The sequence below is a fragment of the Humulus lupulus genome, chromosome 2, assembly GCF_963169125.1.
Source record: "Humulus lupulus chromosome 2, drHumLupu1.1, whole genome shotgun sequence".
Classification (NCBI taxonomy): domain Eukaryota; kingdom Viridiplantae; phylum Streptophyta; class Magnoliopsida; order Rosales; family Cannabaceae; genus Humulus; species Humulus lupulus.
The window spans coordinates 39443785-39515873 of record NC_084794.1 but is presented as its reverse complement, the minus strand read 5'-3'; the positions used below and the strand labels follow the sequence as shown (position 1 = coordinate 39515873).

General features: G+C 40.2%; 2 protein-coding genes across 4 annotated transcripts; both read left to right on the top strand.

The window, feature by feature from the left end:
- Positions 1-23254: 23254 nt before the first annotated feature.
- LOC133817704 (protein STRUBBELIG-RECEPTOR FAMILY 3-like) lies at positions 23255-31253 on the top strand. Of its 2 annotated transcripts, none has more exons than XM_062250285.1 (17): positions 23255-23426; positions 23641-23811; positions 24329-24458; positions 24551-24622; positions 25431-25496; positions 25618-25689; positions 25780-25851; positions 25942-26013; positions 26095-26160; positions 26253-26318; positions 26786-27204; positions 27323-27795; positions 28655-28926; positions 29424-29562; positions 30240-30376; positions 30470-30626; positions 30706-31253. In XM_062250285.1, the coding sequence occupies exons 2-17, from the start codon at positions 23661-23663 to the stop codon at positions 30802-30804; spliced, it is 2463 nt and encodes an 820-aa protein (XP_062106269.1). In that variant the 5' UTR covers positions 23255-23426; positions 23641-23660; the 3' UTR covers positions 30805-31253. The 2 variants fall into 2 exon arrangements, with proteins under 2 accessions (XP_062106269.1, XP_062106268.1); XM_062250284.1 differs by having other exon boundaries at positions 23628-23811.
- A 1112-nt stretch (positions 31254-32365) lies between these two features.
- LOC133817702 (secretory carrier-associated membrane protein 1) lies at positions 32366-37478 on the top strand. Of its 2 annotated transcripts, XM_062250282.1 has the most exons (13): positions 32366-32707; positions 33450-33515; positions 34366-34467; positions 34577-34639; positions 35119-35152; positions 35251-35373; positions 35752-35814; positions 35897-35990; positions 36334-36379; positions 36478-36545; positions 36681-36729; positions 36940-37005; positions 37090-37478. In XM_062250282.1, exons 1-13 carry the CDS (start codon positions 32654-32656, stop codon positions 37174-37176), a joined length of 915 nt encoding a protein of 304 aa, XP_062106266.1. In that variant the 5' UTR covers positions 32366-32653; the 3' UTR covers positions 37177-37478. The 2 variants fall into 2 exon arrangements, with proteins under 2 accessions (XP_062106266.1, XP_062106267.1); XM_062250283.1 differs by lacking the exon at positions 33450-33515 and having other exon boundaries at positions 32367-32707.
- The last annotated feature ends 34611 nt before the right edge of the window (positions 37479-72089 follow it).

Sequence of the window (72089 nt, the reverse complement as noted above, 5' to 3'; positions counted from 1 at the left end):
AAAGGGTAAATTGGTTCTTATTATATAATATTATTAGGGAAATTTGAGTATTTATGTATATTGTAGGTACATATATAAAAAAAATATCATTTTTTACCATCATTCCAAAATAATGCTAGTATTTGTTTTGTTTTAAAAAATACCCTTATAATTTTTTTAGCCTCCATCCGTTTTCTCTCTCTCGGGTCACCTTTATTCTTTGGACACCATCCATCCATCATTCAATCTCTTATAAATTAAAATACTAATTTATGCATTTCGAATAGATTTGTGCATGATTTTTTGGTTTTTTTTTTTGTAATTTTTTTCACAATTTTTTAGTTCTGAAACGTAAAAATTTGCAGAAAACTCAATAAACCTCGATGCCCAACTCGATGGGCCTTACAAATCATGATTTTCAAGAAAAAAATCATCTGCCTCGATAGGTCTCTGTTGATGCCGTTTTTCGTCAAACAGTGAAAGAAGAACACATAAACAATAACTGATAATGGCCAATTGAAATAAGACAATATAAACACGCGATTTTTACGTGGTTCAGCAGTTAAATCTGTCTAGTCCATGAGTCTCTGTTATTAAACTCAAGATTATCTCTAAAAATTCTTTAAGCATGAATTCTTCAGAGTTTTCTCTCAAGGTTCAGAATTTCGGTCCTTTATAATGGTGCATGACCTCTCTATTTATAAAGAAGATCGAAGAATACTATCCCACATATTTTGGGTAGTTACTCTTTTTGTGTAAATCAAATAAATGGCTTTAAATGCCTATAATCAGATATAAAAGGAAACGTCCCCTGAAGACTAAGGGACGTATAACTGACCAAATAATATCCCACGATTCTAGGGGATTTACAATAATAAATGAGGATTACATCTCGTATTTATAACACTTGTAGATATTCAAGGTGGTTATCACGTATCTCTAAGGCTTTAGCTTCCCAGGTTTCCCATTATCTATCGAGCTAGAAACATCTCCCGAGGCCACATGGCTTTCGAGATCGTATGTGCGTCGAGCTCGGGACCCCTGATCCGAGGTCACCCCTGAAGATGAGAGCGTCCCCGGAGCTATCTTTCGAGATCATGAATACTTCGAGGTCACCATACTCGAGGTCGTCTATGTCCTGCAGGCTCGACATTCAATCCTGGAGCATATTTCCAACCTTAAGAGTCCACTTGTTTGCAAATCCAACTTTCGATGTCATATTTAACATAGCTCGAAATTTGGGTGTAACATCTTGCCCCCTCAAAAGTATTTGTTCGAATCCTAAGAGAAGGAAACTTTTGAACTACTTCCTTTGAGAACTGTACCATCACACTTTTGAAAATGGAATCGCGTAAGCTGGGTATTGCTCATTTTTGGTACTTGAGTACCTTGGAAACATGCCCACGATCATCTGTCTGCCACCTTTTCGGCGCCATCTTGTCATTGATTCCCATCCGTCCGATTTTGCAAGGATTTCATTCAACGCCCCGGATTAATCCCCATTTTTCCATCTATATATACGAGACCCCACTCTCCATCTTCATTTTTACCTTCGTTCACCAAAAGCAAGAAAAGAAGAAAAACGAAACCAGAGACCTCTTTATAAAGTTTCTATTCTATGCATGTTTTCTCAGCCAAAGAAACAAAAAAACCCTGGTCTGTTCGAGTCCGTGAGTTCTTATTTGCAACCTCTTCATCAATCGAAAATCTCTCTGCAATCGCCATTATTGTGTAAGTATGCAATCTTTGTTTTCCATTTTGTCAGTTTTAATTCATGCTGTTCTTGCTGTGTATGTGTATATGCTAGTTTACATCCTTAGCATAATATGATAGGAGGTTTTGATCCGATAGGCTCTTATGCTTTTTAGACTTCCATACTGGATTTACATCACTGGCTTATACCTAGTTTTCATATTTGAGTGAGGCTCCAATTTTCTGGGTTTTGAAAATTTTAGGCGACGTTTCTTGTACACTAAGTTTTCGGGTAAAAAACATGGGCCTTGATAAATGCACGAAACCCAAGGCTGCCTTTCCTGGTTAACCGCCACTTTCTTTTCCCTTGATTTTCGGGATTTTCAAAAAATTATCCACGCTCCTTTCTTTTTCGTGGAACGCACGCCCTGACTCTTCAATAAGAGTCTTAATATTTAGCTTGTTTTGCTCCTAAAACCCCGAGCTCATAAGTTCGAGCTCGGAACTCTTGCATGCATGGCCCTCACCATTTTTTCTTTCTCGCTAGATGTCACAGAATCTGGAAAGACGGTGGGGGTCGTTGCTGGCAATCCCTTACGAGCCAAAATCTCCGAGCCCAGAATCGTTGTTTGCCCGGAATCAACATCGGATAAGAGAATACGAGCTTGCGCGCGAGCAAGAAGACATTCGAGCTCACTACCGCCGCCAGATAGACGAGGTCATAGAGGGGAAGAGGAGAGTTCTTCGGGAGGCCCTCTACCCGGAATCCTATTCAGGACCTAGGCCGATTCCTCTCAATCCTGCATTAAAGGTTACTGTCGCGTACCATCCAGGAGAGCTCAATTTTTCACTAATGGGGGAACCTTCTTCCTCGCAGCCGAGGAGAGAAATGTTTGAGGCCGAGCACTACTGGAGCTCGGTTACCACAACTAGTCAGATAACTGACATCCTGGCTTTCCACGGCGTTAGCCTGTCAGGCTCCTTGAAGTGTCGACCTCCGGTCGACCATGAACGAAGCTACTTCGCCCCTGGGGGCCGCGACGCCAGTGTGAAATACGCGACCTGGAGCCAGGAACACATGAGGGCAGGAGCTCTGTTGCCCTTGAAGTCTTTTTTCAAGGACTTCACGGATTTCGTTGGGTTGGTCCCGTTCCAACTCAACACCAACTCTTACAGGGTACTGTCTGCCCTGAGGTCCTTATACCACGAGATGGGGTGGAAAGGACCTTCGCCTCAAGAGATCTTGTATCTCTTTTGTCTGAAAAGTAACCCCTCCCGAGCTCGGGGAGGGGATGGCTTTTATTACCTCTCGAGCTATCCCAAGGAGAAGAAGGTCTTTGAAGATCTTCCCAATCATCCGCCCGATTTCAAAAGGACCTTCTTCTGGACAGACGGTCTGTCCCTGTCTCGACACTATTCGTTTAGGTGGATTCGTAAGTATTCTTGTTATCTTTATTTCTGTGCTCGTGACTTTAGCTCTTAGATCTGTACTTAGTAGAAATATGTTGTCTTTCAGCCAATTTTCAGCGTCCCACTCCTGACGATACAATGAAGGAGCATAGAGAGACCCTGCTCCAACTCCCACATGGCAGGAGGTCCCTCTTATACCTTCTACACGAGGATAAGCTCCGAAAGTGCGGACTTTTGGGGGAGGGCCAGTCCACCTTTGGCTGGTCCAATAAAAAATACGAACACTGGGAGCAGGTGCCACTGCCCACAGGCGCCCTTCCTCCGAGGAGAGAAACGAGGCCGCCACTTCCAGTTCGCCCGAGGAGTCCGCTGTCTGGGAATGAGGCTAATGATGAAGCCTCGAGCTCGGATTCGGATGAAGGTAAAGTCCTTCCTACCTCGAGAATGTGGTCCCCCACCTTACTAAAACACAGGCCCAATAGGTTAGTCTCGTGCCCACAGGATAGATACCACTTCTACATATGGAGTTGGGTAGATGACTGTGTCCATAGGTTTGATAGTGGGCTCGGGAAATACGACACCATGTATACCACGAACGAGGTGTGGAACGGGATAGCTGTTCAGTATGGGACCAACGATTATAGGGACCTTTCGAGGTTATCACCCACATATAGGGAAGGCACTCCCCCCGCCTCCTCTGAAGACGGGGGGATTTCATGGTCCCCAAGCTCGAGCTCGGGAGAGAGTTCCAGTTAGGTTTCTTCTATCATCACTTTATACGTCTGTGATACTGAAACAACTTGTATGCTTCTCTTTTATTAACTCACTCTGTGTTGTGACTTGTGCAGGCAAGATGGACTCCGACCTCGACAACATTATCGATGGCGCCGGCGCCAAGAGGAGCAAGCGCCCCAGAGCAGGGGCGCAGAAGACTGACCGGCCAGGTAAGGGCCCCAAGAGGTCCAAGAAAACCCATCCTCCTGCTCCGCCGGTTTCAAGCTCCATCGCTGCGGCGACTTCCCAGGCCGGTGCTTCCACAACGGCGCCGTCCTCGCAAGTCGTCGCCTCGGCAGTGGCGCCGACCTCGCTGGTCGGTCCCTCCGCTATGGCTGAGTCCCAACCCCTCATGGTGGTTCAGTCATCCTTAGGTCCGCCTTCTAGAAGGCCTTCTGCTTCTCGAGCATAGAAGCTATCAGTCTCCACCCACATGGATGCATATGTGGTTGACAATGCCGCTGGGTCCCATGGATCTACGCTGGTCTCGGATGTTATGTCCCGGATCGGCCAGAGCTATGGCAGTCTCGAAGCTCCCCAATGGCAGTGTTTAAATGACACCCGAGACTACATTTTTCTCTACGAGAAGAGTATCGAGCATATTGCCGCAGTGAGTATCCTTCTATAGTCCTTCCCTTTCTGCTTATAATCACACTGACCTGGAGCTAATGGTGGTTTCTTCCTTTTTCAGGCTCTTGCCTTTACTGCCCAGCTCAACTATAAGCTGAACAATGAGATCCACTCAAGCAAGTCTCATGCTCAGGAGGCGAAGGATCTCCAACTCAAAGCATGCGATGATCTGAAGGCAGCGAATGCGAAGCTCGAGGCAGGAGCCAAGGAACGTGAGGACATGGCCACCGAGCTCGGGAAGCTGAAGACTGAGCTTGAGGAGCATAAGAAGGAGATCACCCAGCTCCAGGAGACCAACAAGAAGCTTGAAGAGGAAAAGGCTGCTACCCTTGACATCATGGAGGATGCAAAGGCTCGTCTCCTTCCTGAGTACAAAGAGAAGAAGGAACAAGCGGTTGACTCGGCCATGTACCGAATGTGGGCCTACAATGAAGATCTGGACACCAGCTTCTTAGGTCCTCACGAGGCGCCGCTTCTTGAAAGGTGGAATGCTCGGCTCGAGAAGGAAGAGGCTGAGCAGCTCGAGAAGGAGAAGGCTGATCAGCTCGAGAAGGAAAAGGCTCGGGACGCCGTTTCGGATGGAGCCCAGGAGGATAGCCATGTTATTCGTCCTGAGGAATCCGGTGTTGCAGATGCTGAGAAGGCCAAGGAGACTCCTCTTCCTTGACTCTGATCTCGGGGAAACCATTTATTGGGGTTGCGTCCCCTGATTTATGTAATTATTTTAATTTATGCCCTCGGGGCTGATACAATTTCTTTAAATATTACTTATATATGCTTTATATTTCTTGGCTCGAAATATTTGGCACATTTTATATTGATGAATCAGTTATGTTTATTTAGTCATACAAACATATTGTGGATTTAGGTTCGAAGCTCAATGCATTCATGCACAGTTTGTTCAAATTATCCGCTTCCGACCTCGTTATTTTTCAAAGTCGGATATTACTTCAACCATGAACCCAAAAGTACTTATATGGTATGTAATGTGGATGGTTTGGTTATATCTTTTTTGCTTAGTCACTTTTTCTCATCCTCGGTTTTTGCTCCAAGGTTAAGAGTTCGAATCTATTTTCTTTAAGATATTCCAGCCTCGATTTCGAAATAGGTTTAGGTTCCTACTTACCATCGATTAGTTTTTTTCTTTTGGCTGGTTTGTTCCATACCTGTTAAGTTTGCACATCTGGTTAAATCCAAACGTTTTCGGTTTTTGATAATTCGGTTATGTCCGAACTATCTCAGGTCGCGTATTTGGTTATATCCAAATACTTTATATATTTTTGATAATTCGGTTATGTCCGAACTATCTAAGCTCCCGTATTTGGTTACATCCAAATACTTTATATATTTTTGATAATTCGGTTATGTCCGAACCATCTAAGCTCGCGTATTTGGTTGCATCCAAATACTTTATATGTTTTTGATAATTCGGTTATGTCCGAACTATCTAGGCTCGCGTATTTGGTTACATCCAAATACTTTTTTTTTTTTTTGTATATGTTATCTTATTTTTTAAGCTGATGGTATATGTACCAATGATGCCCCCTTAATATCCTATGAGTGTGACCATCGGTTATTAAATTAAGAGAGATTGCAAAAATAAAAAGAAATAACATATTTGAACGAAATGGGTCTTTTATTTGATGGCATTCAAAAACAAATAAACTAATACAAATAGAAACTCATGGTTATAGGCAACACTTTTCCTACACTACTGATAGTAAGGTCTAAGGTGTTCGCCATTCCATGCTCGCGGTACTAGGCTCCCGTCCAACCTCGCAAGTTTGTACACACCAGGTCGGATGACTGACTCTATCTGGTATGGTCCTTCCCAGTTCGGCCCGAGCACTACAGCTGTCGGATCTCGAGTTGCCAAGAATACGCGTCTTAACACCAGATCTCCCATTCCGAATTTTCGATCTCGAACCCTCTTGTTGAAATATCTGGTAGTTCGTTGCTGGTAGGCAGCGTTTCTCAGTTGGGCCTCTTCTCTTTTTTCTTCAATCAAGTCTAAGGTTTCCTCGAGCTGAGTATGGTTTGAACTTTGGTCGTAAAACTGAGTTCGGATCGTTGGGATTTCGACTTCTATGGGCAACATTGCCTCGCAGCCGTATGCTAGAGAGAACAGGGTATGTCCTGTCGAGGTTCGAGCCGTTGTCCTGTATCCCCAAAGGACTTGGGGCAATTCTTCGGGCCACCGTCCCTTCGCTTCCTCCAACTTTTTCTTTAGAGAACTCTTGAGAGTTTTGTTCACAGCTTCGACCTGGTCATTCGCTTAAGGGTGAGCCACTGATGAAAAACTCTTTATTATACCGTTCTTTTCACAAAAAATGGTGAATAGGTCGCAATCGAACTGAGTTCCGTTGTCGGATACGATCTTCCTCGGCACTCCGTATCGGCACACGATGCTCTTTACAACAAAATCAAGGATTTTCTTTGAGGTTATAGTTTCCAATGGTTCAGCCTCCGTCCATTTTGTGAAGTAATCAACGGCGACTACAGCATATTTCACTCCGCCTTTGCCAGTCGGGAGAGAGCCTATGAGGTCGATGCCCCATACCGCGAAAGGCCATGGGGATGTCAACATGGTCAGCTCGGATGGTGGGGCTCGAGGTATCGTGGAAAATCTCTGGCATTTGTCGCATTTCTTCACATACTCGAAAGAATCCGCTTTAATGGTTGGCCAGAAATATCCCTGGCGTATGATCTTCTTGGACAGGCTGTGCCCCCCAGTGTGATCTCCGCAGAACCCTTCATGAATTTCTTCAATGACTTTCTTAGCTTCGGGAGGGGTTACGTACCTGAGTAACGGCATGGAATATCCCCTTCGGTACAGCCTTCCATCCAAGATTGTGTAACGGGGAAGTTGATACATCAACTTTCGAGCTTGGTTCCGATCTTTTGGAAGAACTCCATTTTCGAGATAATCAACTATCGGGGTCATCCAGGTCGGCTCTGTTTCGATCATACACACATCTTCCTCTTCTGGCTCGTTAATGCTAGGCGCTGATAGGTGTTCTATGGGTACGACATTCAGCTCTTCATTTTCGGCGGACGTTGCGAGTCGAGCTAAGGCATCTGCATTTGAATTCTGCTCGCGGGGAACCTATTCGATTGTATAGAATTCGAAACACTCTAACGCTGATTTTTCCTTCTCCAAATAAGCTGCCATTCTCGTGCCGCGAGCCTGGTATTCACCCAAGATTTGATTAACCACTAGCTGGGAGTCACTGTAGCAATGTATAGCTTTAGCTTTGAGCTCCTTAGCTATACAAAGTCCCGCGAGTAAAGCCTCGTATTCGACCTCATTATTCGATGCTTTAAAGCCAAATCTTAGGGCAGAATGAAATCTGCTTCCTGCGGGGTAACCAAAATGATCCCTGCCCCTGCTCCATTTTCATTTGACGAGCCGTCGACGTAAAGTTTCCACAGCTCGTGGGCCGTGGTTATTACCTCGTCGTCGGCTATACCCGTACATTCCACTATAAAGTCCGCCAATGCCTGTGCCTTAATGGTCGTTCTTGGGTGGTAGGTGATCTCGAACTGTCCGAGCTCAACAACCCATTTAAGGAGTCGACCTGAAGCCTCCGGTTTAGATAGGACTTGTCTAAGTGGTTGATCAGTCAGCACATGGATGAGATGTGCCTGAAAGTAGGGGCGGAGCTTACGGGATGAATGAATCAGGCTGAGAGCGAGTTTCTCCATCAGTGGATATCTTGACTCTGCCCCCAGTAATCTTTTACTGATGTAGTAAACGGGTCTTTGCACCCTTTCTTCTTCTCGGACGAGCACTGCACTTATCGCGTGTTCGGTAGTTGAAAGGTATAGGTACAGTATTTCCCCCGTTTCAGGTTTTGACAGGATGGGTGGTTCCGCAAGGTGCTTTTTGAGCTCCTGAAAGGCCAGCTCGCATTCCTCTGTCCATTCAAACTTCTTACCTCCTCTCAGCAAGTTGAAAAATGGAAGACCACGATCTGTAGACTTCGAGATGAATCTGCTTAGGGCCGCCATCCTGCCAGTCAGACTTTGGACATCCTTGTGCCTTCGAGGTGAGGGCATGTCAATCAGGGCCTTGATCTTGTCGGGGTTAGCCTCGATTCCACGGGAGTTCACAATAAAGCCCATAAATTTTCCTGAAGATACCCCAAAAGTGCACTTCTGAGGATTTAGCTTCATGTTATACTTCCTGAGCACGCCGAAGCACTCTTCGAGGTCATCAACATGGTTCTTGTTGAGTTGATACTTTACAAGCATGTCATCAACATAAACCTCCATGTTGTTTCCTATTTGCTCTGAAAACATCATGTTTACGAGTCGCTGGTATGTGGCTCCAGCATTCTTGAGCCCGAATGGCATGACATTATAGCAATATAGCCCTTTATCCGTGATGAAGCTCGTGTGTTCTTGGTCGGGGGCATGCATGGGAATCTGGTTATATCTAGAATAGGCATCCATGAATGACATCAGGCCATGCTCCGCTGTGGCATCTACGAGCTGGTCAATCCTTGGTAATGGAAAACAGTCTTTTGGGCAAGCTTTGTTGAGATCTGAGTAGTCAATACAGGTTCTCCACGTCCCATTGGGCTTTGGGACCAATACCGGATTGGCTACCCAGTCAGGGTAAAAGGCATCCCTAATGAAATGGTTTGCCTTTAACCTGTCAACCTCCTCCTTCAGTGCTTTCTTTCTGTTTTCGTCCAGCTGTCTTTGCTTTTGTTGCTTTGGGGGAAAGCTTTTGTCTATGTTTAGAGCATGGCTTGCTACATTTGGGCTTATTCCTACCATGTCTGAGTGCGACCACGCGAAGACATCCTAGTTTTTCTTCAGAAAGCAAATTAATTGCTATTTTGCCTCATCTTGGAGGTGTTTTCCGACCTTCAGTTTCTTCGAGGTATCAGTTTCTTCGAGCTGAATTTCTTTGAGCTCCTCCAAAGGTTCGAGGTCAGCTTTCTCCTCAATCCTCGGATCAATCTCCTCGTCAATTTCTAAAACTGTTCCGTCTTTGTTTTGTATGATAACGAGTGCTTGAGCGTTTGTTTGTTTCTTTCCCCTCAAGGAGATGCTATAGCATTCTCTCCCTGCCAACTGGTCTCCTTTTAATGTCCCGACTCCGCTGGGGGTCGGGAACTTAAGGGCTAGATGCCGTACCGATGAAACTGCCCCCAGCCCGACCAGGGCGGGTCTACCGAGCAACACATTGTAGGCGGATGGTAAGTTTACTACCACGAACTCCATTATCTTGGTCACCGAGACTGGATAGTCTCCCAAGGTCACGGGGAGCTCAATGGATCCCATACAGGCAGTTCCTTCTCCTAAAAAGCCGTACAAAGTAGTTGCACCCGCTTTCAGGTCGCGAAGGGAGAGTCCCATCTTCTCTAGGGTTGCTTTGTAAAGGATGTTGACTGAGCTCCCATTATCTATGAGAACTCGGTGAACCCTTTTATTGGTCAACTGAAGAGTAATGACCAGCGGATCATGATGAGGGAACTGAACATGAGAGGCGTCTTCCTCGGTGAATGTTATTGGCTGTGTTTCAATCCTCTGGATTTTTGGTGCTCTAGGTTCGGGTTCATAAGGAGACCCGTCCCCTGTCTTCAACTCGTTAACATACCTCTTTTGGGCATTCCTTCCCCCTCCTGCGAGGTGAGGCCCTCCCGAGATGGTTATTACATCCTCTCCATCAATCGGTGGGGGCCTGTCCTCTTCCCGAGCTCGGGAGTTATTGTTTTGCGTGGTCGGAGGCGCGACTACTCTCTGGTTCGCAGCCGCCTGACCAGTACTCTGGTTTTTGACATAATGCCGGAAGTAACCTCTCGAGATCAACCCTTCGATCTCGTCCTTCAGTTGTCGACATTCATCGATTGTATGTCCGGTGTCTCTGTGGAACCGACAATATTTACTGGAATCCCTCTTGGATTTTTGATTTCTCATCGGGTCAGGGCGCCTAAAGGGGACCTGGTTCTCATTAGCCAGGTATATGTTCTCTCGAGACTCATTGAGCTCGGTGTATACTCTATACACGGAGAAATACCTCTCCCCTTTCTTTTTCTTTCCTCCCTCAGCTTCGGGGTTACTTCCTTCGTTCTTTTTTCTCTTGGAGGGGTTCTCCGAGGCAGGCTTTGGTGCCGCTGGGTCCACCGAGGTTGAGGCAGAGTTGATGTTTATTGTTGTAGTTTCGGACTGGGAGGTCGCTTTGAGCGTCGACCTCGCTTCCTCTACATTGACAAACCTCTGTGCTCGTCTGTTAAACTTGGTTATTGACCTTACCGGTTTCCCTTGCATGTTGTCCCAAAGGGCACTTCCCAGTAATACTCCAGCTCGGATAGCCATGAGGTGTCCACTGTCATCCACATCCCGAGCTCGGGCTACTTCCAGATTAAATCTTGTTAAGTAACTCTTCAATGTTTCGCCCGGTTGCTGCCGGACGTTAGTTAAGGTGGACGCTTCTGGTCTGACCCCTACCATTGCTCTGAATTGCTTCTTAAAGTCTTTAGACAACTGCTCCCATGAGGTTATTGAGTGTCTCTTATACTTTTCGAACCAAATTTTGGCAGGTTCTGCCAATGATGTTGGAAACAACATGCACCTGAGCTCGTAACCCACGTTACTGGCTCTCATGATAGTGTTGAACGTGCTCAGGTGACTACATGGGTCGGTCTTTCCTTCAAACGTAGGGACGTGAGGAATCCGAAAACCTTGAGGAAATTGAGTGTTAGAAATATGGGGAGCAAACGGCTCGAGCTCCTCATCAGAGTCCTCATATCGACCATTTCCTCGTTCATTCTTTAAAAGCCTAAAGGCTCTTTCGAGCTGATCGATTCTTTCTTGGATTGGGTCAATAGGAGGTGCTGTCTGGAATTGACTGTCATTGATAGTGATTCCAGGCTCGCGTCTTCGCAAGGGATCTCTATGCTTATTCAAGCGATCCCTCAGGTCCGGATTTGTTTGATCTCCATTCCCCCGACCCTGATTCAGATGATTTCGCAGGTCAGGACGATTCTTGCGACTTCCAGTATTCTTATGACCTCGGTCGTGTTTACTGACGGACCTGGTCTCTCCGGACTCATCACTGGTGAAACTCATTGCTCGGTTATTTCGCGATGGATTCTTTCCACGTCGCCTCGTCTCCGCAGTGCGAGACCGAGACGTCTGACTTCTCTCAGATGGAGCGCCTCTCCGCTCCTGGAAAGTCTCCCTGTTTCCTTGTCTTTCCCCCGCACGCCCTTGATCCTGATCTCGAACAAGTTGAGCGTTTCTGTGTGGGGGCGAAGGATATCTTATGGGTGACGGAGGGAACCGTATAGGCGACGGTAGCTGCCACCCTTGTCGCGGCCTAGAGGGTCCAGAATTTGACCGAGATGGGTCAGTTGCATTCGGTGCGCTCCCAGGTACCTGAGTCCGAGCCTCTGCAGGGGTTCGGTTATTCTCAGCTCCTGTAGGCACTTCCATAGGTGGGTTAGGCGGGACCCGAGCTCGAGTATTCCTCTGGGGCATAGGAGGAGCGGATGGCTCTACTGGTGCCGGAGGTTGAGTCGGCCTCCTTGTGGTAGCATCCTTTCGTGGACGCCCGCGGGGCCTCCGGGGAGGAACATGTACGTCTCTTGGAGGAGAGACTTGGCTTTCGCGCGGAGGCGGGGCCTGAGCCACCTGCGCCTATCCTTGTCAACTCCTCATTCCGTTTGTTGGTTTCTGCCAACAACTGCTTCAGTTGTCGGTTTTCAAGTTCCACAATAGGAACGTATCGCTCAGGATTGTAGTACATATCCTCATCTCTTGGTGGAGGAGGTGGTCCCCGGGAATCAGAGGACCCACTTCTCTCTTCAACATCCGGGTTCTCCATTGGTTGTTTTCCAGGACGTCTTGGGTAATTTTCCTCAGGGGTGTTCTGATTGTTTGTGGCCATGATTTTCTCAGGGATGAATGCTTAAGGCTCTCAATGAAAGCACCAAACTGTTGACGCCGTTTTTCGTCAAACAGTGAAAGAAGAGCACATAAACAATAACTGATAATGGCCAATTGAAATAAAACAATATAAACACGCGATTTTTACGTGGTTCAGCAGTTAAATCTTCCTAGTCCACGAGTCTCTGTTATTAAACTCAAGATTATCTCTGAAAATTCTTTAAGCATGAATTCTTCAGAGTTTTCTCTCAAGGTTCAGAATTTCGGTCCTTTATAATGGTGCATGGCCTCTCTATTTATAGAGAAGATCGAAGAATACTATCCCACATATTTTGGGTGGTTACTCTTTTTGTGTAAATCAAATAAATGGCTTTAAATGCCTATAATCAGATATAAAAGGAAACGCCCCCTGAAGACCAGGGGACGTATAACTGACAAAATAATATCCCACGATTCTAGGGGATTTACAATAATAAATGAGGATTACATCTCGTATTTATAACACTTGTAGATATTCAAGGTGGTTATCACGTATCTCTAAGGCTTTAGCTTCCTAGGTTTCCCGTCATCTATCGAGCTAGAAACATCTCCCGAGGCCACATGGCTTTCGAGATCGTATGTGCGTCGAGCTCGGGACCCCTGATCCGAGGTCACCCCTAAAGATGAGAGCGTCCCCGGAGCTATCTTTCGAGATCATGAATACTTCGAGGTCACCATACTCGAGGTCGTCTATGTCCTACAGGCTCGACATTCAATCCTGGAGCATATTTCCAACCTTAAGAGTCCACTTGTTTGCGAATCCAACTTTCGATGTCATATTTAACATAGCTCGAAATCTGGGTGTAACAGTCTCGATGCAAATAATTGCAATTAATAAAAAATGCATAACTTTTCACTCAGGTGTCCGTTTGAGGTGATTTTTTTTTTAATTTGGGTATTTTCTTGAGATCTACACGTTTGAGATGTGTACACACACATTTGGGAAGTTGAAAGTTTGAAAACATACCCAACTTTGAAAATATAAGGGAATTATTTTGAACTTTGGTGTGTTTTCAAGCTTTCAACTTCCCAAATGTGTGTGTACACATCTTAGATGTGTAGATCTCAAGAAAATACCAAAATTTAAAAAAAAATCACCTTAAACGGACACCCTAGTGAAAAATTATGCATTTTCTATGAATTGCATCGAGGTATGTCGAGGCTTATCGAGGTGATATCGAGACATATGGTTTTTTTTCTTCATGAAAATCATGATTTTTAATATATACCTTGATAGACCTCGATGCCCAGCTTGATGGGGCCTTAAATATCATGATTTCCATGAAAAAAACCACTTGCCTTGATAAATCTCGATATGTCTCGATGGAAATCAATGCAATTAATAGAAAGTGCATAACTTTTCACTCGGGTGTTCGTTTGAGGTGATTTTTTTTAATTTGGGTATTTTCTTCAGATCTACACGTCTAATATGTTTACACATACATTTGGGAAGTTGAAAGCTTGAAAACACACCAAAGTTAAAATACAATACCCTTATATTTTCAAAGTTGGGTATGTTTTCAGACTTTCAACTTCTCAAATGTGTGTTTACATATCCCAAACGTGTAGATCTCATGAAAATAACCAAATTAAAAAAAAAATCACCTCAAACGGACACTTGAGTGAAAAGTTATACAATTTCTATCAATTGCATTTATTTGCATCGAGACCTATCGAGGGAGATGATTTTTTTCTTGAAAATCATAATTTTCATGAAAAAAAAACCATATGCCTTGATACCACCTCGATAAGCCTCGATATACCTCGATGTAATTCATAGAAAATACATAATTTTTTACTAGAGTATCCGTTTGAGGTGATTTTTTTTAATTTGGGTATTTTCTTGAGATCTACACATCTAAGATGTGTACACACACATTTGGGAAGTTGAAAGCTTGAAAACACACCAAAGTTCAAAATAATACCCTTATATTTTCAAACTTTCAACTTCCCAAATGTGTGTGTACACATCCTAGACATGTAGATCTCAAGAAAATACCAAAAATAAAAAAAAATCACCTCAAACGAATACCCGAGTGAAAAGTTATGCACTTTTTATTAATTACAATTATTTGTATCGAGGCCTATCGAGGTCTATCGAGGCCTATCAAGGCAGATGATTTTTTTTAACTAAAATCATGATTTTTAAGGGCCCATCGAGCTTGGCATCGAGGTACATCGAGGTTTATTGAGGTATATTGAGTTTTCTGCAAATTTTTACGTTTTAGATCTAAAAAATTGTGAAAAAATTGCAAAAAAAAAATCATACATAGATCTATTCGAAATGCATAAATTAGTATCTTAATTGATAAGAGATGGAGTGATGGATGAATGGTGTCTAAAGAATAAAGGTGACCCGAGAGAGAAGACGGATGGAGGCTAAAAAAATGATAATGGTATTTTTGGAAACCAAACAAACATTATTTTGAAATAATATTAAAGAATAATATTTTTTTTGATATATGCAACTACATTGTGTATAAATACTCAAATTTTTGAATTATTATTGAGTGGCCTCTAAAGAATATATATATTTTTGGCAACTATCACTATTGTTAATTTACATGCAATATGTATATATATATATATACTAATAGGATTAGTGAGATTATTACAAACTTCTCCGATGGTAACAATAATTAATCTTTTACTAATAAACCTAATTAATTAGCTTTTACATATATAATAGCTCCTTTCTCCCAAACAAGTTTGTTATTTTCTCTTATTATTAGCAGTACTATACATTCAAGGGTGATTATAACTCACCAATTTATATAATTCTATAATTATAGAGTATTTATATATATATATGGGACAATTACAGCGGGTGCATGCATATACTTTGCCCTTACTGGTATGAGTGTCTCTGTTTTTTATACGTAAAAAAATTATAATTTTTTTATATGATGATGTACATTATAGTTATTTATGACATTTCATCAATTTTTGAAAAAATTTGAATAATTTACAGTAACGAAAACAAATTTCAAAATAACTTGTTATACGCGTGTATAAACAAGTTTCAAAACAACTTGTTTCTTATTTTCAACACTTGAAATTATTTAGAATTTTCTAAAAATTTGTGAGGGATTTTACATAACTACATTGTATACCATCATATAAACATATTTGGATTGTAATCTATCCATGTTCCAAAAACATGAAACACATGTTGTTTTTAAGCTTGTTTTATACGCGCATGAAACAAATGATTTTGAAGTCTTTTTTAGTACTGTAAATTATTTGAAATTTTCTAAAAATTAGTGAGAAATTTACTATAACTATAATGTATACCATTATATAAAAAAATTAAATTATAATTTATTCCTAAAGACCATGCACCAGTAAGAGCAAAAGCCATGTCCTACCAAATTTTTTTTTCCCTATATATAGTCATTATTATTAGTGATGATGCGTAAAGGTGAATAATAAAGAAATAGTCAAACTTATTATGTTGTGGGAGGTTTACCATTTTAACTTTATTAATATACTTTTGGGAATATACTCATTTGCTACCGAATGTTTTTACAAAATATCATTTTAGTACCTTCTGTTTTTAATAATGTTCATATGGTACCTTGTATTTTAAAATCGTACATATTTGGTGATAAAATTTTGTCAATATGATCAAACTGTCATCAGTTATATGTAATTAAATTTAAATTTGTAACTTACATAATTGACAGCAGTTTGATTAAATTGACAAAATTTTATCTATCAAATTTGAATTTAGGGTACCAAATATGTACGATTTTAAAATACATGGTACCATATGAGCATTATTGAAAACAGAGGGTACCAAAATGATACTTTACAAAAACATAGGGTACCAAATAAGTATATACCCTATGGTGCTGTTTGGTAACCATTAAAAAAACAATTTTTTATTTAATTAATTAAAAATTTGACAATTAAACATAAAATAGCGTTTGGTAACTCTATCTTTATTTTTTATTTTTTTAAATTTTAAACAAAATTTATTAAATTTTGAAAATATAAATTTTTTACTTTCAAAATTTTTTTAAACAGTTTTCATTTTTTCCTTCTCTTCTTCAAATTAACACATCACATTGTTAAACAAAAAATAAAAATAAAAGTTATCAAACACGTTTATTATATTTTGTTTTTAAAAACAAAAAACAAAAATAGTTACCAAACATATTTTTATTTTTTAAAAATAAAATAATATTTCTATTTTTGTGTTTGAAAAATTTAAAAACAAAAATTTTACCAAACGGACCCTATACTTTTGCATAATTGGAGAAATATTCCAATTATCTATGCCAACAATCTAGAGTGCTTCCCAAGCTAGGCATATAATTCACCTAGGGCATCAATCAAAGGGCAAATAAATTTAAAAAATAAATGATGAAGAAATTAATGGATGGTATGTTTTAAAAAATAAATAGAAGTTCATCTATATACTGTATATATATTTATAAAATTTCCCTTTTCTTGCTGAAAATATATGTTGATTTTATTAGTCTTTAAAAACCTAGACTTACTACGTTGGCGACATGTCATTGGCCTTTTATTCCTTTAACTAAAAAAATAAGAGAAAATTACACACATCACCGCATGTGGCAAAAAAAATTTAAAATATACGGTATGTTACATTTATACGGTTCCATATTTCAAATATATGGTATTTTTTTATTTGTGGCATACGGCAATGCAAGAGGTGGTTAATGGGTGTGGTACCTATATCCTGTTAATACATAATTTTGAACTAACATATATATACACATGCTTTTTTTCACCATATCTATATCCTATTAATATATAATTTTGAACTAACATTTTTTTTTGTCAAATCAACTTTTATTTTAAATATTATACGTGAAATCACTTTAATATTTTTAATCAAATCAATACAATTTTAATCTTATATTTTAAACTATTTTAATTATATTAATTCCTATAATACAAATATTACAATTTTCATATTATATATTTTAAAAAAAATCTCAATACTTTATTTTTTTTTTTATCTTTTTCTCTTCAGTCATTAGTTCATAGATACTTTTGGTATGATAATAATAATAATAATTACAAATAAATTTATTTTACTTATAAATATTTAAAATATAATTATTAATATTAAATAAATATTATACTTTATTAGTATAATACTTACATAAAATATTATATATTTAATCAATATAATCTATTTCTTTATTAATTGTTACAATTTAAAAATATATATATTTATGTTCCTTGTTCAATGCAATTTAACATTTTTGTATATACTTATTATAATATTCTTTTAGTTACAAACTTAGTTTTATATATTTTTGTTACAAATATGTTAACTAAATTTACAACTTACTTTTTGAAAATATTAGTCACAAATATAATTTTTTTAGTTATAAAATTAGTTATGTAAACCATTGTTACAAAATTAAAAAAAAATAGCAAGGAATTATTCTATAAATGTTGTCTACAAAAATATAAAACTTGTGTTACAAATCTGTAAAACTTGGTTATATATTTATAAATATTGTTTACAAAAATGTTTTTATGTAACTGGTTTACGCATCTGTAAAAGCATGTTACATGTTTGTAACATATAAATTCATAGTTGTCGTTGTCTGTAAAAGCTTGTTACATGTAAGTTCTTATTTAGCATTTCTCTATCATGTTGTTTAGGGTTACAACTTACTTTTTGAAAATATTAGTCACAAATATAATTTTTTTAGTTATAAAATTAGTTATGTAAACCATTGTTACAAAATTAAAAAAAATTAGCAAGGAATTATTCTATAAATGTTGTCTACAAAAATATAAAACTTGTGTTACAAATCTGTAAAACTTGGTTATATATTTATAAATATTGTTTACAAAAATGTTTTTATGTAACTGGTTTACGCATCTGTAAAAGCATGTTACATGTTTGTAACATGTAAATTCATAGTTGTCGTTGTCTGTAAAAGCTTGTTACATGTAAGTTCTTATTTAGCATTTCTCTATCATGTTGTTTAGGGTTACAACTTACTTTTTGAAAATATTAGTCACAAATATAATTTTTTTAGTTATAAAATTAGTTATGTAAACCATTGTTACAAAATTAAAAAAAATTAGCAAGGAATTATTCTATAAATGTTGTCTACAAAAATATAAAACTTGTGTTACAAATCTGTAAAACTTGGTTATATATTTATAAATATTGTTTACAAAAATGTTTTTATGTAACTGGTTTACGCATCTGTAAAAGCATGTTACAGGTTTGTAACATGTAAATTCATAGTTGTCGTTGTCTGTAAAAGCTTGTTACATGTTTGTAACATGTAAGTTCTTATTTAGCATTTCTCTATCATGTTGTTTAGGGTTACAACTTACTTTTTGAAAATATTAGTCACAAATATAATTTTTTTAGTTATAAAATTAGTTATGTAAACCATTGTTACAAAATAAAAAAAAATTAGCAAGGAATTATTCTATAAATGTTGTCTACAAAAATATAAAACTTGTGTTACAAATCTGTAAAACTTGGTTATATATTTATAAATATTGTTTACAAAAATGTTTTTATGTAACTGGTTTACGCATCTGTAAAAGCATGTTACAGGTTTGTAACATGTAAATTCATAGTTGTCGTTGTCTGTAAAAGCTTGTTACATGTTTGTAACATGTAAGTTCTTATTTAGCATTTCTCTATCATGTTGTTTAGGGTTGCTCAAGATCCAAACCAATCCAATAATAAAAAATTAGATATTCAATTACAATTAATTGGATTTGATTGGATTTGTAAACTTAGTCTTTCTCTATCATGATGTTTAATGGACTTAATGTTGTAAACTTAATATTTAAAGGACTATAATGTGACAATTGTAAGGACTTAAATTAGTATTATTACTCCATAGTGTCTAGTATTTTGTATGTTTTTTGTTTTGCTTGTTAATTTGTTTAATATCAACATTTAGGTTCAAAGATAAAAAAATAAAAATAAATTGACCCAATTCAATTACAAATGGATTTGATTGGATTTGTAGGCCAAAACGGATTGGATTGGATTGGATGATGATTTCCAACATCCAACATTTAATTGAATTGGATTGATTAGTGGTAAAAATGTTGAGCATCCCTAATGTTGTTTGTAAAAATTTGTTACAAATTTATTGCTATATTTTAAAATAATTTTATGATTATAACCTTTCAACAATATGGTTTTTTCAAGTCTAAACTTTGATTACAATTTTGTAAATTTACAAATAAGTAATTCAAAACTTATTTGAAGATGTTAATATATATATATATGTTGTCCATGATAATATTTGTAATGGTTTTATATAAATTTGGAGTGTGATATTCATCATGTAATGGGATGAGTAATATAGATATCTGGGTAAATGTTGATAATAATGAGTTGTGGGTTATATAATATGCATAGATTACCGTAATATTGTAATTAGTTTAAAATACCGTATTTTTAGAATTTTTTTCCAAATTTGCCGTATATGTGTTAATTGCCCAAAAAATAATAACTAAGTATTCCTATCGAATAAACTAAATTTAAAACTAACATGTGCATTGTGATACCATTTCAACCATATATAAACTATGGAATTTAGTGATTTGGTTGTTATATTTTTGCAAAGTATCATTTTGGTACCCTCTGTTTTCAATAATGCTTATATGGTATTTTGTATTTTAAAATTATACATATTTGATACCCTAAATTCAGATTTGATAAATAAAATTTTATTAATATGATCAAACTGTCATCAGTTATATGTAATTAAGTAATTAAATTTAAATTTAGAATTTACATAATTGATAGCAGTATGATTAAATTGGTAAAATTTTATTAATTAAATTTGAGTTTAGGTACTAAATATGTACGATTTTAAAATATAAGGTACCATATGAGCATTATTGAAAACAGATGGTACCAAAATGATACTTTGCAAAAACACAAAATATCAAATGATTACCTACCCTATAAACTACCATACCACATTTAAAAAAAAAAAAAACTACCATACCATATATATATATACATAAAGAATTGACATTTACTTTATACTTTAAGATAGTTAGATCAAATATATAATTATTAAAAATACCAATAATGATTAATTTTAATCCCTAAATATGTAGCAGAATGAAATAGTATTTCTGTGGTTCTAAAAAATTGTACTAGTTTATTAATTTACTTTTAACAAGTCTTCATTTTTTCACTAAAAAGTCTTTGTTTAATATATTGATGATAAATAAAATAAGAAAAATCAAATCACGTGAAAATAATAATAAATTAGCATATGCTAAAAGAAAGGAAAAGGTGACCGGAATAATATTTATCTTATTTTTGCTTGAGAGTGCACCTCACCACTTTATGGATAAGAAGGGGATGAAGTCATTGAAGTGTGCAATTGCAAGTGCAAGTGCAAGTGGCATGGCAACCCCATAATATATTATTTATTTAAAAAATATATATTAAAAAAATATATAAATGACGTCAGCAAGAGTTGGGATGAGTGGGAGTTTTCCGTTGCTTTGGTCGGTGGCTTGGCTACTAGTACTGGCTGATGGATATGAGCTTTCAATAGATTCCTTGATAATTGACTGGTATAACTCTGTAATGGGAAATACCCAATTACCTTTCGTTATTTAATTAACCATAATTCTTTCTTTTCTTTTTCTCCAAAACTTTTTTCTTGGTCTTTCCATTCAAAAAAAATAAAAAATAAACTTTTTTCTTAGTCGTCTTAAAAAATAGATTGAAAAAGCAATTTTTTTCTCCTCCACAAAAGCGACTTTTTTTGACTTGGAGTTATGGTTTTACATTACATGCATAAATGTATATATTTTTAAAAAAAAAACGGAAATTCCTTTTTACACTTTATTTTATATATTTTTTTGGATAAGTACTTAATAAGTAGTATTATTTAAATATTTAACATTTTAAAAATATTATAAATAATCAATACAATATGATAAGTATTAGAATGAGGGAATATAACAAAAATAGAATTTGCTTAGACTTTTTTTTTTTAATTTTAAAAAAAGAAAAAACTGTGATATTATTAAAGGGTCGAGATAATTCGGTAAGAATATTGTATTATTGGCCTAATGATTTTTTTTATGAAGTTATTATTTTTTTTTGGAAGTTTACTCTTAAACCTTATTTTTATTATTTCATTTTAAAATATAACAAAAATCCAAGACAAAATCAAATTCGATACATCCTCACATAATAGAACTGGATAAAATAACTTAAATAAAAAGCTAACAGAACACACTCTAGAAAGAACGCTTATTTAAATACGTGCATTAATAAAAAAATACAATATATATAATGTTGTTGAAGAAACTATTATTGTAATGAAAGCAACAAACGCAGATTACTTAATGTAATTTTTTCTAAAGAGTTTTTAGATAAAGTACCATACTTGGGAAAGGCTAAAATTGGTCTGAATGTATGCAAGAAGATAACTATAAAATTTTAATTTCATAATAACGATTTCAAAAAGAAAAAAAAAAGTAAAAAATTCAACACAACAAACAATAAACGAATAAAAAGAGATTAATATAACTAGATACTTAAAAAAATTAAATAATTTTATTTATCAAATAATTGACAATTATATTTAGTCTAGTTAGTTTTCCATCGCATTCTTACACGATAAAACAACTTACGACTACCAACTTCACTTTTTTCTTCTTCACCAACTTTGCCTTTTAACAAGCATATTTGTCCGATCGAATAATTATAAAAAACATATGCATTAACTATTTTAAAAATAAGTTTTGTCAAAATAAAAAATAGAAACTTAAAAAAGGACAAAAAAGGAAATTAAAATTGTGGGCTTGTATAATTGGGTCAGCGCAAAGCCCAAAAAATCATTCGACAGAACACGTGAGCCCATGGAAAAACTGGCGGCTATTATTAGACAACTACATTTTCCCCTTAAAATAACTTCACCTTTACCGCCCGCCATCACGCGCTCACCCTCTGCGTCCATTCCACTTTCCACACCAATGCTTTATTATTTTAAAATTAAGACTTTTTCTTCTTTTATATATATATATATAAAATAACGGTAGTTTATCACTATTCTATTGCTAGTTGACACATTTAAAAAATAAATAAAATTAACTAGTTGATGCATTTACAATTCAAATAGAAACTTTCATTAAGTTGAGTCATTGTCACATGCTGTAAGAAATAAATAGTTGATATTATTTAACTTTTAATCACTTGTTTGAAGAAAAATTCATTACTGAATTTTAGTCAATTCTATTTTCTTATTATGCAACCACCATAGAAGAAAACATTGGAAGGAAAAGAGGAAGCAGTGTAATGTACGCGCACGTTATAGAGCGTGGAGAAGTATCAACCAGTTCTCAAAGACAAGCAAAACAGATATGCATATGACTAGACTAGAGTATAGTGTAGCTCAGTTCTTGGTTCTTGGGGAGAGAAACAGAAAGATAGATAGAGATAGTGGTAAGAGAGAGAAAAACAAAAACCAAAATAGAAACAGAAAACAATCATATAAATAAAATTTATTTATTTAAAGAAAGTTAATTCAGAAATAAATAAATACCCCACTCCAAACGCCTGCCTTTTGTTTTTTTTCTTTCTTTCTTTTCTTTTCTTTTCTTTTATTTTCCCTCTCTTGCATTTTCTTTTTTTCTTTTTCCAGCTCTTTCTAAAAGGATAGGGTTTCACAGTCACAGATTTTAATTTATAAACAATATTTCATAAATAAGGATGAGTTATTATTTTATAATAATTGGCTGTAATAACAAGTCTTAACTTTATGAACAATTTTGAAGTAATAATAATATTAATGGTTACGTATCTTGCTACTCCATTACTGAATTCATTGAATCTTAGCTCCTAAGTTTAATGCTATAGCTAAAAACTTTTCTCTCTAATTTATTTTTACTGAAATCTCTCAGCTTTTTCAGAAAGTTCTCTTCACTTTTGGTCTTCTTATTCCCTCCATCTACCTTCCACATTTGCCAAAATCCTTACACTACTCACCTCCTCTGTAAGTCCCTTTCCATTTTTGTATATATTTCTATATATGTATAATTATTCACCGTACACATAGACATACAGTGTAAATATATACGGACGAAGATAGGTTTTTCTGGAGTAATTGATCTTGTTTCTCGTTTAGTATTGTAAATTGGGTCTGTGTTTATTTTGGTTTGTTGCCTGTAAGTACATCACGGACTTTTTTTATTAGGTTCAATTTTCAGATTGAAGAATGTTTGGGTGAATGGTGTTGTGGAAAAAGTGTTTGGGAGTAATGGGTAGGAGGAGATCTGTCCTGAACTGCAAGAACTTGAAGATCCATTCACAGTTGCTACTTGGGTTAGTATTGATCTGCTTGGCCCAAGTGTCGGTTGGTATCACAGATCCTAATGATGGTAAGACTTTGTTTTGGGCTATGCTTTTAGTATCTTAGTTTGTTCTGCAGTTTAAGTCCCGAGAAAATTTGCCAAATAAGCAGAAAATGAGTGTTCTAACTTGGGTTCTTTTGATAATGTCGTCAAAAATTCTTAAATTCACTTAAACTGAGTTACTGTTTTTTCGGCTGGTATTGGGGTTCAAAGTTTTAGTTAACAGAAGATTTAGAAAACTGTGGTTTACCCCTTTTTATCTTTTTTTTTTTACATATATATTATGAGAGAATTGATTACCCCTTTTTTTACATATATATTATGAGAGAATTGATTACCCCTTTTTATCTTTTTTTTTTTTTTACATATATATTATGAGAGAATTGATTAATCTATACTTGCTTTAAACTTTTTTCTCGAGGATATATGGTTTTTGTTTTTCTATATGTTTAGTTCAATCTGTTTCTACTAGTCTGACTTGAGTTTTTAATTGCTTTTTTAACGTCTTCAATATTTTTCATCCAAACTGTTTATATTGGTTCAGTTGCTGCAATCAATAACTTGTATATCGCACTGGGTTCTCCTGTTATTCCTGGGTGGGTTGCATCTGGAGGGGACCCTTGTGGTGAAGCATGGCAAGGTGTACAATGCAATGAGTCTCAAATATTGAGAATGTACGGTAACCTCCGTTATCAACTTATTTATTAATTGATGCTGCTCAGTCTTGTGACAGTGCGATTTTCTTACGGTTGTATGGGATTTATAGAGTTCTTAATGCTGCTAATCTGGGAGGAGAATTAGGTGGTAATCTCGGAATGTTCACTTCTATCATGGTAATGTAAGTGGTACCATCTCTCACCCCTCTCTGTGCAAACGAGTTTTCACTGTTTACTATTTCTTTTTTTGATTGGAAAGTTGTGTAACATTATACAGTATGATTCAGCTTACAAGATACCAAGCAAAAGTCAAAAGACATATGTCGGTATTTACTATCATTGAACGGGCTTTGAAGTTGACTATGTTTAGAATTGTTTAGGTAATAGGAGTTTGGGGGTGGACAGCTGAAAGTGACTTGCCTCTGATATCCGGGGACACTAAGCATCACCTTCCCTGTTTTTTCTCTTCCCTCTTTTACCTTGTGCTTTGTAGGAGGGAGAAAATATATGAAAGAATGAAAGGTGTATTTTCTAGGAAGGTAAAGGGAGAAGACCAAAATCCTCTCTCTTGTTTGGTATGAGGGAGAAGTGGTAGGAAAAGAAATGGATAAATTTTGTTTGTAGAATGACACTTTACCAAGAGTGGACAATTCCCTCCTAGAGTCTTTCCAATGTGGGTTTGTTGAAGTTTATTATTAAAGTTGAGGATTTCAGATACATATCTCATCTCTCTGCTTCAAATTTTCTGTATACTAAACAACCACTTTAACCCCAAATTTATCCAAAAATCTCTCCACCTCTCTTCTTCTCCCTGCTACCAAACACCTAATTAGGAGAAAAGAAAGAAACATCATACATATAGATGCTAGCTGGATTTTTTTTTATTACTCGTATAAATATGTGCTGCATATTTGAAAATATTAGCTAATAAATTTTCTTTTGAAGCACATGTATTAATCACTAATGCGTGTGCCATCTTTCCCGTGACAGTGATTTAAGCAATAACCACATCGGGGGTAGCATTCCGTCCAATTTGCCAGCTACGTTGCAAAACTTGTATGTTTGACTGTGATGCTGTAACTTCTAAATCTTATCATCTAAAAGTAACTAATGTTTTAAAATTCTCCTACTTGTTCTCATCACCTTATGCAACTTGTATGATTCCATTTCTTGGCAGTTTTCTTTCGGCTAACCAATTTATTGGAAGCATCCCGGATTCTTTATCAACGTTGAATCAGCTGGCAGCCATGTATGTAATTTACTTAATATGTCTTGATTCGTCTTGGTCAGGCGCCACCCCAACGTTTGCCTAATCTTACTTGAGCTGTTTTGCTTTCAGGTCTCTTAACAACAACTTTTTAACTGGAGTAATTCCAGATTCCTTTACAACTCTCACTGGGTTGATAAATTTGTAGGGTTTCATTCTCAACTTTTTGATTCTCATCTTCAAAGGACCTGTTTCCTCTATTTATAATTGACAAGGCCACTTGTCATTTTGCAGGGATTTATCCAGTAATAATTTGAGTGGGGAGCTGCCACCATCTTTAGAAAGTCTGTCATCTCTAACAACTCTGTGAGTGTTTCATGTGTAATTGATAGAGCAACTGTTATGTTACTAACTCACTAAGATTAGAGCTAACTATTCAATTGGCAGGCGTTTGCAGAACAATCAGCTTTCTGGACCACTGGATGTCTTACAAGATCTTCCCTTGAAAGATTTGTACTCCTCTAATTCACATTTCATCTAGTATTTAATTAAAATATTGGCATTATATTATTATTATACTCATACTTTGTTCCCTTGTTCAACAGGAATATAGAGAACAACCTTTTTTCAGGACCTATACCACCCAACTTGCTCAATATCCCAAACTTCAAGTAAGAGTGATAAATTATGACATACCTTTATTTTCTTTTGAAGAGGTTAGCTTTTTAGTTTCAATTAGACGTACAAACAGAGTTTAAGCTTGTTGATAGGATGTCTGTTATCATGGTAAATTTTGAAAATTTTCCCTCTGAATTTTGTATATGCAAACTAAAAATTTATTGCTTTGCAATAAATTTAAGAAAAGTGATAAATATAATATATACACACAAGATATTCTGAGTTAGAAGTAGAACATTTGCATGGATTTTATGTCCAAAGAACTGCTATTACGACCAAAGCACGAAATATATATTTTTTATATTTGCAAATCTCTTTTTTTTTTTTTCAACTCGAAATCCTTGTAAATAATACAATGCTATGTTAGGAAGTAATATCTTGATGTTGAAAGCTATAAGAAGACTCTTGTTAAATTATGTCTCTTTACACATATTTTTGTTAACTTTGATATTTATTGCAGAAAAGATGGAAATCCGTTTAATTCTACTACTGAAGCATTACCTCCCTCAACGTCTCCAACTCTATCACCACCTTCACCACCACTTTCTGGACCGCCTTCTTCTAGGACACCTTTTTTCCCTATTGGGAAAACACCTCCAAAACAGGCTGATGGACCATCCACATCTGAGTCTTCAAATTCTGGTGGACCAAAGAAATCCCTAACCACCATAAAGGTGGTTTGGATATCAATTGCTGGGGTGTTGTCATTTATAGTATTAGTATTAGCCCTTGTCCTTTTCGTTCCAAGATGTAGTAGACAAAGAAGATCTCCTGATAGAGTTTCCAAACGGCATCAAATAGGTGCATATCAAGGTGACAGGGAAAATCTTCCTAGAGACAATGGGACCCTGGCTCAACCAACCAATCAAATTCAAAAAGGCAAATAAATCTTCTTTATTTTTTATTTTCAACCAAGTAAAAAAGCTGGTAATTTGTTGCATTATTCTTATGTCAGTCATTTGATTAATGTCTCATATGCTGAAATTTTGGTGAACAGTCACAAAAGAAGCAGCTAGCCCGAAAGAGAATATTCAAACAGAGACTAGAATAACTGGAGCGATTCCGAAGCCACAAAATGAGCAAGACACAAATGTGCAAAGATTAGGCACAATACCAAAACGACATGATCATAAGATAGACTTTGGTTCGCTTGATGAGTATTTAATGATGCCTCCTCCACCCCCTCCTCCACCTCCACCTCCACCTCCACCTTCTCCCCCTCCCCCACCTCCTCCTCCTCCTCCTCCCCCTCCTCTTAATGAGAAGGTTATTGTGGAGCCTAGCACATCCTCTGACGTGATTATAGCAAAGCCTTCCACCAAAGCTACCAAAGCTAGTAGTTCCTTAACTTCTGCAAAGTTTTTCAGTATTGCGTCCCTTCAGCAATTTACAGACAGTTTTTCTCAAGATAATCGTATAGGAGCAGGCACGCTGGGAGTTGTCTATAGGGCTCAGCTTCCTGATGGAAAGGTGTGATTCTTATCATACATTTAGCTTGCTTTATGTCAAATTTAGTCTGGTGGATTGGTAAACTAGAATCTTCCTTGATTTTTTTTTCCTTTAAACAAAAATCATTTTTTTTCATAATATCTGTTTATATATTTAGTACCCTTTTTTTTGGTGCTAAATCCAGATGCTTTGATCTTTTCCTCTCTCACCTTAACTTATTTCACCAGTTTTCTAGCTTGAAATACAATGATTTTTATGTTTGATTCTGTGCCAATCATATTCTTTGTGAAAGATACTAGCAATTCTATTAAAATGATTTTGAGTTGGGAAATGTATTTCTGTAGGACTAGCTACCATATTTATAATTTAAATGGCTGTGCCTTACATTGTGGGAAATTATAGAGCATTGAGATTACTGGGTGCAAGAGGGGTCATCTATAGTGTTTGGTTGATTTTGCCAGCTTTATATGTCAAAAAGTGCTCAATGACTTTTCTAGTATCTTAGTATAGTACTGCTTGTTTATGTTTACTGAATCTTTCCCTGAATGTTCTTGATTGATAAACACTATATTAATCAATATTTAATGCATTATGGTTCAAGAGATAAGATGATGACAGAAGTTGTGGCTTTTGATAGATACGTAAGAAGAAAGAGAGAGTCTAATCTGTTCGACAAATATCATTTATCTAATTAATAATAATCTTTGTTTAATAGTATTGGATATCATGAATTACACCCATACGCACATATTATATAAATAACTATATATATGGAGACATTATTCAAACCACATGATATATATATTTATATATGATTACATGTCTGTTTGTGCATGTGACGCTGTGTTTTTAAAATTGTTCTTTTGGTATGCTTTTACAGCTACTCGCAGTCAAGAAATTGGACAAAATAGCCTCTAGTCAGCAGAAGGATGATGAATTTATCGAACTTGTGAACAATATTGATAGAATCAGGCATGCCAACGTTGTTGGGCTCATGGGTTACTGTGCAGAGTATGGTCAAAGACTTCTTGTCTATGAATATTGCAGTAATGGTTCGCTGCAGGAGGCTCTGCACTCAGATGATGAATTTAAAAGGAAACTTTCATGGAATTCTCGCATCAGAATGGCACTTGGCGCTGCAAGAGCCCTGGAGTAAGTAACAATTTCAGTGGCAATGTTTGAATATGCTCATTTACCACATTTTTATTATTATCCTAGTGCAAATATGAGATGGTTACTTCTTCCTCAGAATTTCTCCACACTTAACCCCCTCTCCTTATTATTAAGTGGATCAGGTCAGGCAGTTGAAAATGTGATATTGCTATCCATAAATTTTCTGCTGCTTTGGGTGCAACCGGCCTGAAATTTTTAGGAATTCATACTGCTTAAGCATTAGATCAAAGTGGTGATATTGAATGCAATTTAATCTCTTTTGGTCTCTCACCTTAAATGCAAAGAGCAAATGAACTCATCATTGCATTTTTGTGCATGTATAATATAGTGTATCAGTTTGTAATGAGTTCCCTATACCTTTAATCATGTGCTTAATCATGTGCTCACTGGAGAGAAAATCTATTTTTTTTTACTTAAATGACAATTTTTTGGTGACATGCACCATCTAGATTACTAAACTTTGTTTGTGTGTGAAGGTATTTGCACGAGGTCTGTGAGCCACCTGTTGTACACAGAAATTTCAAGTCTGCCAATGTTCTTCTTGATGATGACCTTTCTGTGCGATTATCAGATTGTGGTTTAGCACCCTTAATATCATCAGGTTCTGTGAGCCAGGTAAGTCATAACCCTGCTTTTTCAAACATCTTTCCTAGAATCAAGTTGTTCTATATTAAATTTTTGTTATTTGATTTCCCTGATGGTTGATTATAATTAGCAAGTAATTATGTCAAATAATGATTACAATGAGGACATGAGGAGAGATAGCCTTTTAAACCATATTTTCTAGAAACAAATAATCTTAAGAAATCTTCATTGTTGTTGCTCGTGAAAGTTGACCATAAAGCGCTGTAGAGATGAACATAAGAAAACAGATTTTGAATGCTCTTATGAGCTTGAAGGTGCTTACTCCAATACAAACGTATAGGTTTAGATTTTCCAAGTTAAGTGCTCTTCATGTGGTCCTTCGATTTGTTCATTTTTCTCACTGGTCCCCATTTTCAGGTCTGTTTATTGCTCTATAGGGGCTTCTTGTTCCTAATTATAACTTATATATGTAGGAAAAAAAATGAAGTGTTGGCTTGCCCTACTTTTGTTTGCCTCTCTTTCCTTCGCATGATTTTCTGAACATAGGTTGAAAGAGCCTGTTGAAACATTAGAAAAATATTTAATCTTTTCACTTTCATGCACACGGAGAAGAATTATTTGCTTTATCTTACATCTGCCTGTAATTTGAGCCCACCTTTTGACAACTCAACTACAATAAATTCTGAGAGCTCTTTCTGTACTCTCAGCTCTCAGGACATTTGCTAACAGCATATGGTTACGGAGCTCCCGAATTTGAGTCAGGAATTTATACTTCCCAGAGTGATGTTTACAGTTTTGGCGTGGTTATGCTAGAACTTTTAACAGGCCGAAAGTCCTATGACAGGTAGAAAATACAACAATCCTGCATTCACCACTTTCATTCTCCTTTATTTTCATGTGTAACTTAATTTCATCACACAAAATTCTGAACATATAGGAATCGGAATCGAGGAGAACAACTTTTGGTCAGGTGGGCAATGACCCAGCTCCATGACATTGACGCATTGTCAAGCATGGTCGATCCTTCTCTGCATGGAAAATACCCTGCAAAATCCTTGTCACACTTTGCCGACATAATCTCTCGATGTGTTCAGGTAAACATTTTTCTTGTACTCTAATGGAGTGGATCAAGTTTCATTTCCTGTATCCTAACCGTGTGTATGCACTTAACAGTCGGAGCCTACATTCAGGCCGCCGATGTCTGAAGTTGTCCAGGACCTCTTAGACATGATACGAAAAGAGCGAAATGGCAGTGGATCTAACGAAGACTGACTTGGGAGTGGCGGGGGGGTAAAAGAACATAATGTCTTGTATCTTGTGAATGATGAAGCTGCTAAGCAAAAGCTGAACTGGGGGATGTTAAAAAATGTTCCACCGTTTGTGAAAAAATCAATGGCAGGAAAATTCCCATCGTAACAGAGATCAGATAGATAAACTTTGGCCATTCACAGCTTCTCACCAAAGGGGAAATTGTTCTTTGTCATCGTTCATCATCAGCTTAAGAAGACCTCTCTGGTTGTGAAACATGTTCCGATTTTTTTGTGTCAATTGTGGTTATTATCATTATTATTTTGTATCATTCTATTATTTATTAATTAAGCAATGAATGGTCATGTTTATAGCATACTAGAGCTAACCCAATCGTTTGGTGGTTATTGTTTGGTACCCCTAATTATTCTTCTTCTCTTCGTAATGGGAATTTTTTTTTTTCCTGTGCTGCATTTATTGTTTGTTTAATTTTCATTTTAGGAGCAAGTGTGGTTGCCATTACCATATTTTTCAATACTCATTTTTTTGCCATTACTATATACTAATTTATTGTATTATAAAAATAGATTCGGATTGTTGTCTCATCATAAGTTTATTATGATAATGTGCACACAATTTACACCAAAACATTCTAAATACTTAATCAACTTCCAGGCAAACTATATCTGTCATTTATTTATATTTATAAAGAATAAAGATTGGTTAATACAATTTTTGAGATCAAATTAATTTCATTGCTGAAGACGTTATGCAGTAAAAATATATCGATTTCAAAAAAAGCAATTTATATAAGCAAATCATTACTTATTTATAAATTGAAATAGATAATTATGTAAAGACACAATTCATAAAACCTAAATGAGAGATAGCAAAAAGATGAAGAGGAAAGGGAGGCTAGAGTGTATTGTAAAATACAGAAAAAAATATTCTAGGTTACAAAACTAATAAGCCAAGTCAAAAAATATAAAATAACAATAATTAAGAAAAGACTAAAATATCATCAAATAATAACTTTAACATTCTCTCAAACTCACGATGCAGCAACCATAAATATTGAGAGTTTGCCCACTAGAACTATATATATATATATATATATTAGGGAAGTATATATTTTTATGTTACATATCCCCCACATATATATTTGTAACATTTAGTTCATTATTTTTAAAGGATTATATATAGAATGTTTGACTGCTATATATATATATATTAGGGAAATATATTTAATTAGTTTAATAATTACTGTTGGAGATGCAATTTCAAATTACAGAAAAGAGAATCTTACCACTAAACTAACCACATTTTTATTACAAAACAAAAGTTTTGACCAGGAAAATCAAATCAATCGTAATAATTGGTCAGAAAATATTTACTGTAAAGGAGACAATAATTTTGTATGTTTATTGTGAAAAAAGGTTTTACTACAGTCAATCTATAATAATTTCAACAATAAAATTATTATATATACCCCCTTTTCTCGTTCCAAACAAACGATACCATAATATTGTTTAATTTTAAAAGTACCATTTAGAAATAAATAATTAATTAAATGCATAAGTTATCGTGCTTTGAAAGCACCGTAGCCGAAGAGTTTCTTTCCTTTCCCTCGTTATCGTTCACGCGCCAACACTTTCCCTTGGTTTCTCGTCAAATTTTCTCGCCAAACAAACCTGTTATCATTACCTTTCATTTTCATATACACTCTCTCACTCTTTTCAAATTACCATAGCAACCAGAACCTGAAAGCTTTGCTCCATCACCGGTAAATTTAAAAAGTTAAAGCCCTATTCTTCGTCATTCAGATCTCCCTTTTTGCTTACTCCGACAGGTTTAGATCTGCTGGTTCGGTTCCATGAGTCGCTACGATTCTAACCCTTTCGAAGAGGAAGAGGTCAATCCCTTCGCGGTAAGTTCTATCCTCAATCTTTATCTGTATGTGTATAGCCAATTGCGAGGGTTTGTGAAATTCAACGCGCGAGATTAGGTGTATTCTTCTTATGTTTGTGCGATTTCGATTTGTAGTTGGGTGAATGAGTCGGCTTTCGGCTGATTTATTGTAATTGTTGAGATTATCTTAACTCTGTGAATCTATAATGTAGCTCATCAGATTGTGATATCGTTTATTATTATTGTTATTTTATTAAAAACATTTTGTCGCCGGTTTTAGTTAAATGGATCTTCTGCTTCGTTTTCGATTTGGATAATTGGATTAGGGACAACACGATACCTTTAGAAAAACCGAATCTCGAATCTAAACACATTAGTTTTTGAATGCTACTTTCCTTTCTTATCCTGTTTTAGTTATGTGCTAGAAATTTTACTAGTTAACTCGATTCATGGAAACTTATAATATGATATTTTAAAGAAGGAAAATTGTGTGTGCTTTATTGATTAGTTCTACTCTTTATTTTGTTCTTCTTTCACGAGATGTGTTGATGTTTGCTTAAATTCATTCTTTCTTTTCTTTCTGAATTCTGATTATTCATATGCTTAATATAGGAAAATTCAATTTAGCCACAAACAATGGGATCATATGCAGAATGTGTGTAATTATGTTTATTTGTTTGCTATGGTCGAGTTTTGTTGCTTAATGAACAAACAAAGTGCCACTTGTTTTGATCTGGAATGTTTAATGTTCTAAATATTAGGACCAAGGAGGTAGAGGGAAGGGATTGGGGCAATCAAATTATGGCGGAGGTGCTTTTTACATGACAGTAAGTTTTAGAATATAATAAACATATGTTAAAATTTGAAAAATGAGGGAGTGCATAATTTGAATATTTGATACAAACTAATCCTTGACTTTTTGTATGGTCATAGAAAGCATACTTGAGGCTTGCCTCACACTTAGGTTGTCAAAAATAGCCTTAAGGTCTACTAAAGAGGCTTACCTTTCCCTGGTGTGAGGTGCCACATTTGTTGGCACCTAACCATATTGTGGGAGGGGTATTATTATATTGTGTAATAATAATAATAATGAGACCCAAACAAGTACTTTTCAATATTTTTTTAAAATTAGCAGTAGTAAGAACATGTGAATCAGATTTTGAAGATTGTTGTGTTTGTTCATAAGAATCAAAAGCAGAATAACAAACAAGTTACAACAACGACTCTTGAGGAACCTGAAAATAATATGCTATACAAGCACTAATTAACAAATATAGAATTTTACGTTCATAAACACCAAATATTAATAACATTCTCATTTTGTGTTCATTTACACCATTAGTATGTTCCTTCAACTAACAAATCATCTTTTAGTTCTGATAAAAAAAAATCTTTTACTGGAAAAAGGAATGAACAACTTTTTCATTTATATATTGTGTTTAAGATGTTAGATGTTTGAATGTTAAGCTGTGGTTTGTTTGAGACTTGTCTTATTTCTAGTATTATGTTTATATTATGTTTATGGTATATGATTAATGGATTTTTCATTATTAGTTCTTGTTATTTTTACACTTTAAAGTGTTTCGTAATGGAAAGCTTGAGGCTTATGCCTCAATCCTTTTTGGTACTTAAACTTGCCTCTTTTAAACATTTGCTATTTTGTTGATTTATTTTTAGAATCCTGGAAGTGTTCCCCCAGCAACCTCAAGGCTTTCACCCCTACCTCCTGAACCTTATGATCGTGGTGCAACAATCGATATTCCTCTTGACAATGCAAAGGTAGATTGCGTTGTGCACTAATCCTCATCCTCAGTTTATGTACTTATACCCTGGTTATTAATTTATGCAAAATTTCCTTATTCTGAAATTTGGTTTGTTTTATTCTTAGGATATAAAAGCAAAGGAGAAAGAACTTCAAGCAAAAGAAGCCGAATTAAGAAAGAGAGAACAGGTATTCGTTTTTGCTTCTTATATTTCATTAATTAGTTTCTGAAATTTTAATTTACTTCTAAATTGCATATGCTTTTATGTTTGTTATGTTATATTTTCTTGTTCATGTTTTTGTTGTTTGAGGCAAATATGAAGACTTTCTTTTCTAGTGATTTGCTTTAAACTTAAATGCTTACTAAGAATAACATTTAGCCATTTTGTTGATTGAGTTGTATGTTAGTAAAATATTGAATTGTATTTTGTTTACTGTTTTTTATTTTTGAGTTGTTATCTCAACCTTTTCTATACAAGTGTGGACAGTTTTATTGCTTTGATTATTTTACTTATTTGTGTATGGTATAGAATCTTAATTTTAAAGGTAATGTTAATTTTAAATTTGAGTTTGGATACTCTTATGCTTTTATATAGAAATTATTCCTACGTACGCTTTTAGGCTCTAGTGGTGATTTTTTCTTAACAATTGATTGCTATGGTTTACAGGAACTGAAAAGGAAGGAAGATGCTATTCAACGAGGTTCTACCATTCTCTTAAATGTGCTTCAAAGAAACCCATGGCCATGCTGTGCCATGTATTTTTTACATAAATATGAATCACTTGTTTTGTTTTGGCAGCTGGTATTGTTATAGAGGAGAAAAATTGGCCACCGTTTTTCCCTATTTTCCATCATGACATTGCAAATGAAATACCGATTCATCTCCAAAGGATCCAATATGTTGCATTTACAACATTTTTGGGTATGTTCAAATGCTTTCTGTCTGGAAAGTTTTCATTGTTTATACTGTTTAAAATTGCGCTATTTGCTTGATATTTTTTTTTATTATCATACATTTATTTATTTAATGAAATGCAAGTTTTTTATGTTTGATTTGTATTAGTGTTTAGTAGTAAGAGTAGCTAACTGATATTAAACTTTGTAGTAAGTAGGGAGACTAGTATCAGCATTTTCATTTTATTTTCACAAATATAATGGTTGTGACCATGCGATTATTGGTTTAGGCATTTATAGTTACCCTTTACATTTGTATTGTGTTTGTATAGAGAAAGTAGTAATAAATTGGAGTGTTTCGTTATTTCGTGACTTGAACTATTAAAAACTTTTTTTTATTCTGCAGGTTTGATTGTGTGTCTTTTGTGGAATATTGTTGCTGTTACTACGGCCTGGATCAAAGGAGAAGGTCTGGTTCGCAAATTAAGTGCTGGCATCATAACCGCATTGACTTTCTGCTTAATTTGGTCTGAACTTGTCTTTGCTTGTAGGTCCAACAATATGGTTTCTGGCTATCATATACTTCATTTCGGGGGTTCCTGGAGCATATGTTTTGTGGTATCGCCCCCTTTATCGTGCAATGAGGTACTTAGTACTTTGTGATATGGTATTGTTTATACATGACCAGGAAAAAGAAAAACAGTAAAGTGTATGGGACTTGCCATTTGACAGGCCTGTAAATTGATTCCAAAGCTGGATTTGTGAATCACGTGAGTCATATTGTGCCGTAGGTCGAATAATATTTTTTTAATTTGATTAGTTGTTTGGAAGATGTACTAGTTGTTTGAAACATTTTTTGTTATGATCTCCGTTGAGTCATTACTTCGTTCTAGCAATAGAATATTTTATGTGGTCAACTTGATTGCTTTTTTTCAAAAACTGCATATTAGCTTTCTTGCTAACTATTATTATGGGCGTTCTATTACAGGACTGACAGTGCTTTGAAGTTTAGTTGGTTTTTCTTGTTTTATCTGGTAAGCATCAGAGAGAGATGATTCTTATATTTCCTATCCAATAAAAAAAGGACGACGATAAATATTTCTTACTTCTCTGCCCTGGTTTTTCCTTGTAGCTCCATATTGGCTTTTGCATCTTTGCTGCAGTTGCTCCTCCAATTATTTTTAAGGGGAAATCTCTCACGTAAGTGTTCTTTTTGTTCTCATGAGAGAAGATTATTGATTAAGTTATCATATTTTCTACAATCATGGCCATCTTAGTGTCTTACACATATATTTCTCTATCTGGAACTGATTTTTGTTTCTGTTTCATGAACAGAGGTATTCTGCCTGCAATAGATGTGTTAGGTGATCATGCTTTGGTCGGGGTAAGTTTCTATCTTCTAGTTCTCAATGTTAAGAAAATTAACTGCGGGTTCACTTAAAAGAGTAGTAATAAATAAGGATACTAACTTGTATTAATATGGACCACTTTATTTATTTTAGTTTCCTTCGCTTACATGGGTTTAACTGCTTTAGGATTGTACCTAATATTGGAAAGAAGTCGAGTAGTGACGAAGAATGTTTAATTGTTGCAGATTTTCTACTTCATTGGATTTGGACTGTTCTGTCTTGAATCACTGCTCAACATTTGGGTTATTCAGGTACAGTAGTAGTATTCTGAATGCTGACCATCTTGGTCATACTACTATTGTGACCAATTTTCTGATAATTTCTTCCACGTGCAGCAAGTATACATGTACTTCCGAGGCAGTGGTAAGGCTGCAGAGATGAAACGTGAGGCTGCTAGATCAACTATGATGGCAGCACTATGATATGGTGGCCTTCATTTTGGGGAAGGTACTTAGGAACACCGGGCGATTTTCCAACATCCAATTTCTTCGTTTGCCCATTCCTTCATCGGTTCGATTCACAGCTTGTTTTGTAGTTATTCTTGATGTTTTTTAATATGTTGTTAATTAGAGAGGCATGTTCAAGGACCAGATGATTGAGATGGGATACTTGTTACAAACTTAGTTGTGCAGTCAGAGATAGTTGCATCTTTGAGTCCCATCTTAAGTATTGTTTTCTTTCACATTTGATTTTTATTAAAAAAAAAAGCGATTGTTTCTCTCTCTCTCTCCCTCCCTTCCACTTTAGGGATACTGATTTGAACTCAATATTTGTGGTCTTTCACGGATTTTTGTTAGGGTTGTGGTGTCTAAATTCTGAATGGTTGAACAAGAACATGGGTGCAGCATGGAAATTATATGCCAACTTTCTGTCATAAATTATGAGTCGGTGGTCGTACCCTGACCAGATTATTTATATAAGTTATACAGTATTGGCAAAATTGTGAGTTTATGCGTACTTTAAATAGAAGTGTGATAATATTATGAATTCTATTCATTTTTTTTTTGGCAATGAACAAATTCATTGAATAAAAATAACAATGCATCATAAGGAAGAAACTTCCTTTAGTCAAAATTAGCTATCTGTTAACGCAAATAATTTGCATAATCAATCTATGAATATACATGTAATATGGATATTCTTGCAAATTCAACATCCAATTCGAAAGTGTGTAGATATGAAAAAAGAGCTATATGATGGAGTATCTGTCAAGACCGCAATCATTGTTGAAACTTGTAGTGCTCAATTCAAATCAACTATGACAGTCAATCATTCTATGGAAAAGAAAACCAAAGATCTCTCTTAGGATAATACCTTGTACTCACTGGAACCATATTGGACCTGAAAATCAGTAGCAATTAGAAAAAGTAGGGAAACTTTAACTCAAAGGGCCAACAACTTCAAAAAATTAATTCGATATTATTATTAATTATGAAATTATTTTTTAGGAAGAAATTCAATATTTTAATTTATTCATTAAAAGAGAAATTGAAAACTAAACAATTAGTTATGAATTTAAATTAGATATTTTGACAATTAAAAAGTATGATTAAATAACATAGAGAACTGTTAATATGATAATCTTTAAATAAAAAATTTAAATACATTTAAAAAATTGAAATATTATTTCAACTATCACCACTGAAAAAGATGGAAACATATTTTCAAATCATTTTTCGCTGGGAAACTATTATAGTATTATGAGATGAACAAAAATAATCTTACTAGAATAATAGAAAGAAAAAAAATAGTCCCAAAACCAAACATAACTAAGAGAGAAGACTCTTTGTACAGATTTTAATATTGAAAATGGAAAATATTAACATAACAAAATATATAATTACTTTTAATAACGGGAAAATGTACAAGGCCCTGCATCCTCCGTAACTCTTCCTACTAGATGTTAAGTTCAGTATTTTGTCTTTATTTAGATTTCATGTTATGTTCATGTTCATTAGTGTCTTGTTCTGTCTTCTGTGTTTGTTTCGTTTTCTGATTTAGAGCTTACAACTTTGTTTCTATTTGTTGGGGCTGCCATTTAGCTGGTTTTGTAAACCAGCATAGTTAGCAAGGTCTTTGAGCCTTTTTCTGTACCTTTCTTTTTCAGTGAAGTATTATTATTAGTCCCCTGTGTTTGATTTGATGGGGGCTATTTCCACCCAAAAAAGAAAAGAAAAGAAAAGAAAACTTACACAAATTGATGAAATTCCATTAAAAAAAAAACAATCAAGACAAGATCTAATAAAAACTCGTAGGTGATAAAAGAGATGATCAAGAAAAGGAATTCGATATACAGAGTATTTCTTTTTTTTAATACAACGAAATAACTGTGGAGGCAATGATAAACAAAAATAAGAATTAGGAAAGGAAGTGAATCAATTCCAATTTACTTAGAGTGGAAATTGGTAATATTATTATCTTATGTTTGGAAGGAAGGAGGGAGAGTAAAAAATGGAGATTACGATGGATAGAAAGAATAGCAGCTCTCATTTATCTTGTTTGGTATGAGGGAAGAAGTTGGAAAGATAGAGATGTGATTAATTATTCAAATTATCATATTATCTTTTGTAATATAAATGTTTATTACTTTTTTAAAGGATAATAATGGTATTTTATATATTTTTGTTGTCTTTTTTTTTTTATTTTGAAACGTTGAGGGACACTATTGGTGGCATATGCAATATAATATCAAGTCCCACACATTTGAATTTAATATGTATTATGATGTATTACTAATGAGTCATCTCATGCGGTGTTAGGCACCTTAAGGTGCCAAATAACAACACTTTTTTTAATCCTTTCGAAAAGAAAATAATTGAATTTTATTGGTTTGGAGGGAGATGGCCTCTTTCCATCTCTCTCTTACCAAACAAATGATTCTCCCTCTTCCTTCATCTCTCTCCATCTGCCCCTTTTTTCTCTCTACCAAACATAGTGTTAGTATACCAAATCATGAAGCAGTTATATTGAAAAGAATGAATAAATTATTATTTAAATTTGACAAAGTAAATAGTTCTATAAATAATTAAAAGACGAAATATAGAGAACCAATAATATAATTGTGGAGATGAGAAAATGCAGGAGAAAACCAAATTAACAAAAGCAATAGATTTATATGCAATTCTTATCTCTATTCAATATCATTTAAAAAAATAAAAGATAATTTGTGTAGAAACAAGGGAATCAAATTGGTATGTTGAATGATAGATAATGACAAAAATCAGATTACTGCTAACAAAATTGAATAACACTTGAATACAATAGTAACCAAATATCTTATTGAATGTTGGATATGGTAATTTGTAGGCATAGCAACTTTGGAACGTGGAAAAAAACTTGGTACATAGATTCTTGACACTCATCTTCAAAATGCCTGCCTTTATTTTGGACTGATGTATACTAAGAAAAATCCACAAATGTTGTCTAACTATTTCAAGGGTTAAGAATGTACCTCAAACTGATCAAATCAAGAAAGATAGCAGATTAGAATTAAACTCTAATGACTTGCAACCTTGTTTGTTTGTGACATTTATCATTAGTGCTGCCAAAGAAATACGGGCAAATACTAGCAAGAATGGGAAGGAAATGCTGATTCAATTTTATCTAAAAGTTAAATAAATAATGTCAAAAAAATGTGTTTATATATTTATTTATATATATATATATAAAAGAGAGAATATAAATATTATTAATTAATAATTAAGATGATTTTATAAAAAGAAAAGAAAAGAAAAATATAATATTTAATTGATATGGGATTAAATTGAGCATAATTGCGAGAATTTTTTTTACTTTTTTTTCTTAGAGAAACCTATTTTACTTTTTTATTTTTTGCAAAATGAATAAAATTTAGCATTATTATGAGATACTCCATAATAATTTTTAAGGATGATTGAGTTTAGATTTTTCTTTGAGAAAAAACTTTTATATATATAAATATGTATTAATGTATACCTTTTAGAAGTTTTTTATTGACAAAAAAATGTTTAATTTATGCTTTTGATATCAAGAATTGCTAAGGCGTGCATTACTTAACTGCGACATAATGTCAGAGAAAAAAATTGTAAAAAATTGTAAAAAAGGAATAAATAAAAATAAAAAGTTTATGGTTGTCTAAATAATTAAATTTTATTCAGTGGTTACAGAATATTTGGCAGCTAAGCAGGTGTTTATCACTAAATTTACATAATGTATAAATTTCAGAAATTTTTGGTTTTAATATTTTTTTTACTTTAATAAAATATTCTAAATATTTAAGGAAATATATCTTTAAAACTAATTAAAAATAAATTTTTATTAATTATATTAATATAAATTTAAATATTATAAAATATGATATAAAACATATTTAATAATTATAATATAAATTCAAATGTTTAATAATCATAATATAACATATTTAATAATATAAATTCAAATTTTATAAATTATAATAATAATATAAAATCTTAATTTTTTACTAATATATTAATATAAATTCAAATATTATAAAATATTATTATTATTATAATATTTAATATATATTCAAAAACTAGATATTTAATAATTATATTAATATAAACTCAAATGTTATAAAATATTATTATGATAATAATATATTGTTATCCCTCAAAATTCAAGAGATGACGCGGTGAATAAGAAAGTGGCACGTGGCATCACAAGTCATGAAAAAACGACAAAGTATTGAAAAAGACTGATGAACAAAAATGGATAGGTCCAGGAATTATAGGGAAGTCGACCAGGCCTAAACCTTCTAGGGGTGGTCGGCCTGGCCCTAGCCCCCTATGGGTGGTCGGCCTGGCATGCTCAAGGACTGCATGAGGTGGTCGGCCTACCCTATTCTTTATAGGGTGGTCGGCCTAAACTCTCAAATACACTTCGCTGGATTAAATTCACGATCGTTCAAGTTGAAATCAACAGGCCTAGCACCCGGAGGGTCATCAGGTTTTAGCACCCAAGCTCTAAAGGATCATTGAGCCTAGCACCTAAGCCTCATAGACCAACTGAGATTTAGCATTTTCCCGAAGGTTTCAATCGTTCATCGTCAACCACGATCTAGAGAAACAACAAGAAGACTCACGATCTCATAATCTTGGGGAGGTGGACACGTATCTCCACTACCCAATAATCATGTACCAAACCACAATCCCCAGTATTACTGATCATGCACCAGCACTTGGGTACTACAAATAAAGAACTCATGGCTTCATTTAGAGGAGGATTCTGGGACAAATATTTTTTGGGGGAGAGACTCTAGGCAAATATGTGACGAGTGAACTCTTTAGTTCATTTTTGTAATTGTCAATCGAGTGATTCAATACTAAAGACTAAGCATATTAGATTATTACTATTCATCAGAACAGGGCTGAACCATTATAAATTTATGTGTGTTTGTTTAGATATTTGTACTCTGTCGTATATTTATATTTATCTCATTCAAAAGGTGTCGTATACTGTACATACGACCGTTGGCCAATTTCATAGGTCAACATTTTGGTGCTTTCATTGAGAGTATGAAATCAAGAAACACACTTTCATCAGTTTTACGATGCCTCCAAAACCCAGTCAGACAAAGAAGACAGCTCCCAGGGATTCCACCACTCAGGATCCCGTCAATCCCGTTAACGAACCTCAGGTGGAGGTTAGAGATCAACCTGATGTGAAGGATCCATAGAACGCTCACCAGAAGGAGATGGCGCAATTTCTAGCGAGGCAGGAGGCCTTTGCTGCAGAAATTTCCCTCCAGAGGGCAACTATGGAATGGAAATGGAAGGAAATATATGAGCAGGTCCAGAGGATGATCCAGAGGGAGCAGGAGCAGACTGGAGGCACCAAGAAGCTGTTGGACTCTGGAGGCAGCTACCCAGTTAACCCGTGCTAACATTGAAGCTGATGCTCAGGCGATGAGGGAGGCTCAGGCCAAAGCAGCGGGGATGCGAGACAACAGTAACAGGGAGTCTCAAGGGAGGAGTCGAACCCCAAGGGCACAGTCCAAGAATGTCTCCTCCATGACTAAGAAGAATAACATTTCTTCTCAGAGTAAGAGTGTTACCAACCCGAAGGCCCCCTCCCAAGGGGATAGATGAAACGACACAAGAAAGGAAGGCCAGACATCTGAAAGGCGTGACAGGAATAGAAATGGTCGCTCAAAGTCTCAAAGTCATGTAAGAGGAAAGGCTCGGGGTTAGGATCGCACCGACAAGAGCAAGGTGGACCTACCACCCCTACACCCTCAATATCGCAAGGGGAAGGAACCGATGAACAACACCAATACTGTGTTCGATAGGCTTGGGAAAGATGCATAACCTCAAGACTGAGGGAATTCATCAACAGGAGAACCAACGCTCAGGAGGGTGTACTGGGGACGTCTACCCCACCTGGAGAAGCAATCCCACTAGCAGTGGAGACTCAAATAGATGCACTCACCGCGGCTATTTAGGGTCTGACAAAGAAACCTTCTGATATCGAGCTGGCTCATAGAAGTGGGAGTCCCTTTAGTGCCAAGGTCCAAGCTGCTCAACCAATACCAAAGTACAAGACCCCGAAACTTCCAACATACACTGGGAAGGAGGACCCAGTGTGACACATTGGAAAGTTCAAAGATCAGATGGAGTTACTCGATGTGGAGCATGATTATAGGTGCAGGGTATTCCCTACCACTCTCTCTGACTCAGCTCAGGAATGGCATTGAAAATTCAAACCTGGATCCATCACTTCCTGGGAGCAATTCAGGAAGGAATTTTGCAAGGTCTTCAGTGTCGGATGGATTCAATCAGTTTATGGCAATCAACTAGCTGACATCAAGCAATGGAAGGATGAATCCATGAAGGACTACATCCAAAGATTCATGAGAGAAGCAAACCGAGCATCCACAGTGGGAGATGAAGGGAATTTCATTGCCATCTCAGCATGAATCATTTATCGTAGTCCCTTGTGGAATAATGTAACACCCTAAACTCCAGGGACCATTACGGTGTGCATTTTAAATAGTGATAAACTCGCTAATCGAGTCATTTGTCCATAATCGTGTAACTAAGTATGATTAGCGATTTAAGGTTAATTTTTTTTGGTTAAGATATAATGTTTCACTAGAACATCTAATGTATACATTGGGATCCCAAAAATATAATTTAAAGGTTAATTACAACAAAATATTTACAACCAACCGACCTAAACGGAAAAATAGAGTTTGTTATCCAGATTTCCGGATAGCGTTTAGATTGATGACCTCGGGGAAGCAGAATTATCGATGTCTTTCACGGTAGGTGACCAGAGCTCGCGGATGAACAGAAAGGCTTCGCCTCTCCCGTTTAGTGTCCGAATTACTCTTCCAAGCAAACACAATACGGAAACTCGTCAACTCTCCCGGACTCCCGAAGGGGTATCCTTCGGGGAAGCTCCTTCCAGGAGAAGCTCTTCGAGTGGTCTCCGCGGAAGCAGTTCCGTGCCTCGCACGGAACAAAGCCAAACGGTCGAGTCCTGGAGGAGGCATATTTGGAATGATATCCGCCTGACACAAGATCCCGCCTGACACGCCCGTCAGGTCAAAGCCGCACACATCCCAGCACGCCTAAGGGTACCTTTTCGCCTACTGTTCCGCTGACAACTTGGAAAAGACGGCTGACTTTGTGTGTTCCCCATACTTTCACGTAAATATACCCACATAGAGTCTTGTAGCCATGCTACTACAGTAATTGTATCCCTATTTATGGCTGGTGTAATTAAGACTCATGTACGTAGAGAAAAACCCTAATCCAAAACCCTAGCTATAAAGACCCCTTCATTTTACAAGAAGAGGGAGGGAAAAATCATATAGCAAAAACTCTACTAAAATCTCTCTAGCTTCATCTTCTTCAAGAGAGCCCGAGAGAAACACTGTGAGTGTGTGAAGTTCCTGTGCACCAGCCATCTTACTGTAACCTTTCCCAAGTATAATAACATCGACTCGTGGACTAGGGCTTGTTAACGCCTGAACCACATAAAAACACTGTTTGTTTAGTTACATTTCAGCATTTCTACAGTTCTTATCTTTTTATTATTCTGTTAGTTATTCGTTTCCGAAAAACTCGGTAAACATTTTGGTGCTTTCATTGAGAGCTGTAGGAAGTTGTTAGTCAGCTCTTTTTCTGTGTACGTTTTTTGTATTCACTTTGTGCTAAAGAGATGGTGACTACGAGAAAATCCGTTGTTGACAAAAATGCTACGGTCAACCCCGATACCGTGATGGAAGATGTGGTGCAAAGCGAACCCTTAGACTACCAAGGTGAAGACCCGACATCCCGCCAGGATCGGGTCAGTACCGAAGATACAACATACTTAGAAGACGAAGAAGAGTATGTCCAAGACGGTTATTACAAGGACGGCTGCTACTATGAGAAGGACCCAGAACTGGTCCAAGTAGCCGAAGAACTGGTGGCCACTAAGGCCAAGCTTGCTGAGCAGGAGCGCGTCTCCGAAAGAATGCAACGCATGATGGAACGCCTCCAAAGTAAGTTCGGAGATCTAGGCGACTCGGACGAGGATGCCTCTGTTCTAGGTGGTGCTGATGCCCCCATGCCGGATCCAGCCGCTGCTGGACCATCCAAAGCCGCCCCTAACAAGGGCAAAGAAAAAGTTGGAGAGCCTGTGCGCGCTGACGCCCCTGCACCTCCTAAAGGCGTGAATCACCAGGCCGACTGCCCCCCCCCCCCCCCCCCCCCCCCGCGCGCAGAAGGTCTCTGGCGCTCCTAAGCCCAGACGTCCTTCAGCCCCAAGGGGGCACTCTGTGCCTAGAGGGCCCGGTGCTAAGGCACCCAGGCCTAGGGGAAGGAACAACCGCCCCAGTGATTCCGTAAATCAGGACGGTCGGGCTGCGAACTCGCACTCCGAAGATAGCTGGTCCACGGTGGACCTAAGAAGAAGGTTGGAGGCCAAGTATGAAAAGGCCAAAGGAGAAGAGGCCCGGCCTCGCGGAGATGACCTCCGAAACCATATTAATGACAAGCTCCGGGGACGTGACCTCCCGGAAAGTGATATGAAGAGGCTCGAGGAACAGATTGCTGCCTTGACCAAGCTGGTCCGGAAGCAAAGTGGGGCCCTGTCAGACTCTGAGGAGGAAGACCCGGAACCATGTATTAGGAGGATCGCGGAAACGTCCCTCCTGGATAACTTCAAAATGCCTCACATAGAATTATATGATGGGAGGACAGACCCGCGTACCCACCTAGCTAAATACAATAAAATGATGCAAGTGGCGCGTGTCAGTGAGGACGCCAAATGCATGTGCTTCTCACTCACCCTTACCAAGTCCGCGGAGGACTGGTGGAAAAGATTAGCTCCCGGATCAATCCACAGTTGGAAGGAGCTACAGTCCGCGTTTAGGAGGCAGTTTATTGCTGCCCGCGACCACGACATGGAGGTTGGTTCCTTAACCAACATCAAGCAGCAACCCACTGAGAACCTCAAAGCTTTCATTCAGAGAATGATGGAAGCTGCTGCAAAAACCAAGGTCAGCGATGACATGAAGCTGATCGCCCTTCAATCGGGCCTTACTGTCGGCTCCCTGCTATGGGGGGAAATGCAAAGGAGACGGGCAGAAACGCTGTTCGAATTCATGTCAAAAGCTCAGGGAATCATCAACCTTGAGGATGCCTACCAGCAGGCCTTTGGAGTTCCCCCGGCTCCAACGCCTTCCGTGACTGCGCCGAGCTTTGCTTCGCAAGCTCCCGCACCAGCCCTCACGCTTCCAGGAGCCCGATTCACTCCAAGTGTGTATGGGCCTTCCGCGTCTGCTCAGACGCCGAGTCAAACCCATTTCTCTGGGTACGGAGCAGTACAAACCGGATGTAGTATCGCTCCTGGCATGCCGCAGCCGCAAGCGGAAGCCCCAGAACGAAATTTGAGCCAATCGCGGAGCAAACGAAGCGGAAGAAACTCCAACCGGGGAGACCATTCAAAGAAACCCCGGAAGGACTATGAGCCCAAGTTCACGGAATATACCAGTTTGATAGACTCGCGAGAGAATGTCTATCGGGCGACCTGTAATATGGTCAACTACAGGAAGCCCCCGAAAGTGTCTCACGGAGGAAGGCGTCCGCGATACTCCAATAAGAGGTGTGAGTTCCACGGAGACGTGGGGCACACCACGAACGAGTGCCTTCAGCTGAAGGATGAGATCGAGTCCCTGGCAAGAGCGGGACACCTCGGTCAGTGGGTGAGGATACCCATTATCTATCCCGGACAAGGGATAGTTCACGGAGCTGCATATTCCCCGGGACAGAGGGGGGCCGCTAGCGCTCCTGGAGCCGGTCACCCCCAAACTCCCGGGTCTCAGTTCCCCGCACTTCCTGCTCCACCCGCTCCGGCGCCCATTGCCTTGTTGGCTCCAGGACCAGGCAACCCATATCCGCCCGGCCTTGCTCCGCCACCCATTGACGGACACGTCGCCACCATTTCCGGAGGACCACACCTTGCCGGAAGCACCCGCAACTCCCAGAAGAGGTACTTGAGGGAGTTAGAGCACGCCGAGGAGATGTGCGCCTTGGTTCAATCACCTGCTCAACGTCCTCGAATGATGGATCTTCCCATCACCTTCACGGAGGACGATGCTCGACATGTGCACTTCCCCCACAACGATCCCCTCGTGGTGGAAGCCCAGATTGCCAATAAGAAGGTCTCACGGATCTTGGTCGATAACGGAAGCTCCGTGAACATCCTCTTCAAAGCGGCCTTCCACGCGATCGGATTGACCGAGACAGACCTGGCCCCATGCCCCATCCAGCTTCAAGGTTTCAATGGGGACGCACTCATGCCATTAGGGAAAATTCAACTGCCAGTCACCCTCAGAGGAGAAAGCGACGCTTGTGCCTTCAAGCATAGCACATTCGTGGTGGTCGACTGCCCCACGGCGTACAATGCCATCTTAGGCCGACCGGTCCTGATCGATTATGGGGCCATAACCTCGATACGCCACTTATGTTTGAAGTTTCCATGCGACGATGGGTGTATTGGCACCCTCCGAGGAGACCAAAGAAGTGCACGGAGCTGTTATAACGTCTCCGTCCGATCCGTCTACACGGTCCAAGAGACGTTTGCTGCCATTCCTTTGGCGGAAGAATTGCCAGAAACTGGGGGTGCTCAGGAGGCATACTTTGACGAACTCGACCCAAGAGTGGGAATCGAGAAAGCAATAGAGCCGATGGAGGAAGTCGAAGAGGTGATCCTCAACCCAGGAGAACCCACCAAGGTCATTCAGGTGGGGAAAAACCTGCCGTCGGCCGTTCGAGATAAGATCGTAGCCACTGTGAAGGATAATCAGGATATCCTGGCATGGTGCCACGCTGATATGACGGGGATTAATCCCAATGTTGCGTGCCACGCACTCAACATAGACCCATCTGCAACTCCAATTCGCCAAAAGAGGAGGCCGCTGGACCCAGTGAGAGCCGAAGCCGTCAAAGCTGAAGTGGACAAATTGATGTCCATAGGATTTCTCCAGGAGTCGCACTATCCCGTGTGGTTGGCCAACCCAGTTCTGGTCCCGAAACCCGATGGGTCCTGGAGAATGTGCATTGACTTCACGGACCTAAACAAGGCCTGCCCGAAAGATTGTTTCCCTCTCCCGCGAATCGATCAGATGGTAGACGCTACTTCCGGGTACGAACTCTTATCCTTCATGGATGCGTACTCCGGATACAACCAGATCAAGATGCATGTCGCGGACCAGGAACACACCAGCTTCCTCACGGACAAGGGTGTCTACTGTTACGTGGTCATGCCTTTCGGTTTGAAGAATGCTGGGGCGACGTACCAGCGTCTGGTAAACAGAATGTTCAAGGACCAACTGGGGAGGAACATGGAGGTGTACGTGGACGACATGTTGGTAAAGTCCAAGACCTCCGGGGACCACAGTGACGACCTTGAGGAAGCTTTCGCCGTGATCCGAAAGTACGGGATGAAACTAAATCCAAAGAAATGTACTTTCGGGGTCTCGTCTGGGAAGTTCCTCGGTTTCATTGTCAGCTCCCGCGGAGTGGAAGCCAACCCTGAGAAGATAAAGGCGTTCATAGATATGCCTTCCCCCCGGAAACATAAGGAAGTCCAGAGCGTTACCGGAAGGATAGCTGCTCTTAGCCGCTTCGTATCCAAGGCCACTGACAAGTGTATCCCCTTCTTCAATGTGTTGCGAGGAAACAAGAAGTTCGAGTGGACCCCCGAATGCGAAGCAGCCTTCCAACACCTCAAAGAACATTTAACCCGAGCTCCCATTCTGTCCAAACCTGTCGAAGGAGAGGCGTTGTTCTTATACTTAGCTGTGACTGAGCACGCAGTAAGTGCCGCTCTCGTCCGGGAAGATGGCCGTATCCAGCTCCCTGTGTATTACGTAAGCAAGAGGTTATTGGACGCCGAGTCCAGATATTCGATGATCGAGAAACTCTCCCTCTGCTTGCTGATCGCTTCACGGAAGCTGAGGCCATATTTCCAGGCGCACACCATCAAAGTACTCACCAACCACCCTCTCCGACAAGTCCTGCAGAAGCCCGAGTCTTCTGGCAGATTGCTTAAGTGGGCCATGGAACTGAGCCAGTTCGACGTCCACTACCAACCACGTGTTTCCATAAAAGGTCAAGCTCTCGCGGACTTTATTGTGGAATGCTCGGGAATGAATGACCTCCCGGAAGATCCTGTCCCGGAACTTCCCACCTGGAAGGTCTATGTAGACGGAGCCTCAAATGAAAAAGGAGCTGGAGCGGGGGTCATCCTAATATCTCCCCAAGGGCATCAGCTCCAGAGCGCCATCCGTTTCGCGTTCCCAGCATCCAACAACGAGGCAGAACACGAAGCCATGTTAGCTGGATTACGACTGGCCAGAGAAGTCGGAGCCCAAAAAATCGAAGTATACAGCGACTCCCTACTTGTGGTAAACCAAATATCCGGGGAATACCAGACGAAAGGCGAAAGGATGGCTGCCTACGTGTCTCTCTCCCGCGACCTACTGCAGCATTTCAAAGGCTACCAAATCCGCCAGGTCCCCCGGGACCAGAACTCACTTGCGGACACGCTGGCCAAGCTTGCAACGGACCCGGAGATTGAACAGTATGGCTTAGTCCCCATCGGGCACTTAGAAGCCCCCAGTACTGAGACACGAAGGATAAACGCCATCATCGACCATTCCCACTCCTGGATAGGACCCATCCTCAGATTTCTCACCACCGGAGAGCTCCCCACTGATAAAGCTGACGCAAGGAAGCTCCAATATCAAGCTCCCCGATACGTGGTTATGGAAGGAAAGCTTTACCGCAGGGGGTTGTCCATACCCTTCCTTAGGTGTGTTGCCGGAACCGAAGTCAGCACCATCATCCATGAGATTCACGGAGGCTTCTGTGGCGATCATACCTCCGGGCTGAGCCTCTCCAAAAAGATCCTTCGACAAGGATACTTCTGGCCCACCATGAAGAAGGATTGTGTGGATTATGTCAGGAAGTGTGAGCAGTGCCAGAGGTACGCCAAGGTTCCGCGAGCGCCGCCTACAGAAATTACCCTAATGACCAGCCCCTGGCCGTTCGCCGTTTGGGGCATTGACCTAGTAGGTTCCCTCCCCACTGGAAAGGGTGGAGTGAAGTACGCCATAGTCGCGGTAGACTACTTCACCAAATGGGCTGAAGCTGAACCTATGAACACGGTCACATCTAAAAAAGCACTGGATTTTGTCATCAGGAATATAGTGTGTCGTTTTGGGCTTCCACGGAAAATTGTGTCCGACAACGGAAAGCAGTTTGACAGTGAACACTTCACGAACTTCTGTGCTTCGCATGGAATTATCAAAAGCTTTTCCGCAGTCGCCAGACCCCAGGCTAATGGGCAAGTGGAAGCTGTAAAAAAAATATTAAAGACCACGTTGAAGAAAAAACTCCAAGCCTGCAAGGCTCACTGGCCGGAAGAACTTCCGCGAGTACTTTGGGCCTATCGCACAACAGAGAGAACTTCGACGGGGCACATGCCTTATTCCATGACCTTCGGTTGCGAGGCCGTCATCCCAGTAGAAGCTATGATCCCCTCTCACAGGCAAGACACCTACGATCCTACCCGGAACCATGCCCTCCTCCAGGAGTCCTTGGACATGATCGAAGAGCTCCGGGAGCAGTCGCAGGTCCAACTAAAAATGTACCAAGGCAAGATAGCCCGACACTTTAACATGAGAGTCCAGAGCCGTACATTCGAAGTTGGGGATCTTGTCCTACGGAGAGTATTTCCTGCTACGCAGGATCCGGGAGTAGGAGTCCTCGGACCCAACTGGGAAGGCCCCTACGAAGTCCAAGAAAAAGTGGGCCATGGGACGTATCACTTAAAGAGACTCGACGGATCTAAAGTCCCGCGCGCCTGGAACGCGGAGCACCTCCGCCGTTACTACCAGTAGGTCCCGGACCATCCAGTCGGAAGTCCTTGGTGAAAATAGCAAAAGTGAAAAATGTGGAAATAATCCTCCCTGTTGTAAAACTCACGCCTAGCAGGCTAATTTAATGAAACACGGAGAGATTCACTCCGCTTTTACTGCACTTTTTGTCCCTGTGTTCAAAGCTGTGTTTTAACAAGTGACCACGCGGTCCGGAGACGTCCGGACCCCACGCTCACTTGGGGGGTATACATGGCTAAGGCATAGCCATACGCCCCTTGAACAAAACGTACACAGAACACCACTTATGTGCTAGCATTGTGTTTGAAAATTTTAAATTGTTTGAAATGTTTAAATTGTTAAGCTTAGGTTTATTTGTTTCCATGAACATGCTTGCATTACGTGTCATATGTGCATTATGTGCTTATGTGAAAATTGCCATGGAAATGCCTGCCATTATGTATCATGAGAATTATCTCCTGTGTAGCCCAGCGATGGACGGGACTGGGGGTTGAGGCACGTTCATAGAACTACACCAAAACACCCCCAACTCCCTGACAAGTCCTTTGCAGAATTCTCCGCGATCGCTGTAGATCTTTGCTTCGCAAACTCCAGCTCCGGGTCTCGGAAGGCAAAAGATGGCAAGATCCGCGAGCGCTGTAGAGCTTTGCTTCGCAAGCTCCAGCTCCGGATCCCGCAAGGCGAAAGATGGCAAGATCCGCGAGCGCTGTAGAGCTTTGCTTCGCAAGCTCCAGCCCCGGGTCCCGCAAGGCGAAAGATGGCTAGACCCACGAGCGCTGTAGAGCTTTGCTTCGCAAGCTCCAGCTCCGGATCCCGCAAGGCGAAAGATGGCAAGATCCGCGAGCGCTGTAGAGCTTTGCTTCGCAAGCTCCAGCTCCGGGTCCCGCAAGGCGAAAGATGGCAAGATCCGCGAGCGCTGTAGAGCTTTGCTTCGCAAGCTCCAGCCCCGGGTCCCGCAAGGCGAAAGATGGCTAGACCCGTGATCGCTGTAAAGCTCTGCATCGCAAGCTCCAGCTCCGGGTCCAGCGAGGCGAAAGATGGCAAGATCCGCGACCGTTGTAAGCCTTGCTTCGCAGGCTCCAACTCCGGATCTCACAAAATAATGCATGGCAAGCTCCATGGCCATTGCAAGTTTCAGCTCCAGAAGCAGACATGCTCGATCCCCCCACTCACAGCCGGCTTTGCTTCGCAAAGCCCCTGCTCCAGGATCACACCTGGTGGGCGTGGCGATTTCCCCGACAACAATAAGCCTTGCCTCGCAGGGCTCCGTGCCAGGTCCCTGAAGTCAGCCACCATGAGGTTCGCAACAACAGTTAGTTTTGCTTCGCAAAGATCTAACCTTAAGTCTAGCGACGCTCACCAAAAGATCTCCCGTTCCAAACAATGGAACGACTCACCTTAGCAATCCCAGCGAACAGTATAACTACAAGTCTCGGGATTGGCTATTTGCCTCAGGAAAGCTAAAGTACGGTGAAAGGAGCCTGGTCGTTGGAACCAGGAAACCTTCGTAACCTAGAAACTACATGGGAAAAGACATCATCCGTTAAAGCTTCAAGTGGGAAGTGCATAGGTTTTGGCCGTTGGAACCAAAACCCCATACGCCCCTACAACAGTTTCTACCGTATAAATGTCTACCCTAAGCGCAAAGATAAATAAAGAACTCGGCAGAAAAGAAAGGAGAATGCTATGATTATGGCAAAAATGTCCGCAATGAAAAACTCAAAATGAAAAATAATTAAAGATAAAACCCCTTCAAGCATTGGGGGTAACTACAGCTTCCACGACCGCAGCTTCGGGGGCATCGGTTTCAACTGAGGCTGGCGGAGTCGGCTCATTGGAAGGAGGAACTTGGTCATGAGAAGGTTCAGAGGTCCCCGCCTCTCCGGGATCTCCCGCCTCAGGAGCTTCAGCACGTTCGTCAATGTTGTAAGTTTGGACGTACGCCTCTGGGCCCTGATCCCACACTAGTAGCTTCTCCCTCATGGCTTCGGCATCATCTCCCAGATAGCCTAATACCTCCGGGTTCACTTTCCAGAGTTGATGCATGAGGACCACATGCGATATATTAATCGTCCTGTTCAGTATCACCTCAGCATCCTCCTTCTCCTTCAAGCGCTCCGCCTCGGAGGTTGCCAGCTGTGCTTCCGCGACAGTTAGTTGGGCCCTCAATTTTTCCATTTCGGCCTTGGAGGCATCCCGCTCCCCCTTAAGAGAATCAATCTCCTTGCGCTGCTCCCTATTTTGGTTCAGCACGGATTGCTTCTCGGTCACATGCCCCCTGGCAGTGAATTGCAAGGCCCCGATCTCTTTATCCTTCTCGGCGAGCCCCAACTGCAGCATAGACACGAGATCCCTGCTCCTCTTATGGAGTTGCTCCTCCTCGTGCAGCTTACTCTGAAGAGTGGAATATTCCTCTTGCCGCTTAAGGAGGAGATCGTTTTTTGATTGCAAGCGGGCTTCCAGGGTATCCTTCTCCACCTTGGCTTGGGACAGCTCTTCCCGGAGCTTGGAGTTTTCGGCCTTAATCCCATCCGACCGCTGTCTAAACTCATTCTCTGCCTTGGCCCGGTACTCTTGATATTTGGCAAGATATTTCTTCTCCGCCTCTTCTTCAGCCGTGCGCCGGGCCTGATCAATCTTCTCCGAAGCCCCCAAGGCCTGTTGGGTCAGTTTCTGTTTCTCCGCCTCCAAGGCCTGGCGAGCCAGTTGGCTCTCCTCCAGCTGAACCAGAGCTGCACCAACCTCCCGGAACGAGCGTTCCGCGATCATAGAGGCCTGCAAGGAAAGACAACAGAATGAGCTAAAGCCGGACCAAAAGACAGGTGATCCCAAAAAATAACAACTGACGGCTTACCCCGGACAGTTGCTGCTTCACAGCGTGTGTCAGCAACAGCGGATCCTTGCTGCTACTGATGGCCCATTTCTCATAATTGAGCTCGCATAAGCTCAGGGCCATGTCCTCCATCATCTCAGCTCCGAACGGCACCAATGCACGTCCGAGCCTAGGCACCAGCCTCTTCTCCAAGGCTGGACCATCCAGAACCGCTCCGGCCGGGTGAAGAGATCTCACCCCCTCGGCCAGCTCAGCTCTCTTCACGGCAGACAAGTTATCTGCCCTTCCCTGAGTAACAGCCTTCTCCGCCTCTAACCGCCTCTTCAAAAAACTATCGGCCCGTCTTAAACCCTCCAGGAGGGCAGCGGGGAAACTGGTTGGCTTCCGTGGGAAGTGGAACTTCAGGCCAGGCAGAGGAAGGTTGGTTGTCTGAGAAGAAGGAGACCCCGGAAGGGTGGACCCCCTTTGAGCTGGGGGAGGAGGCAGACGGGGTATTAAGGCCCCGGTCTGTTGCTTTTGCTGTTGCGGCATCAGAAGTAATTGCCCTTGTTGCTGCTGCTGGTTTGGATGTTGTGGTTGCTGCAGCTGTGACGTTGGTGATTGTCTCTGTTGTTCTTGTTGCTGCTGTTGTTGTAGTTGTGCTTGCTGTCGTTGCTGTTGTTGTTGCCTTCGACCAGGAGAAGAGTGTCTAAGGCGTTTCTTCTTAGCACCCTCAGCATCTTCTCCCGGACGCTTGCTCACCCCAGTTGTCTTCACGGGGAACACAAGCCCTTCCCCGTCGCTGCTGCTACTCGAGACCATCATGGTCTCGGAAGGCCCGTCAGCAGGAGACTTCTCTACCCTCGGAGACACTTGCGCCTCGCCACTCGTCTTCTTGGGGGAGGCAGTTTTACCTCCCCTACCAGCCTTGGTCTTCCGTCCTTTCCCCGTGGACGGGTCTTGGCTAGTGGCAACCTTCTTAATGAGCAAAGTCACTCTCCCCAACATCTCGGCTTCCGGATACTCTGCAAGAAACGTACAAAGCAAGGTTAACGAACCAACGAGCAATGAGAAAGAAAATAAGTAAGAAGCGGCAATCAAAAAGCACAAGCAAGCGCGCCAGCAGGGAACAAGAAACGAGAAAAAGAAAAGTTTGAAAGGGATGACCATGCACGAGAAACGTGGATGGCCTTCCCCGAGCAAAACAAAACATCGCTTCCTGCTCCAGGAAACTCCCGTACTCCTTGAAGTCCGGGAATGACATGCTGAGAGAAGAAGGGTCAACCATGATGACACCTTCTGGCAGACTACTGTCACTCAGACACCAGAGGAGCTCATCTACCCTATCGCAATACCTGTCGAAAGGTATCCTACGCGGATCTAGCCTAAGGAAACGGGGATCAAACCCCATCTGAGAGGTCCGGGAAACCTCAGACAGGCTGGGGGTGTGAATCAACCGAAAACTAGTCTTACCTCTCCCGGAGGTACTAGCCCCCGGAGCCCCTATGTTAGGGTAAGCCACGGCGTGGCGAGCCTCGATCTCCTCTTCCTCCGGCTGGGGGTCGGGGAACCTCTCCGCCCAACTAGGAGATAAAGTATTTTCGTCCCGGGCTGCTTGGGTGATCACCTTAGACAGCTCCAGGGCAATCTGCTCCCGGATGTCAGCCGACACCTGAGTCTGCCCCCTGCCACTCACTGGCTCGATATTTTGGAAGGAGGCGAGTAACCCATACTCCCTCAACGATTCGGAGGTCACAAGTCCCTCCACTTTCAACTCTTCCTCAGAAAGCCCTTCGTAGAACTTGGACCTCCTTATCATCTCCGCGCAGCGAGGTGTCCGCGGAACGACTTCTGCAAAAATCAAGTACAAGCGTTAGAGATCCTCCCAAAAGGCAAATCAAACGCAAAGAAACAAAGTTGAAAAGGAGAGGAAGGAGCACTTACCAGGGATTTTGAAGTCCAAAGATAGGGCTGGCACCCTCTTTTGCGGGAAGCCAGTCGTCAGGAACCAGTATTCCCGGAGGTCTGGAACCCTCGCGGTATGACAAGTGGGGCACATCACGTCCGGGTGCCTTTCTAGCCTGTAAAACCCCACCTTATCTGAATGACCCCTCATAGGCTGAGACTTCAACCCGTAAAAGTACAGCACCTCCTCCGGGGTAGGAGCTTCCAGTCTCCGGGACTTGCAAAAGATGAACCACCCTGCTAAGAGCTTGTAGCTGGGAGGAATTAACTGGAAGGGGGCAATCCCCGCCTTCACACAGAAATTGGCGAAGTAACTTCTTAGGGGCAGGTGCGCCCCACACACTATGTGTGCCCAGCTCCAGGCACCAAAGCCCTCGTGACTCTGGCTAGCTGACTCGCCCAGCACCGACAGACGGTGCCACATCAGACCTGGGATGTTCTTCAGGCCTGCCTCAGAGGAATACAGCTCCAGCATGCCATAATTCCTGAAAAGGTTCGGCTTTTGGTCCATCTCCCAGATGGAACTATTGGAGGTTGGTGGGCTAGCCGCGACCACTTTCGCCTTTCCTTTCCCCTTTCCACCAGCGACATGAGAGCCCTTCTCTTGGGCAGAATCAGCCTCCCCCACAGCAAGGAGTTGTTCCTTTGAGATGTTCGTCACTGGACAAAAGAAAAGAAAGAAGAAAACACTCTAAGCAGTCAGCACCCTTGTCATACCCTAGTGGTATCAAAGGCGTCGGGGAGACCCTCCCCGAAAACTGCTTGGAGAGGCTCCCACCGAGCTTACCGAGGGATTGGCACCATGCCACCCGAAGGGCAGCAAGGAACCAGACTCAGATCCCGAGCCTAAGCCCACCAAAAGAAGTGTTTTTCCAGAGAAAGACACCCTAAAGGCGTTCATGCTTATGCCCTAAAACAGCAAAACAAGGGACGACTTTCCAAACGCAAATCGCCAAAGCATGCAGAAAAGGCTACTTATCGACTCACAATCGATCACATGCCTATCAAAGCCCTATTCACGCATGCACATAAGCAATAATGGCAGAAACCTCTACTCTAACAACTACCAACAACCTAAGGTCTGGGAGGAAAGAGCAAAGTAGAAATACTTACTGATATTCGGGTAGGTGGAGGTTGAAGGAGTAACTGGATCACTGCACAGCACGATCGCGAGAAGTAAAAGCTGCAAAGACGAACGACGATTCAAACCAGGAACTTCGGGGAATAAACCCACTGCCAAATCAAAAAGAAAAGTTTCCAGATACTTACCAAAAGAAATGGCAAGTTCGGGGGAACGTAAGCCGGGAAGCCTGAGAGTTCGAAGGTTTGGAAATCTGAAAATCCTAAAGATGGAGAATCTGAAAGCGTAAAGAGGAAGAAAGGTCCTTTCCCTCGTTTTTATAGCAGGGAAGAAGCCGTTTCGAATTCCTCAAGTGGACGGTCCCGATCTTCCCATTCCGTGTGCATCAGATCCAACGGCTGGAGAGGAAGCGACGATCCTATTTATGACTCCTCGGATGGGAATAAAGTATTTATTTCCCATCATTACACCACCTCGGGCCCTGAGTACCATTAAAAACTGTCAAATCATTAGTCAGATGACTGACGCACGCATCCTCAACCAGTCGCCTCACGCACACGTCTTGGTCGCAGAACCATTCCCAGAATGACACGTGGTCCTTGCCGCACTTGAGTACTTGATCTCAAACAGAAGAAATTCCCTTTCTTTTTCATACTAACACTCAGGCGGGAAAAAGGAACCCTTCCGGGAACACAGAAGGTGCCCCTTCGCCTAGTCTAAGAAACCGATTGTACAAGCTCCCGGATCTCTCAAAGCTCCGTGACCTTGGGGGGTAAATGTTATCCAGATTTCCGGATAGCGTTTAGATTGATGACCTCGGGGAAGCAGAATTATCGATGTCTTTCACGGTAGGTGACCAGAGCTCGCGGATGAACAGAAAGGCTTCGCCTCTCCCGTTTAGTGTCCGAATTACTCTTCCAAGCAAACACAATACGGAAACTCGTCAACTCTCCCGGACTCCCGAAGGGGTATCCTTCGGTGAAGCTCCTTCCAGGAGAAGCTCTTCGAGTGGTCTCCGCGGAAGCAGTTCCGTGCCTCGCACGGAACAAAGCCAAACGGTCGAGTCCTGGAGGAGGCATATTTGGAATGATATCCGCCTGACACAGGATCCCGCCTGACACGCCCGTCAGGTCAAAGCCGCACACATCCCAGCACGCCTAAGGGTACCTTTTCGCCTACTGTTCCGCTGACAACTTGGAAAAGACGGCTGACTTTGTGTGTTCCCCATACTTTCACGTAAATATACCCACATAGAGTCTTGTAGCCATGCTACTACAGTAATTGTATCCCTATTTATGGCTGGTGTAATTAAGACTCATGTACGTAGAGAAAAACCCTAATCCAAAACCCTAGCTATAAAGACCCCTTCATTTTACAAGAAGAGGGAGGGAAAAATCATATAGCAAAAACTCTACTAAAATCTCTCTAGCTTCATCTTCTTCAAGAGAGCCCGAGAGAAACACTGTGAGTGTGTGAAGTTCCTGTGCACCAGCCATCTTACTGTAACCTTTCCCAAGTATAATAACATCGACTCGTGGACTAGGGCTTGTTAACGCCTGAACCACGTAAAAACACTGTTTGTTTAGTTACATTTCAGCATTTCTACAGTTCTTATCTTTTTATTATTCTGTTAGTTATTCGTTTCCGAAAAACTCGGTAAACAGAGTTTAACCCTAATTCCTCTTTAAATCCTCAGCCATGGCGGTGGAGCAGCCGCATATGTACACATCGTCACCTAAGCTCTCAAACTCAAGGATGGTCCAGCTTTCTTTTGCCTTTACCTGCACCACATAGAACCCGTGAGCCGAAGCCCAGCAAGAAAACTCAATATGCTCATGAACAAGTAATAACATGTTACTAAGTCATAACAGGCATGCCTAGCAGTAATAATCCTACTCATGCATGCAAGCAGGTACAAATACATGTTTGTGAAGTCATGTACTTTGAGTAGATGACTAATAAGTCTCTCTGAGGTAGATGACTAATAAGTCATTCTTTGAACAGTTGACTAATAAGTCACTCTCTAAATAGATGATTGATAAGTCCATCTCGGCCAGATGACTGATAAGTCCATCTCGGTCAGATGACTGATAAGTCAATCTCGGTCAGATGACTGATAAGTCTATCCCAATCAGATGACTGATAATTCTATCCCGGTCAGATGACTGATAAGTCTATCCCAGTCAGATGACTAATAATTCTATCTAGATTAGATGACTAATAAGTCTATCCCGGTCAGGTGACTAATAAGTCTATCCCAGTCAGATGACTAATAAGTCTATCTTGGTCAGATGACTAATAAGTCTATCTCGGTCAGATGACTAATAAGTCTATCTCAATTAGATGACTAATAAGTTTATCTCGGTCAGATGACTAATAAGTCTATCCCGGTCAGATTACTAATAAGTGTATCTCGGTTAGATGACTAATAAGTCTATCTCAATTAGATGAATAATAAGTCTATCCCGGTCAGATGACTAATAAGTCTATCCCAGTCAGATGACTAATAAGTCTATCTCAATTAGATGACTAATAAGTCTATCTCAGAGGTTCCATACCCTCCTAGCCATGTGCCGTGTAGGTCACCTTAGCCTTTCCGGCTCTGGCTCTAAGTAACTAGCCTTTAGACTAGACAAACACTTTTAGTTTTCATCGAACTTGAGGTCGGTTCGGCATTAATGCTCATGATGAATCATTCAATGTCGATGTCAATTAGATCTAATCTTTGTCAGCTTGTGTTAAACACGCTAAAACCGTCCTTGACTCATAAGTCAATGCCATACGACCAGTGCTCGGTACTACTGCCGAACTTGACTAGTAAGTCACAGCTTCACAGTTAATACCGACACCAATACCAATTCTGACTAATAAGTCAGTGCTATTCACAAGTGAGCAAGATTTGCTAAGCATTTGATATGCAATCAATGTCCACATTTAAACACTCAACATGCCTCAGTAATAACCATGCATGTCACATATGGGGTGTAGTTTTCTTACCTCTTGTTCGAGCGAGAAATAACAATTGAACGAACCTTGAGAATAATCGATCCTTTAATCCCTTAGCGGTCACCTAGTTATAACCAAATATAACCTCCATTAATGAAAATCAATAATAAAGGGTCTTGACCTAAATCTCACTCCCGGGACCCCGAATTGTACCCAAACGGTGAGTAGATTCGATCCCGAGCCTTAGGAATTGAAACCCCGAGCCAAATACCCTTAAAAATGCCCAAAACAGGATTATGGAAAAGCAGGGTAGCACTGTAGCGCTACCCCCCTAGCGCCTCAGTGCTTTAAGCAGATAAGAAACCTCCTGGCTAGCGCTGTAGCGCTACAGCTAGGCAGAAATGCCCTGGTTCTTCCCCCCTTCGACTCCACCATCTCCAACCTGAACCGAAAGCTTCCAAACCTCATTTTGAGTCCCAAATGAACCCAAAAACCATCTCCACATGTCCTAGGCATCATAACCCAAGTAACCCTAGCTAGAACTTCCATCAAATTCTCAACTTTCCAACTCAAAAACCAAACTGAAAACCAAATGAAAACAGAGCAAGAACTAAGGTTTTAATGGCCAGAAACTCACCTCAATCTCAGCTTAGCACCTTATTCAATGGTGGAACACAACCCAAAACCCTCAAGACTTGGCTCCCTAGCTTGGTTCCTAAAAAAGAGCTTCAAAAATCAAGAAGAAATGATGATTGGGAGAAGGTGAAGGAGTACTCTGTTTTCTACAGCCTTCTAAGCTTAAATGGTTGATATATATCCTTAGGTAAAATGACAATATTGCCCCTAGGTCATTTAAAATCCTCTTAAGGCCACCAAGGGTAAAATCATCATTTCCCGCCTATCTCGTTAATCATAATTAATGCCATCAAATTCTCGTTATTCTCAATATTCTCAAATGCTAATAAATAATATACCATTACCCTTTAATTCCCGGTAATGTTCTAATCCTCAAATTACCCCGAGACTCACTTCGAGCCCCGAAATTAACCCCGTTATGACCAGACCGATAACTTGCATTCACATATCGTCTCATGCCAAATGGCTCGAACCAATCCACATTATAATGTGGTCTTATTCAAAATTCACGAACATGCATGAAAATACACAATTACGACCTCAACGAGCCAAATTACCAAAATGCCCTTATAATGAAATGTGGACCCATATGCATGCTTTTATCATCATATAATAATATAATTCACATAAACATGCATATAATCATTTAATAACATAATAAATCAATAATGGCCCTCCCAGCCTCCTAATCAAGGTCCTAAATCTTATTAGGGATTTTGGGGCATTACAAATAGCATCCACAGGAACCCCATCAACACCTTGCAGGAGTTACTGGATCGAGCAGACAGATACATGAAGCTAGATGATGCTATCATGAAGGAAGAAAAAGGCATAAACCATCCGACCACTATCAAGGCAGGCAAGAACGATGCAAACCCTCAGGGCAGCAATGGGGGCAATGATAAGAAGATGAGTACCTCAGGGCCCGAGCAGGGTGGAGAAAAGAAGGCTAAGTCAACACCAACCGACAAATAGCCTAAACATCAGCCCTACCAGCCCAGGTTCACCAAATAATACTGTCCTAACTGCAACATGGACTGAGATTTACTTGGCAACATATTAGGAGGTACCATACCGAAAGCCACCACCGTTGTGCTCAGAAGGAAAAAGGGACAAGAACAAGTTTTTTCGTTTCCATAACGATTATGGGCACGACACAAACAAGTAAAAATAGTTGAAGGATGAGATAGAGTTTCTCCTTCGATTAGGAAAACTCTCGAGGTACCGAGTCAAGATTGAAACCCCGAGTAGGAATCCAGAGTTCCGAAGGTAGAGGAGTTCACCACTGGAGCTAGCGGTCGTGGAATTCACATTGGACACCATATGTGGGGGGCCTCACATAGCAGGCAACAATAAAAATGCTCATGCGTGATATGTAAGGACCCTAAGACATGAGGTAGGGGAGTCTTCCCAGTGCATGGCAGCCGAGGAGCAGTCTCCAAAAAATCTGAAGTATGAAAGTGAAACTCTCATTTTTATGGAGGATGATGCCAGGCACGTAATATACCCCCACAGTGACCCTCTAGTCCTTACCATTCAAATCGCCAATGCTTGAGTAAAGAGATGCTTGGTGGATACGGGAAACTCAGTAGATATCATCTACAAATCATCCTTCGAGAAGATGAAGCTCACGTTCAAGGACCTGACACCTTGTTCCCAAGTGATATATGGGTTCACAGGAGAATGCCTAGCACCAGCAGGAACTATCAAACTACCGGTCATGGTGGGGGATGCCCCTAGACACGAAATTGTGATGGCAGAGTTCTTGGTGGTAGATTGCTCATCGGCTTACAACGTAGTGTTCAGGAGACCCCTCCTGATGGCATTACACGTAGCGGTGTCCATCTGGCATCTGTCTTTGAAATTCACCACAAACGCAAGGCAAGGATGCGTACAGGGTAACCAAAGGGAAGCACATGAATGCTATAATGCGTCGGTGGTCAAAGCAAAGAAAGGACCATGCATAAACAACATGGTTGTGACATGCTGCAAGGGAATGAAGGAACCGACGAGGTCGTCAGCATGGAAGTTGACGTTGAAATAAACACTCTACCAGAGCTGGGGGCTCCTTTTAACGAAGATTTGTTATTGTAACAAGTTTCCCAAAGCGAGGGAAATGAAATCAATCCTCGCTTTGGGGATGGCGTCATGGGGGTAGGGTCGGTCAAAGATCTTGACGAAGTCCTACTAGATGAGGAGGACCCGACTAGAGTAATCAAAGTCGGGAAGGAACTAAAGCTAGAAATTAAGGCACGGTTGGTAGAATTTTTGAAGAAGAACCAAGACGTCTTTGCCTGGTCACATAAGGACATGGTTGGAATTTCTCCGTCTGTGATAAGCCATGTCCTTAATGTGGACAAAAACTACCCATTGGTGCAACAAAAGAGGAGACTACTTGACAAAGACCGATCTCAAGCCCTGAAGGAGGAGGTCGAGCGGCTCAAGGAAAACAATTTTATAAGGGAGGCCTACTACCCAGACTGGGTATCAAACCCCATGCTGGTCCCAAAACTAAACGGGAAGTAAAGGACATGCATGGACTTCACAGATCTGAACAAGGCTTGCCCCAAAGACTACTTCCCACTACCCAGAATAGACCAACTGGTCGATGCAACTACAAGACACGAAATACTCTCATTCATGGATGCATATTCTGGGTATAATCATATAAGTATGCACCCTCCTGACAAGGAACATACCAGCTTCTGGACAGACAAGAGATTGTATTATTATAAGGTAATGCCATTCGGCTTAAAGAACGCGAGAGCCACTATCAGCGTTTAGTGAATGGCATGTTCTGAGACTTAATCGACAAAAATATGGAGGTATATGTCGATGACATGTTGCTCAAGTCCAAAGAAGCTGGAGGGCATGTTCAAGACTTGGAGGAATGCTTTGCAATACTTAGAAAGTATTGCATGAAGTTAAATCCTCTCAAGTGCTCGTTTGGAGTTGGTTTTGGTAAGTTTCTCGGATACATAGTCAATTAACGTAGAATTGAGGCTAACCCCGAGAAGATCAAAGCATTGATCGACATGAAGTCAATGACCACAATCAAAGAAGTGCAAAGCTTAACAGGGAGAGTAGCTACCCTCAGTAGGTTCATATCGAAGTCGATGGACAAATGTATCCCCTTCTTTAACTTACTGAGGGGCAGCAAGAAGATCCAATGGACCTAGGAATGAGAGAAAGCTTTCCAATCCTTGTAGGAACATCTCACTTAACCTCCCATCCTAGTAAAGCCAGTAGATGGGGAAGTGTTATTCATCTATTTGGAAATCATTGAGCATGCAATCAGCGCTGCTTTGGTGAAAGAAGAGAACATGGTACAACACCCTGTGTACTATATCAGTAAAAGGCTAGTGGGTGTGGAGTCTAGGTATCCCCCTCTTGAAAATCTAGCCTACTGTTTAGTAATCGCCTCTCGGAAGTTGCGTCCATACTTCCAAGCTCACTTGATCTGAGTCCTAACTGATCAACCGCTATGACAAGTTCTTCAGAAGCCAGAGGCCTCGGGACGATTACTCAAATGGGTGGTGGAGTTAGGATAGTTTTATATCACTTATCATCTGAGGGCGACGATAAAAGGGCAAGTATTGGCAGACTTCATAGCCGAGGGCACCAACCTTGAAGACCCTTCCTACCAATCGGAGAATGGAGATACCGAGAAGGAAGGAGATACTCCCGTATGGAAGCTATATGTTGATGGAGCATCCAATGAACACAACTCAGGTGCAAGAATCATACTGATCACTCCAGAGAATCATTGAATCCAATGCACTCTCAGATTTGGATTCAACGCTTCAAACAAGGAGGCTGAGTACGAGGCATTGTTAGCAGGGTTACGCTTATCTCAGGATGTGCATGCATAGTCCCTGGAGATAATCAGTGATTCCCAACTAGTAGTGTACCAGGTATTGGGGGAGTATCAAGCCAAGGGACTTAGGATGGTGCAATACCTGAACAAGGTGAAGGACTTGTTGACACAGTTCTAGAGATACTCGATTACACAAGTCCTGAGGGAGCAGAATGCCAATGCTGATGCCTTAGCCAAGCTTGCCAGTGCCAAAGATGTGGACACCCTGAATGTCGTTCCCGTTGAATACTTGGCGAAAAGAAGCATAACCAAGCATGATGCATTACCTGTTGAGTTAAGAGATACATGGATGACCCTTATTACATGGCACTACATAGTCGAAGGGGTCCTGTATCGACGAGGGTACTCCCTACCACTGCTAAGGTGCGTTACACCAGACCTGTAACGCCCTACTTCCTTAGAGCTGTTACTATGTGAGTTAAAAATGTGTCATTACCTCACTAATTTTAGGTTAAACGTGTGACTAAATTGAAATAAAAGCCGTTTAATGACATTAATTATCAAAATTTGGACATTCATTGAAATCATACAAAGTTATACAGCTGGGATCCCAAAATACTATTTAGAAAATATATTACAACTCAAAAATATAATTATAGTCAACCTAATCAACAAAGCAGTTCATTACAATACTTTCCCCAAAATAACCCTGGTCGTGGCAACTAGGTAAGCCGAACATGTACCCGTCGCTCCACGCTCTCCGTACTCATGGTTGATCGACCTTTCCTTTGCCCTTACCTGCACCATAGAACACCCATGAATTGAAGCCCAGCAAGAAACCCCAACATATAACATTTAACATAACATTCCACAGTATATAGCAAAACAACCAATGGGCTAAACACATAGCGGCCTACGCCATCCCAGGGGTTTTACCAGGCCCTGGGTTCGCGGTCTTCACCGTGCGGGTGGATTCAACACCCTTGGAGGGTCTTACGCTAGCGGCTTGCACTCTGCGTGCTTAACGCCGATCTTGGCTCCTTTTCGTACCCGACTTCATGTCATTCTCGGCCTTTGCTGTTCCCTCACAAACATGCATAACATAGCCTAATAATAACATATATCCACACATATATTAGGCATAAACAATAGGGTTATGCCCTGATGCACAAACAATAGGGTCGTGCCCTGCCCTACGGGTACAACCATTTTCTTACCTGTGTCTCAAGCTGATAAGCCAATGCGATCTCGAGCACAGTCCCCTAATCCGAGACTCGTTAAAAACCTAGTCACTATGCATTCATAATAACCATCCATCAAGCCTCAAACCAATTAATCACTTGAAAATATTAATCTAGCCTCGGGGACCTTGGATTCCACTAAACTGGGTAGTAGGATCCTTCCCGAGCCTTAACATTCCAATTCTCGAGCTTAAAACCTCAATTTCCCTTTTGTTTCCATTTTGGGTCGCGACATGCCCTCTTGAGCCGCGGCGCACCTACAGGTCAGAGAGCAGAGCTCTGTCTGCTGAAGGACATGGGCCACGACATGTCCTCTACGTCCACAGCGCCTGGGCAAACTTAGAGGCTTCTCCATCCACTTCAAGCACACGCGTCGCGACACCTGAAGAACAGGGCCACAGCTCGGGCCTCCGAAACCCAAAAATCCATGCATTTCTACTGCGTTTTTCCCAGCCAAACCTATAAATCCTCACCCAATTCAACCCTTATATTCAAAATTCAGCCTACAGTTCATATCACAGCAACATAACTAATAAAACCCCCCCAAGTTTTTAGCTCATAACCCATCAAACTTAAACAATCAAACCAAACTAAAACCTTAAGAACAACTCCTAACTATAGCCAGAAACTAATTCATAAATCAATATAAATCCTTACCTTACTGAGAATTCTGATCCTGGACCAAACCCCAACCAATTCAGGCTTCACCTTCCTTGAATCCTCAAGCCTCCTTCCTTTGAATTCAGCAACAAAATTCCCCTTTGCCTTGAGAGAAAGAGAAACGTGAGGGAGAGAGAGAAAGGGGGTGCTGAGATTGTTTTCTGTTTTTTTTTTTCCTTTGTCTTTTCCTCATTCCAGTGTTTTCTCAAAGTCACTAGCTGCCTAAATGACCAAAATGCCCTATGTTTATCCTCACTCCTTTAATGCCACCAACAACAATTCCGTCAATTGCCACATCCCGCTAAATCCTCGAGTGTTCTTATAAATCCCCATTTTAATCTCGACATGCCCAAATAATTGCTAAATTACTACCTGTTACCCAGTAATTCCCAAACATATATTGTATTCCCAAAATACCCCTACGCTCTACCCGAGCCAGGTTGTAACGCCCTGCTAATTAGGGTCTGTTACCAATTGTGTTCTAAATTAGTGATAGACTCGCTAAACGAGTCGTTTGGACTAAAACATGTGATTAAGCTACTAAAGGTTCAGGTATGCAAAATTTTGGTCAAGACATACACATTTCCATTAAACAAAAACTTTTGTCTTTACATGGGATTAAAAGTTGGTTACACTCAAGGGATTACAAAATAACCCGGCCTAAGCGGCAAAAAGGGTCCAAACCCTACCTCCCCTGTGACTTCTCGGCCGTGGCGGACGAGAGGACTTCATATGTACACAACACCGCTATCGCTCTCAAATCATGGCTAGCCAAGCTTCTCCTTACCCTTACCTGCACCACAAAGCACCTGTGAGCCAAAAGACTCAACAAGAAAACATAGTCAAACAGTTCACAGAATACAACAACATGCCTAACAGTAATAACTGGCACTGGGCATGCTCACTGTTCAAATAAATGACCATAGGGTCTCACAAGTGCATATCGCACTCCCACCTATTCGTATGGCATCCGAGCCAGTCAAGTGCATAAGGCACTCCCGGGGTGGCCTAGCCATAATGGCCTGCGCTCAACAAGCTTACGCCAATCACGGCTTATAAGCCGAGTCTTACAGACCCTCGACTTATAAGTCGAGCCCTCACTTTAACCAAATATATATATCCTTGACTAATAGGTCAAGCTTTAATCAAATATTACAGGATAGATCCTCAGCTTATAAACCGAGCTTCCTGATCATCATAAACAATTACGTAATACCTTCATTATACAAACACATACAATGCATTACAATACATTAACACAGATATACACATACATAATCATAATCATGCGCATTTATAGGGCTAACGCCCAAAATCAAGACTATATTCAGCATTCGGGCCAAGCCCTAATCATGTATAACACATACTAGGTGCAGTTTTCTTACCTTTAGACCAAGCACAAGCAAATAAACAAGCAAGCACGACCCCCGAGAACAATTCTCTCCCGAGTCCTAGCGGTAACCTAGTCACAACCCACAAATAAAATTCTCATTATTATTTGATTTCATAGTAGAGCCCCGGGACCAATCGCGTGCTCTCAAGACCTCCAATTTCCCTGCACGGGGTAGCAAAATCGTTCCCCAAGCCCCTGGGCCTATGCCCTAAAAATACAAAATTCAAGGCCCTGAAAATGGCCTAGCGACGTAGCACAGCCATACAGGCGTCGCGGCGCACAGCTAGGGCCCTTTGCCCTTGTTCATCTTAGTGCCGCGGCACGGAAGAACAGGGTCGCGACGCTCCTTTGCAAACCCAGAAAACTGGGGTTTTCCACCATTTTTCCCCGAGCCAAAGCTCTCAAATCCTGTCCCAAACTTGTCTGAAAGTCCCAAATGAGTTTAAAACCACAAATAACACATTATTGGTAATACCAACACCTCAAAAACTGAACTCAAATTCTCACTCAGATCAAAACCCAATCACAAGTTTAAAACTCTGCAGAAACATAAACCACAACTAAAATCTACCAGGAAAGCACAGCAGAACTTTACCTCAAAGAAGAATCACGGCCTCCAAGTTGTTCCACTTCAACCCTAGCTTCAAACTCTTAAGCTCTTTTCCTTTCCTTCCCAAGACTCAGCAAAACTCTCAAGATTCCAAGAGATAGAGGGAAAAACAAGAGAGAGAGAGAGAAAGGGTTAAGGGTGTTGAAAATGTTCTACTCCTTCCACTAACTTATGAACTCTCTAAGTGTAAACCCTCCTTAGCCTATAAATGACCAATTTACCCGTAGGCCATTATTATTCTTAATGCTCACAAGGGTAAATGAGTCTTTTACCCCTCTTTTCCTGCTAACCATAATTAACGCCTTGCAAATTCCCATGATCTCTAATTCCCTCAAATGATTACAAAAAAATTCCCCATTACCCGGTAACCCCCGGTAATGTGCTAAATTACTAGAATACCCCTAGGCTCACCCCGAGCCGGGTATTTGACCTCGTTGTGACTTTTCCGCTAACTTTCTCACTAGGATCGCCTCGTGCTGAATAACCCAAATATATCCACATAATAATGTGGTCTCAATCATAACACACACATATTCACAATTATACCCCCAACGGGTCAAAATTACGGAGATGTCCTCTAATAAGAATCGACCCTTATGCATATGTATTATTTCTAATCATGCAAGCATAATTATATTATAATATATTGCACATAATGACATGCTCACAACACATAAGCACAAAATTAATTTAGTTATTGCCTCATGGCCCCCTAATCCATGCACTAAGCCACATTGCGAAATTTGGGGTGTTACACAGGTATTTAACCCCATTGTGACTATTTAGCTAAACTGCTTTCTAGGACCGTCTCAGATCACACATCACAAATATATCACCACTCACTCATGGTATCAATCACAATATACACATATATCACATTTATGCCCTCAATGACTAAAATTACAAATATGCCCCTAATAACCAGATGGGGCCCACATGCATATTTAATTCACATAAACATGCATTTATAATCACATAATCATTTAATTCACACTTTAACATAATTAAATCAATTATTGCCATCCTGACACACTAATCAAGGCCCTAAGCCTTATTAGCAAATTTAGGACGCTACAAGACCAATCAAAGCTGTTAATGATCGAGGTACACGAGGGGTTTTGTGGAGATCACATTGGAGGGGCAGAGCCTATCAAAGAAAATCCTAAGACAATGATATTTTTGGCCGACGATGAATGAAGACTCGATGGAGTATGTCAGAAGATGCCACAAGTGTCAGATGTCCTCTAAGATACCCCGGGCAACACCTAATGAATTAACACAAATGCAAAGCACTTGGCCCTTCACTGTATAGGGAATCGACTTGATTGGGAAGCTACCCACGGGAAGAGGAAGAGTCCAATTTGCTATTGTAGTCGTAGACTACTTCACTAAATGGACTAAAGCAGAACCGCTCACCACCATCACCTCGAAGAAAGTCTTAGATTTTGTGGTGAAGAACATCATATGTCGATTCGGTCTACCGAAGAAGATAGTCTTGGATAATGGGACTCAATTTGACAGTGATATGTTCACCGATTTTTGTACGAGGCATGGAATCACAAAGAGCTTTTCCTCGGTAGCACACCCCCAAGCCAATGGTCAAGTAGAAATAGTGAACAAGACTATCAAAGATACTCTGAGAAACGCCTTGAACAAGCCAATAGAGCAAGGCCATAAATACTTCCGGTGGTCTCATGGTCACATCGAACAATAGATCGAACAACAACGAGCCATACACCATTCTCTTTAGCACTTGGTTATGAAGCCTTGTTTCCAGTTGAACTCATTCCCCCATCGCATAGATGAGAGACATACGGTCAAGGGAGGAACCATCAGCTAATAGAAGAGTCACTCGATTTAATCAAAGAAAGATGAGAAAAGGCAAGTCTCAGAGTAGCATCACACCAACAAAAAGTGGCCAGATACTTCAAATCCAGGGTGAAAGATTGAAAATTCAAAGTTGGAGACTTAGTAATTAGGAGGGTGTTCGTAAACACTACGGACACTACAACAGGGGTGCTAGGACATAATTGGGAAGGGCCACACCTTGTGGAGGAGGTGATCCCACCAGGTACATACAAGATAACTTGACTGAATGGATAGCTAATAAAAAACTATTAGAATGGCACCGGTACTATCAATGAAGCTGTTCAGCGGCGACACAAATTTTAATTAGCAAATGTATTATTTTCGAATTATCTATGTAACAGCCATTGTGCTTATGATGAATGAATGGATTTAATTTCTTAAGCTTCACTTAATTCTTTAAATTTCTTTCAACAAGGTATTGGTCACTTTAGACCTATCAACCCCATTAGATCATGTTCGATTATAGTCCGTGAGGGACCTATCGACCAATAAGATCCAAACAAGAGACTGGTCTGAGGACCTATCGCCATTATGGATCATGTTCGATCTTGGTTCTTGAGGAACTTATCGACCCCTAAGATCCAAACAAGAGACTGGTCTGAGGACCTGTCGCCATTATGGATCATGTTCGATCCTGATCCTTGAGGGACCTATTGACCCATAAGATCCAAACAAGAGACTGGTCTGAGGATCTTTTGCCATTATGGATAGTATTATGTGTCTAAATGCTTAAAGCAAGACATGGTCAAGTAGCAAGTGACCAAGGCTTTTAAACCCATGATCACTTGGGGGGAATATAGTACATACCGATCGGGGTATACATAAGCAATAAGGATGTGACCCTAAGTACTAAGCAAGCTTAAGTTTTTCTAGGACATTTGTTCAACATATGTTCCGAAAGTGCAAAAAAAAAAACAAAAAAGGCGTTGGTAGGGAGACTCCTAGCCATTACCCTTATAGGGTGGTCAGCCTATCACCCATGGGGTGGTCGACCTGACCGTTTTGTTCATGGTACTTGGTGAAGTATTATACTACTCACATTACCATGGTTGTTAGCATGAAAACTGTAAAGGAGTAAGGTGGCACGTGAAATACATGTGTTAAGAGTATACTGGTACCTAAATCAATGAGGGTTGTGAGTTGATATACTCAGTAAGCATTTGGAAATAAAAAATTTCAATCAATACACTGAGTACTCATAACAAAAAACTATAAAGGCATAAAATGTCATATGTAAAAACTATCAAGTACAAGGTGCCCCACCAATGGCACAAAAGAAAAGACAAAGAATAAAAACCAAAAGAAGACTAACTAGGGCAAGGAGTATCATTTAAAAGACCACCCTGAGCCTCGACAGCCTCATGAGTCAGACATTTCTTAAGCTCCTTTGCTTGCGTTTTCTCGGGAAGGAAATCCAAGTTCAGATTTTTGTTGGACTTCCAGATCAAGTAGAAGCAAGAAAAGGCAGTCTCTGAATACTCCTCTCATGCCTTGTCCCTGGCAGCCTTAACCTCTTGCTCCTTCTCAACAAGATCATCCTTCTACAGTTGGTCCATGTCAGCAATCAGCTTCTCTTTCTCAGCTTCAAACTGTTTAAGCTGATTGGCAAGTTTCCCCTCCATCTAGGTTACCCTGAGAGTCAACTCGGTCACTTCTTGCTGTCTGAGCTCCACGGTACTGTAGAGAGTGCTGATCTCTTCATCTTTCAAAGCAATGTTTGCATCCTTAGAGCCAAGAACGCGCCTAAGGTCCAGTACCTCCTAGAAGACATCTTCAAGCTCAGAACGAAGGTTGGAAAACGTAGAGGTATACTCCATAGACCTATCACGGACATGGGAGACCAACATCAGTGCCTGCCAAAAACATACAAGTGTTAGATAACATCAACACACAAACTAACCAGACAAAAATAA

What these genes read in the sequence shown, in the direction of transcription:
- LOC133817704 (XM_062250285.1), top strand. Translation starts at nt 23,661, where the DNA reads ATGGTGTTGTGGAAAAAGTGTTTGGGAGTAATGGGTAGGAGGAGATCT. An exon ending in TATCACAGATCCTAATGATG is followed by an intron (nt 23,812 to 24,328) that starts GTAAGACTTTGT and finishes ATATTGGTTCAG; the next exon opens with TTGCTGCAATCAATAACTTG. An exon ending in GGCGCTGCAAGAGCCCTGGA is followed by an intron (nt 28,927 to 29,423) that starts GTAAGTAACAAT and finishes TTGTGTGTGAAG; the next exon opens with GTATTTGCACGAGGTCTGTG.
- LOC133817702 (XM_062250282.1), top strand. Translation starts at nt 32,654, where the DNA reads ATGAGTCGCTACGATTCTAACCCTTTCGAAGAGGAAGAGGTCAATCCC. An exon ending in CCCCTTTATCGTGCAATGAG is followed by an intron (nt 35,991 to 36,333) that starts GTACTTAGTACT and finishes GTTCTATTACAG; the next exon opens with GACTGACAGTGCTTTGAAGT. An exon ending in GGTTTTTCTTGTTTTATCTG is followed by an intron (nt 36,380 to 36,477) that starts GTAAGCATCAGA and finishes TTTTCCTTGTAG; the next exon opens with CTCCATATTGGCTTTTGCAT.